At 45.1% G+C, this 72,089-nt stretch overlaps 1 protein-coding gene across 1 annotated transcript; it reads right to left on the minus strand.

Moving 5' to 3' along the window:
• Positions 1-2,732: 2,732 nt before the first annotated feature.
• creb5b (cAMP responsive element binding protein 5b) lies at positions 2,733-43,293 on the minus strand (the record flags this gene model as incomplete). The annotated part of the gene is made up of 10 exons (XM_079733499.1): positions 43,222-43,293; positions 42,502-42,595; positions 41,009-41,130; positions 38,944-39,080; positions 29,358-29,484; positions 27,756-27,860; positions 6,654-6,974; positions 4,085-4,312; positions 3,776-3,884; positions 2,733-2,875 (listed from the first exon to the last, which is right to left on the minus strand). The coding sequence occupies exons 1-10, from the start codon at positions 43,273-43,275 to the stop codon at positions 2,733-2,735; spliced, it is 1,440 nt and encodes a 479-aa protein (XP_079589625.1). The 5' UTR covers positions 43,276-43,293.
• Between the last annotated feature and the right edge of the window lie 28,796 nt (positions 43,294-72,089).

The raw sequence follows: 72,089 nt of genomic DNA on the forward strand, positions 1-72,089 counted from the left end.
TACAAGATAAAATAAGTGAATCACATTCTATACAATATGTATAGGGTTTAGATTTAAAAAATGATACATTTATATGACACTGTAGGAATTGTTCTTGCATGACACATTTAATAACATTCACGCTTACACTCTTCATAGTTAACTCTTCTTCTCCCCATATCTCCCTTTCATCATTTACACACAAACCGTGGTCCAAAGCCATCGATGCAACTACATCAAAAACGAATAGTCTGAATCTCAAAATGGTCTTCCTATGATTCCAGTTTTTAGGTATCTCAGAGTTCATTGCCACAATTTCCCATGCAAGAGGTTAGTTTGGAATGCTGTAAGGATCTAAGATAAACTTAAACACAAACTTAAGATAAGGCAAGCTTTTTTTTTTGTGTATAATAAGATTGCTACAAAAAAGCTATGTTACATTTTAAAGAATATATTTGAGTTCACGGGTTAATATACATACTTTACTACAGTCCAGTTCACATAAAAGCTTTCCTTTATACTGGACGACAGAGATGGTGGGGGGGGGGGGGGGGGGGGGGGGATCAGGCAAGCGGGTGGCCCGTCTTGACTGATGGATGCTGAGTTCAAAGTTGAAGGGCAGGCTGATCTAACTCTGAAGTGAAAGGCTCCGAATTAGGTAACACTGCCTCTAATTGATGTCCTTGTACATATCGTCCATGCCACACACATGTCATGGGTGTGTGAAATCCTGGCTGGGGCTGGGGGGAGGAGATCACATGCAAACTACTCAGACCGTATGGCTATTCTAACCTCTGGCTTGGCAGAAGACAAAGTGCATAGACAGCTCTCTGATCTCTGTGAAATCAGCAAGAGCATTTCTGCACCCCTAAGCTCCTGCTGGACAACACCTGCTGCCCGGCAGGCTGGTTCGCCATCTCATGGCCCAAAGGCAAGGGGATATTAGAACTACACTACTATAACCAACATGATGAGATGGGAGGACTATATAAAGAAAGAAGTCAATGTGAAATGGGTGTCTCTTCTTTTCTTTCCTAACTTTAATTCAAATGCAGTGAACTTCCCTGACAAGGTCAACAATTGCTACACATTGTTGATCACAAGACATTGTGAAAATAAATATCTAATGAATTTGAAAATATGTGACATAATATGAGACATAATTGAGGTAATCTTAAAAGAAAAAATATATTTTCTTGCCTTTAGCAAGCAAGCATTTCTAAAAAAGATTTTAGGCAACTTGTGACATTTTGGAAAGTATAGCTAGGAAGTGCACCTTTTCAAAGACAGTAAAACACGGACAGTTATGTAATGAACAACATAGCTCATCTAACACATCTAATCACCCTCACACTGTTTACAATCATTAATTTCGTCTTCCATCCCCACCAAAGCTTATTATGTAGACAAGAGAGTACAAGCACAAGCACACTGGAAGGTTACACACTGGAACTTTAAAATGCACTTTCTTTTTATCTGCAATTGTGAAGGGAAATGAATGTGATCTTTTAATGAGGGAAACAGGATTTGTCCATTAAACCTTCTCTTGGTCCTAAGGAGGGGGGGCGGGGGCTGTCCTAACTCCTGAGCTTCCAACTGGTATCAAAGTTATGTTCTAGCTGACTGTGTGGGTCCTCTCAGCCCTGATTGGATAGACCACGCTAGTCTTAAGGGGCACACACACATGCACACACTCGCACGCACACACCTACACACATAAGCACTCAAACACTCACTGATAATCATTATCATCACATACGATATCACATATCAATACTGGGACGTATTGCTCTGCTTTTGTGACCATATACTGTTTTTCAAACTATGCTGTGTTTTCCATAATACTCAACACCACCATGGGTTTAACAATATGGTCAAATATATAGATACTATATATATATATATATATATATATATATATATATATATATATATATATATATATATATATATATATATATATATATATATATGTTTCTAGAAAAGGGGATGATCGTAATACGGGCTTGCATATAACTAGTCTTAGAAACATATTATGGCAACAGTTTGAGTAAATTTTCTTTCTCCTAAAAAGGCAGGAGCATCACCTGTATGATCACACACTGAGCACGTTATCAGAGACGCGTCAAACACAGTCTATATACTGTTGCTACGGGCACACACACACACACACACACACACACATGTTCCGACCCATCTCCCCACCTCAGTAACTGTCTTATTGTTCACATCGGTTGTATAAAACAAAAAAAGTGAGAAAAAGAGCGAAGGGGGCAGGTGACCGAGAAATACTCTCCCAGGCTAACTTCCCTGATGTCATATAGTCCAATGACTACAACCTCACAGCTTGTACCAGAGTATGTGTACAACACACACACACACACACACACACACACACACACACACACACACACACACACACACACACACACACACAAAGGTCACATTAATGATGCATGGTTTTAACCGGGACAACCCCTTTACACTTGTACAAATACAATATGGAAAAGGACGGCCACACACAACAAATACATGGAAAAGACAAAGGAAAATAAAAAGGGATTAATTGAGGCGTTAAAACGGTTTGTTAATAGGGAGGGCTCTACAAAAATATATAGCTACTGTATAAACGAGTTCCTTTCAGGCTTGAGGAAGTGTTGCTGATGGAGGATGAGGCACTGTGCAACTGTACTGAGAGGCGGGCCTTGCAGATCTTGGTTGGGGGTAAAGGCTTCTGCTAGTCTCTCTGGCCTCTAGTGGATGGGGTGAATGTCTCTGCGGTGGTTAGCCTCTCCGTGTACACCGCTGCCCCCGACTGTCGTGGTGGAGGTGGTGATGGTGTTGTGCTGGATGACCTGCTGCTGGGCCGGGCTGCTGGCAGGACTGCTCTCCGGACCTGGGAACATGAACCATGAGATCAGGGGAGTGGGAGGGGGGCGGAGAGAGAGAGAGAGAGAGAGAGAGAGAGAGAGAGAGAGAGAGAGAGAGAGAGAGAGAGAGAGAGAGAGAGAGAGAGAGAGAGAGAGAGAGAGAGAGGGAGAGAGAGCGAGAGAGAGATGCATTTTTTGCTGTGTGCAGTGTGTGTGCCCAACTGCTTGTGTAGTGTATTGTTGTTATTGTCCCTGCATGTGCATTATATTCCATCTTTATGCAACATATTTCAAATAGATGAGTATCAAAACAATCCAAGACCATTGAGTTGCAATGCCATTGATGTGCCTGGCAATGGCATTGCTTTATAGCAGGACATTTGTTTGATTCATACCACCCCGTGCAAATTACGCACTGGACTTTCTTCTATAAATCCTCTGCCTGCGCTACATAAGAGACCTTTGATGGATCGCACAGAAAAATGGAAATGTGACTCATTCAACTCAATAAACATTTCTGAATCGGCCTGGACACATTGGAGGTGACATCGGTACACAGACTAGACCATCAATGAAGACCTGATGGTCATCTTTCTTACAGACCAACGCTCCAGGGAGGGTTGGGGCTCCACACCGCTGTGCGAGGCCCTGGATGTGTCCAGGGCACCCTCGATTGTTAGAAATTATTTCTTAGCTCTACGTAGACCTCTATGCATTGAGGGAGGGGAGTTGTACTTTGACTGTAAGAGTGTGTGTCTGTGTGTGTGTGAGTGTGTGTGTGTGTGTGTGTGTGGGTGTGTGTGTGTGTGCCAGAGAAAAAATGAAGGGGCAAGATTGAGATTAATAAAAAGAGAGAGAGAGATAAAGGGAGTGAGAGAGAGAGAGGAAGAAGGAGAGGGAGAGGAAGGGAGAAGCAAGCTCCTTACTGAGATAGCCTTGGGAGTCCTTCTGCAGGCTGGTGATGGGACAGTCTTTGTGGGTGAGGAGAAGCTGCTTGAGTTGTGTCACCTCACTCTTTAGCATGGTGACTTCATTCTACACATGCAAGGTGATCTCTGGTCAGAAATCACAGCATTGATCAACAGGCCCTGTGTGTACTTGACTCATAGTAAATCCCTTTAGGTTTCCTAAGTAAGAAAAAGCTAAACTGAAATATTCTTATTCTTTCAGAAAGTGTCTGTATTTGCCGTCATGTTAACGTTAATATCCTAGAGTGAGCATGTTGTTGTCTTTACCTGGAGCTGCATGTTGGTCTGCGTCAACTCCTCTGCCTTCTTCTCCAGAGATATCACCCACACTTTCCTCTTCTGCCGGCACCTGGTCGCCGCCGCCCGGTTCCGCTCCAGGAACTTCCGCCTGCGTTCGTCTGGGTCCTCGTCCACCGCCCGCCGGCGCCGCCCGCCGCTGGAGGCCGGGGACTGCATGGTCTGGGTGGGCTGCATCTGCTGTGCGGCAGGTGACATCTAGAGACAGAGAGAGGTTCCTGGGTGACCTTCACGCTGTCTAATAACCACTATGTATACATTAACTGGTCCTTCTGTTCCTCTATAATTGACAGGAAATCCATAAAGTCCTTTAACCTATTGTCAATGTTGAAGCAATTGGGTTTATGTATTTTTTAATTCATCATAATTCGTTTCGTCGAGAGAGAGAGAGAGAGAGAGAGAGAGAGAGAGAGAGAGAGAGAGAGAGAGAGCGAGCGAGAGAGAGAAGATACGGATATGAAGATACAATGTGGAAGATATACCTACAGCTCATATCTTGGCAGTAGTACTGTAGATTATTTTATCATAGACCTTAGCCCTGGGTCTTTCACAGTCAGCCCCTTAACACCACTATCAGACCACAGCAAAATCACAGTTTACCTACATAGACCAACACCTAACCAAGAAGCATTAAAACCAAACAAACTACACATTACGAACAAATTCTACAGGTGGAAGGAGAGCAGTGCCAAAACATATCAACACCATGAAGCAAAAACACATTCAGACACTTCTAGATAACTTCCTAGACAAAAACTTTCACTGCAGCAAAGAAGGGATCAACATGGCAGTAGAAAGCCTTAACAACATATTTGACATCTCAGCCTTAAAATCAAACCTACAGGTCTCAAACGGAAAAAACTAAGAACAAAAACAACATTAACGATAAGTGGTTCAACAACGAATGCAAAAATATGTAATGACCAGAAAGGTGCGAACACCTGACTTTGCCAAGTACATGTTCAGATCTGTTGGGGGGCTGGAGGCTTTAAATGCAGGCCTTTTATGACAGTGTTGCTGCAATGCTAAACAAGTACACTGACCACAAACCAATTTGTGTTTCCTAGTTCTTATACTACTCTTCGATTTTGACTTTGCATATGCCACGGCTTAGGCATCAGACAAGTTTCAGGCATAAGGGTTTGCTTGTATCTGAACCTCTTGTCCTTTTCAATGTCCGCAACATATTATATATACCTTTTTCCCTTTTTTTTATTATTATTTTTATTTTTTATTTTTTCCTTAAACAAAAAAACTAAACAATCACAAATCTCCATAATAGACCTCCACGCAGATCCATAATATTCAATAAATTCATTTAAATGCCCAGTTTCTAGAATACAGTCTCATAAAGATCCATGGTCCTTTATCCCAGCAGTCAATTTCATTGAGGACTGATGTTGCCCGATCCATTGACAGGAGATCCATAAAGTCCTTTAACCTATTGTCAATGTTGTGGCTGGTTGGATTTATGTATTTTCAAATTTATCATAATTCGTTTCACTGACAAAAAGGCTAAAACTATGATCCGTTGAGTAAGTGTTGACTCAATATTTTCTACTCTACTGCCTAAAAGGCAAATAAGTGTGAATGGTATTTTCACTTTCAGAATAGGACAAGTTATAGATCACATCTTTCCAAAAGCTATTTACTGAGGGGCATTGCCACATTAGATGTATCAATGTTCGTGCCTCTCCCCATCCATGCCAATACAAATGGGAGAGGGACTTGTCCATTTTCTTTAATCTGCTTGCTGTTGTATAAGCCCTGTGCAAAGATTTTATTTGAAGAATTTTATATCCTGCACAAGGTGCAGGCTGTTGTGTTTTTGGTAACAGTATCCCACTGTGCATTACTCAGGGGTATGCCCAAGTCCTGCTCCCATTTGTGTTGGATAGGGGATAGGCTCTCAAAGGATGCAGTGGACAACAACTCGTATAACCTTGACACTGTTGTCAAATATTTCCCTTTTGATTTTCCCTATTACTTAAAGCTCTGCCTGGAGCCTGTGTTGGTGCGGCCTTATAGTGGGGGCCTAGCGTGTGGAGCTCAGGGTGTGGTGGGGACATATTTTCCACAGGAGAATCCTTATATTGGAGACTTTACAGCCTACCTATGACCCATGGCCACAGACCTCAAAGGGAGAGCTGACCTTTCAGACACCCGCCAGGAAAGTGGTCGGCTGCACAGAGGTGGGCAAAGGGAGACAACATGGGCTTTACTGCTGCTTAATAGTCATAAGGAGGTTTAAATATTAGTGCTAGACTTTGTTAATGTCACAAACATATACTATATCAACAGTTTATATACACTATAAATATAAATACAGAAAATGTATTGACATGAACATTTTAAAAAATCAAACATTTTTGAACTTCTCAAAAGTCTTTGTACCCTCTCCTCGTCTCTCTGAGATGTGTAGAACGGACTACTACTCTGCATCAGAGACGACCTCCTGTCTGCCCACTAGTGTGAGTGACGTGAGGTATGGTGGTGAGCGCTGGTGGGACCCTACCAATCAAGAGGGGAGGAGCCTTACCTGTGAGGAGTGCATGGCACCATGCGGTGAGGTCTGGTGCGGGGGGCCAGGGTGGAGGTGGTGGTTGTGGGAGCTGTGATGGGGGTTGTGACCCTGGGGCTGGTGGTGTACGCCCTGCCCGTGGGCATGGCTGTGGTGGTGGTGGCCATGTTGTTGGTAGGCATGGGGAGGCGCCTGCATGTGCTGGTGGGGGTGCGAGTGCATGGGGTGGTGGACCCCTTGCTCCTGACGTGACGACATCATCTCCATCATGTGACCCATGGAGTTCATGTTTCCATTGGCGATGGCCCCCGGGTGGTGCGAAAGTGCAGCCTTCAGCCTCTGTGGAGACAATGGTCAAGAGTCAGATATAGAATTTTATGGATATATCCAGTTTTTATGGACAGGAGAAAAAGTTCCTTCCTATTGATCAGCCCTCCCATTGATCAGCCCTCCCATTAGCACCGGTGGCAGTACGCTAACAGGTGTGGACTGTAACGTGAGAAACAGTTCTGTGAATTCATATGTCCTGTCATCTATTTGTCTCCCTGTCACTAATGTCATCCTCTTCAATCCCTTCACTGCCTTTCATTGTTTGACAATCCTTCCCTCTACCTGTCTCGCTGTCCCTCCTTCATCTTTTTCATATGCCTCATAGCCTCTATCCCTCTCTTCAAGTGTGTGTGTGTGTGTGTGTGTGTGTGTGTGTGTGTGTGTGTGTGTGTGTGTGTGTGTGTTTGTCTTTCTGGAGCAGGCTAAAGGGTGTTAGAGACCACAGACAAGTTTTTTGTTGTTGCCCCAAATATAACAACTACAATAATCCAGGTGCCACAGGTAACAAAATATGTTTTAAGGCCACATTTGTTGAGGGGAAATAAAAATACATTTAAAAAAGCAGTATATGCTCTGCTCTTTTGCCTTCTGTCAGCTTTCAGGAACAGTGTGAGATGAGTCAATGATTACATGGCTTGCCATGTATAGTACAAGATATGACAAATTACTACTGAAATAGTAATAGATCATTTCAAGTAGATATTACTTACTATTAGCTAACGATAACTTCTAGTAAAATGATAAGCTTTTATAAAATTGGGTTTGATAAATAACTACTAAGTAGTAAAACCATATTTTCTTGATTCCAAGGACAAGTACAAGTACCCCCCACCAGATGCTGTCAGTCAACTGCTGTCAGAATATGTCTGGGACTTCATATCTTTAACAACGTTCCACTCTCTGTTCCCACAGGAAGCGGCAGCCAGTTGGTCTGGATAACACCGCCCCTCCATGACCAATTTCTAGTCTAGGGGTTCCCTCACTCGTGGGGTCTCTCTCCCAGTCCCCTTCTAGAAGAGAGATAATGTACAAAGAGTGTATTGTAACCGCCAAGAGAACCAGATTGAGGCCCCTTCTATTCCGCGAGTGCACACTAGAAAGTGTCTTTAATGATACAGAGCGAGCATTAAACCAACACACTCAAACCACCATCTTGCAAAGCCTGTTTTGACGTTGAGGTTTTTACCGCTCTTACCAAGAACTCACACAGTAGCACTCAATTCTAAAATGTGTGTGAGTTTTCATTTTCACCTCTACTTTTTCTTTGCAATCATTTCATGCAGCCTTACTGAAATGATTGGATGTCATCATGGATGCCCGTGCATTCAATGTGCCTAACTGGATTCTTCCACCAGGCTATGCAGGTCTACTGTTAAAGGTAGCAAATGAGTGGGGCAATGGCTTTGGAGGAATCGGCGGGTTGTGTTTAACGTTGAATACTTTCAGTCTCTAGCTTACTCTGGCTGATTTCTCCACCTTATCTCCCTAGCTTGAAAGACAATCATATTTGTAATATGCAGTTTTCTCTTGTGCTGTCAAATCCCAGCCGATTCAGTCTTAGCAACAGCCCTCTCAGGGTCATTCATACATGATGTACGAGGGAGGTTAAAGACAACAGGCTGTCTCAGGCCTGCAGCTGACTCCCAACCAAGACATACAATGGGCAGTAGGGAGCATTGAAAGGTATTAAGTAACATTACTGCATACAAATCTACACCAATTACCTCATATCTATCCCTGTACAACCAACACATTTAAAGCCAGCCCTGTGAGGTGAGAGCCCAGGTAGAAGGTGAAGAGGGAGCATAGAGTTATAAAGAATAGTCACCGTTGTCGACAAGGACATCGTCCATGTGTGTCTCAGGATGACATATGCCTAGTTTGACAGGCGCACACAAACACACTTCTTTAAGCCTAGAGCCTGTCACTCGACACCATGCAGTGATGCCTCCCTCCCGGCCCACTGATAAACCAACCTCCAATCAGACGCCATGCTGCTAAGCCAATCACTGACACTCCATCAAAGGCATGCAGTCACCTTAACGGTTCCATAAAGAACAGTGGAGGCCAGAGGAATGTCCCCCCACCCAGAGAGAGATTGGCAGTGAAAAAAACGACGAGAGAGAGAGAGAGAGAGAGAGAGAGAGAGAGAGAGAGAGAGAAGATATGGATATGAAGATACGATATGGCAGACAAACCTACAGCTCATATCTCGGCAGTAGTACTGCATGTACTGTTTATCACAGACCTTAGCCCTGGGTCTCTCAGAGCTTTCACAGTCAGCCCCTTAACACCACTATCAGACCACAGCAAAATCACAGCTTACCTTCACAGACCAACACCTAACCAAGAAGCATTAAAACCAAACAAACTACACACTATAAACGAATGCTACAGGTAGAAGGAGAGCAGTGTCGAAACATATCAGAACACCATAAAGCAAAAATACATTCAGACACTTCCTAACTTCCTAGACAAAAACTTTCACTACAGTAACGAAGGGATCAACATGGCAGTAGAAAGCCTAAACAACATATTTGACATCTTAGCCTTATTATCAAACCTAAAGGTCTCAAACATTCAAACTAAGAACAAAAAGAACATTAACGATAATTGGTTAGACGACGAATGCAAAAACACTAGAAAAACATTGAGAAACCTGTCAAATCAGAAACACAGGGACCCAGACAACAACAATGTCCGTCTCCATTATTATGAGACCTTAAAACAATACAGAAACACAATAAGGAGAAAAAAAGACCAACGTGTTAGGAACCTGATAAACTAAATTGAGGAATCCATAGACTCAAACGATTTCTGGGAAAGAATTAAGCATTCAAAATGCAGATATATGGGTAAATCACTTCTTCAATCTCTTTGGCCCCATCTTAAAGAACAAAGAACAAACACAAGATAAATTACAAACACTAGAATCAGTTAATAAAGATTACCAAAACCCACTAGAGTCTCGAATCACATTAAAAGAACTACAGGACAAAATAAGTTCCCTTAAACTAAAAAAGGCATGTGGTGTTGATGGTATTCTAAATGAAATTATTAAATATACAGATCTCAAATTCCAATTGGCAATTCTAAAACTGCTTAACACTGTTCTTAGCTCTGGGACCTTCCCCAATATTTCGAACCAAGTGGAAATATATTTGACCATTATAACTAGAGAGGGTTCTGTGTCAACAGCAACCTCTGTAAAATCCCATGTATGATTATAAATAGCTCCTTAACTTCTTGACTGACAATAATGCCATAAGCAAAAACCAAATTGGCTTGTTACCAAATGAACGTACAACAAAAACCAACACATCAGGCAAAATCAAATTATAAGAAAGAAAAGGACAACTATTTGGCACATTGGAAAGAGTCCACCAAAAACCAGAGTAATTTGGCTTTTTTTTTGTCCCTCAGCAGAGACTAAATCGTGGCAGAATACCTGACCACCATGACTGACCCAAAGCTGAAGAAATCCTTGACCAGATACAGACTCAGCGAGCACAGCCTGGCCACCGAGAAGGGATGCCACAGAAAGATCTGGCTCCCAAGAGAAGACAGACTGTACTCCCACTGCACACAGAACCAACTGGAAACAGAGCTGCACTTCCTGACTTCTTGCCAGTCATTGGAAGACATCAGGAACACACACTTCCCATGGATTACAAAGACATGCAAGGACTTTAAGGACACTCCAGATGCTAACAAACTGCCATACCTGTTGGGAGAAATACAACAATGTATGATTCCAGCAGCAAGATTCGTCCCCTGTTGTGATGAGAGAAGGACCTTGAACTCCCCATAAACAGACTCTATTGTGGAAAGAGTGGACTCACTCTTTCCACAATAATTGAACTATTGCACAAATCCTCCATATTGTAAATACTGTGTATTTAGAGTATATCATTAATTTATCTGTTTATACAAGACAATTTTTATAATATCGCACATTTTACTTTTTATATTACTTTTATAGTATAATATAGGTATATATATTTTGTATTTGCGTGTTATACTTATATTATACCATATACCTGACATTTTTAGTTTATTGTTCACCTGCTTTGGCAATGTAAATGTATATTTCTCATGCCAATAAAGCTTTTTTGAATTGTATTGAATTGAAGAGAGAGAGAAAGAGAGAGAGAGAGAGAGAGAGCGCGAGAGAGAGAGGGACAGGGGGTGGAGGGGGATGGGGCATGGGGTTAGGGGGGTTCAAGGTCGCAGTTGCCCCCCCCCCCGTCGTCCAGCTGGCTATCTGTTGATTAAGTGAATTAGCTCGAGAGGAGATGACTTGGGGTCCGAGGGAGAGAGGAAGGAGGAGTGGGAGGGTTGAGAGGGGATCTTCCAGGACCCCTCTACAGCATGGCAGCTAATGAACATAGAGGTGTAGGAATACAATCCACAAGCCCCTGGGAAGTCATCCAGCTAATGCTACATAATCCTGAAATGATAGACATTTTTCCAAATGTTAACCTTACTTTCAAAGATATTTAAATCTGATGCTACGCAAGCAAATGTGAAACATGTAGAACCAAACACAGATATATCCAACAATGGAAGTTTGTATTTGAGGCATAAACTATTTACACACCCATCACGTAAAACACAACTAAAAGAGGACAGCATGCAGAGCCATGTAGTGTTTATATTGTAGAATACTGTATCCTATAGAGTCCTGTAGAAGGTAAAGGAGGTCTTACCGTGATAGGGTCTGTATTCTCACCGCTCTGTCTCTGGATCTACCTGCATACACTTCCTCTGGGATATGACATGGCTCTGCTGCAGCCAGCAGATCCAACGACTTAAATCCCCCTCTTGGAGAACCACAGTGACGCAATGGAGGACGTTAGAAGGGCCGTGATGAACGCCCTCTGAGCCCAAACAACCCTCATCATGCCCTCTAATAGCCCTTTAACTCACGGTTGGATTTCCCTAGACTCTTCCTCAGCATGAACACTTAACCATCACCTGCATTATAGCCTAACGTGTACACACACACACACACACACATAGATCGATGGCAATATGAATGCCCTAGAAAATAGTTATTAACTCAGCGCAGGTGTTAGCCTGGGGTGGCACCAGGCTGGAGGGGAGGGGGGGCTGGAGAGAGAAAGGGACAGACAGCGAGAGAGAGAAGAACATGGTGAACCTGGACTGATATGCGCTCTTATTATAAGAAAGAATGTTTGTTAAACTCATCCAAATAAACATACCCTAGCCCTACTTTTGGGATATTTCGCTTCCTCTGCAAACACAAGAAAAGTGATGAAGACACCGATTGATTTGACATCTTTAGCACCCCGATCGATCCCTGGTCCAGCCTGTTTTACACAGATGGGATTTATTTCCTTGACCCCTGACCGACTCCCTACCTTTCATCCTTCCCCTCCTTGCTTCTCTATCTCCTTTCTCTAATAAATGTGGTTCCAGTGCGACCAGGTGATCTGCCATTAATGATATTTATTAATGTCCGCTCTCTCTCTCTCTCTCCGAGTCTGCTGCTGTGAGTGATGGTCCTGTGAGTGCTCTGGTGCATCCGGGAAACACACACACATACGCTGATGACTTCATCTCTATTAACCCTGGGAGGAGGCGCAGGGGGGACCAGGTACAAAAGGAGGTGTAAACACATCCTGGTGAGGAGGGGTAAATCACAGGGGTCAGGGGCAGCTCTTCAGGTCTCCTTTCAGAGTGGACTATCAGGGGACCTGTAGGACCCCCTCTCTGCTGTAGTACACCCCCCCTCTGCTATAGGTCCCCCTCTCTGCTGTAGTACTCCCTCTCTGCTGTAGTACCCCCCCTCTGCTGTAGGACCCCCTCTCTGCTGTAGGACCCCCTCTCTGCTGTAGGACCCCCTCTCTGCTGTAGTCAGTGGCGCCGGAATGATTTCAGTGGTGGGGGGGCCAATTGCGCGTGCATGTGTCGAACAGCGCGTGACACCTCATCATCCTAAAACCGGCCACACACCGGCGCTGGAGCCGTGTGCATTTAAAGCGCGTCAATTGCCGCCCCTAGCATCAGGAAGCGGCGCGCTGCAGCACCGTTTTGATATGTTTTGAAAGAAGCAGATCAACGAACTTAGTCGGTATAGGCTACCATAACGTTATACCAGTTGCTTTGTGACTACATACATGGCCCTGATGCCCATGATCCTTTGTTTGTGTTTACAATGATAGTCACATTAATTCATAGTTAATTTATGTACTGTTGGGCACTTTGTTTACGGTTTAGTCACTTTACACACTTTATTTACTATCATTGCTCATTCTTTTTGCATTGTGGAATTATTAATCTAGTGCATCAACAATCTCCATATGTATAGGACCTTGTATCAAGCAGGGGTGTACCAAACAGCTTTAAAAAAGCGCTTTTTCAGGGGCGACGGCTCTAGGGAATAGAACAGTGGCAATAATAATAAGCACACGTTTACATGGACACATCTGATCCAAATAGAAGTGGAAGAACCGCTCAATCGGAATAGTTATATTATCATAGAAAATAGATGATAATAGAAATTATCATATATACGCCTGAATCAGAATACAATTCTCTGATTGGAATACAATTATATGCGGAATAGAAGAGGTGGTGTAGTCCGCTATATTCGACATGTATACACTACAAATTTTTAACTTGGAGCAGCTGCAGTAGTTCGCAATTGGTCCACTCCGTAGGTACTTGTATGCACACCGAACTTGACCACTGTCAAGGAAAGTTGATTTTTTGCCTGATTCACGTCTTTCTTATCACTGCGCAAGTGGCCCGGTAACTTTTCAACCCCAGCGTGTCCAGTTGCTAAGCGACGTCAACGTCTTTGGTGGGCTATTTCTCTGCTGATCAACACTACGAATGGTCATTGTAAAAAGACACACCGTTTGAAGACTTGTTTCGTTTTGGCAAGGAGCCGTGTAATAAGCGGGATAATGTATACAACGTCACCGGTCATTATCAAAAATAATGCCCTTCAGGGCGAAGCAAGACACCTCCGCTTCGCGTCGGGATCCGGTTCGCCCTGTCGGGGCTTATTTTCCCGATAACGACCAGCGTTCTGTGCAACATTATTCCTTAAATATCATATAAGTCCAGACCAACATAACGGTTGTGCGCGAGAGACATACGAACGTACGCTTACCACTTTTGCAAATACCATATATACAGTACGTTTGGATTGCATGAAAGGAATAGATCTATTCCGATTAGAAATCTAATCGGATCAGAAATGTCCATGTCAACGCGGCTGCTTTTGAAGCACGTAAGCAAGCAGCAGCAGTGCCATTGTGCGAATTCCCTACTAGACCAAACAAGACTCGTAATGGTAAGTAAAAACAATACTTTATTAAAGCATAAAATTGTGATGTAGAACAAAATAAAAAGAAAACATAATTGCATGTGCTTGCATGATATTGAAGCCTACAGCGATCATTAGTTAATGTCATGGCCCGCCCCTGGTTTTCCCATTCACCTGCCTGCCACCCTGATCTCCCCTAATTAACCCAACCACCTTCACCTGTACTCCCCCTATAAAAGTCCTCTCCTTTCACTCAGTCCTTGCCAGATCGTCTCTTGTTTCATTCAGAGCTTTCCCGCAACTCCCGATTGACTTTGTCTACTCCACTCTGCCTGTTAACAAACCCTCGCCTGTCTGACCTCCTGCCTGCCGTCCAGTCATTGTCCCTCTGTCTGCTCCTCTGTCCCCGTCTCCTGATCCACCTGCCTGACTTCCGGCTATCAACCCTTTGCCTGCCTGACCCCCCGCCCGACGTCGAGTCCCTGTCGGTCTGTCTGCTCTCAGTCTGCCTGATCCTGTACCAGAAAAAATCCTTGAAACTGTCGTACAACTGTCGCCTGTCTGTGCACTTGGGTTCTGCCTAACCCCCCCGTTACAGCACAATCTGGCCAAGAATGGACCCAGCCCAGACGGACGACCGCATCTCCCGGGTGGAGAGCGCGCTGCAGCAAGCTCAGGGACAGCAAGACCTAGTACAAGTCCGCCAGGAATTGGCGAACGTCCAGGCCGGCGCCACCGCCCCACCTCCTGCTCCAGCGGCGACCGAAACTCCCGCCCCTCTACCCTGTGAGCCTAATGTGGGAGCCCCTGAACGTTACGAAGGCGTTACCACCTGCAATGCCTTCCTGTGCAATTGCTCAATGATCTTCTCCCTTCAGCCGCTCACCTTCGCCTCCGAAGAAGGAGGCGAAGGTGGCTTACACCATACACCACGCGTCTTTGGGGCACTGCTGAATGGCAGCGAGGGACCCCCTGCCTGCCGCTCCTTCTGCTCCTTTGCCGAAGAGCTTAGGAGAATCTTCGGAACCGGTCCTCTGGGAGCCTAGGCCGGACGAGAATTGTTGGCCCTGTCCCAGGGAAGCCTTTCTGTCTCGGACTACGCTATCAAGTTCCGCATCAGGACCCCCATGTGTGATTGGAACCCGGCCGCCCTCCGTGATGTCTTCCTACAAGGGCTGGCTGGGTACATCAAAGATGAGCTTGTATCCCACGACCTGCCATCTTCACTGGAAGCCCTGATCGAGCTCGCTACCCGCCTCAACCCCCGAATCCAGGCTCGCAGGAGGGAGAGACGTTCTGAGGTCCCGCCACGCAGCCCTGCTCGCCCTTGGTCCCCAGTAATCCCCGCCTCCCTTCCGCTGACCCCAACCGCAGGTGGGCCGCACCCATCTTTCCCAAAGGAGAAGGAGAGAAGACGGAGGCAGAATCTATGTTTCTACTGCGGCCAGCCAGGACACTTCGCTGATCGATGCCCGGTAAAAGCCGGAGCTCACCAGTAACCAGAGGCATACTGGTGAGCTCCGTCGCAGACTCTGCCTCTCCCACAAGACCCACTCTCTCCGGTGAGCTCCTGTTGACTTCCAGTTCCCATCCCATTACCGCCCTCATTGACTCAGGGGCCGACGAGAGCATCATGGATTGGTCCCTTGCCCTTCGGCTGGGACTCCACCCTGAGAAACTACCGTTGCCGATCTCTGCCAGAGCCCTGGATGGACACGTGTTGGGGAGGGTAACTTCCCGAACCAATCCTGTGCACATGCTCCTACCGGTGGGTCACAGGGAGACCATCCGGTTCATGCTTCTGCCAACCTGTCATCCTGGGTCACTCCTGGCTTCATAGGCAAAACCCCAATATTGACTGGTCTACCTGTCCCATCCGGGAGTGGGGAGTGACATGTCTGCATTCCTGCCTTAAGACGCAATCACCGTCGCCTTCCCCCCTCGCTCCTGCTCCAGCCTCAGACATCTCCAGGGTCCCTGCAGTCTACCATGACCTGAGGGACGTCTTCAATAAGGCTAAGGCTACCTCCCTGCTTCCTCACCGTCCCTATGATTGCACCATTGATCTCCTTCCGGGCACTTCCCCTCCCAAGGGACGTTTGTACTCCCTCTCCGCCCCCGAGCGACAAGCCATGGAGGAGTACATCCGGTCCTCCTTAGCAGCGGGGATCATCCGACCCTCTTCATCACCCACTGGGGCAGGTTTCTTCTTTGTGGGCAAGAAGGACAAGTCCTTATGGCCCTGCATCGATTACCGAGGTCTGAACGACATCACAGTAAAGACCAGTTACCCCCTTCCACTACTCTCCTCTGCCTTCGAGATGCTCCAGGGGGCAACGGTGTTCTCCAAGCTCGACCTTAGAAATGCTTACCATCTGGTTCGCATCCGAGACGGAGACGAGTGGAAGACGGCCTTCATCACCCCTACAGGTCATTACAAGTACCTGGTGATGTCCTTCGGTTTGATCAACGCCCCGGCAGTCTTCCAAGCACTCGTCAATGTCCTTCTGCGGGACATGTTAAATAAGTTTGTCTTTGTCTATCTGGACAACATCCTGATCTTCTCCCACAACCTAGATGAACACGTCACCCACGTCCGGTCGGTTCTCCGGCGCCTCCTGGACAACTCCCTGTACGTCAAGGCGGAGAAGTGCGAGTTCCATGCACCCTCTGTCTCCTTCCTGGGATACATCATAGCAAAGGACAACGGATGGATCCTGCCAAGGTCTCAGCTGTCACCTCCTGGGCCCCCCCGGAAACACGCAAGCAGCTGCAGCGTTTCTTGGGGTTTGCCAACTTCTACCGGCTCTTCATCAGAGGCTTCAGCTCCATCGCGTCCTCCCTCTCGGCCCTCACCTCACCCAAGGTCCCCTTCCGTTGGGCTAACGAGGCACAAAACTCCTTCGAGACCCTCAAGACCCGCTTCACCACCACCCCCAATCCTTCAGATCCCCGAACCCGACCGGCAGTTCATTGTGGCGGTGGACGCATCCGGTGTGGGAGTAAGGGCGGTCCTCTCCCAGCGTTCTTCCAACGACCAGAAAATACGCTCCTGCGCTTTTTTCTCTTGCCGTCTAACCCCCTCGGAGAGAAACTACGATATCGGCAACAGGGAGCTTCTGGTGGTGAAGCTGGCCTTGGAGGAGTGGAGGCACTGGCTAGAAGAAACCAATGTTCAGTTTTTGGTCTGGACCGATTACCGGAACCTATTTATATCCGGTCCGCCAAGAGGTTGAACTCCAGACAGGCCCTCTGGTCACTGTTCTTCAACCGGTTCAACTTCACCTTGTCCTATCGATCCGGTTCTCGTAACCTAAAACCTGATGCTCTCTCCCGACAGTTCCCCGAGTGTCCCGATGAGATGGTCAAGCCTTCCAACATCGTCCCAGCCTCCTGCCTCGTTGCTTCCATCACCTGGGAGATAGAGGAGAAGGTACGAACCGCCACTGTGGACCAGCCAGCTCCCAGTTCCTGTCCCCCTGACCGCCTGTTTGTCCCGTCACACCTCCGTTCTGACGTGCTCCAATGGGGCCATGCTTCCCTGCTCACCTGCCATCCCGGCTTCCAGCGGACCCTGGACTTCCTACGACGGCGCTTCTGGTGGCCGTCACTGGAAGAGGATATCCAGAATAAGACCTCTCGCCGCCCACCTGCTGGCTTCCTGCACCCCTTGCCCATCCCCCATCATCCCTGGTCGCATATCTCTCTGGACTTTGTGACTGGTTTGCCTGCATCCAAGGGCCACACCGTCGTCCTCACCCTCGTAGATCAATTTAGTAAGTTGGACCATTTCATCCCCCTTACTAAACTCCCCTCTGCCAGGGAGACTGCGAAACTACTCCTCCACCACGTCTTCCGCCTCCATGGGTTACCTACAGATGTTGTCTCTGACCGGGGGCCCCAATTCACCTCGGTCTTCTGGAGGGAATTCTGCAGCCTAGTCGGGGTTACCGCCAGTCTATCTTACGGCTTCCACCCCCAGTCCAATGGACAGACCGAGAGGGTCAATCAAGATCTGTAGACCACCCTCCAATGCCTTGTGAACCGCAATCCAGCTTCCTGGGCCGACCAACTGGTATGGGTAGAGTATGCGCATAACACCCTTACCTGCTCATCCACCGGCCTCTCTCCCTTTCAGTGCACCTACAGGTATCTGCCACCCCTATTCCCCGACCTGGAGAAGGAGTCCTTCTGCCTCTCGGCTCAAGCCCTGATCCATTGTTGTCGACGCACCTGGACCCGCACTGCTCTCTCCAAGTCTGCAGATTTCCACGATGCTGCCAACAAACACTGCACGCTGACCCCTGCCTACCAACTTGGCCAGAAGGTCTGGCTCTCCACCCGTGATCTGCCCCTTAAAGTGGAAAGTCGCAAGCTGGCCCCCAAGTTCATAGGACCATTTCCCATAACCCGCATCATAAACCCAGAGGCGGTATGCCTTCAGCTTCCTTGTTCCATGAGGATCCACCCAACTTTCCATGTCTCCAGAGTCAAACCCGTCCGGGAAAGTCCTCTGGCTCCTCCCGTTCCGCCCCCTCCTCCCCCTGAGCTCGTCGACGGAGGTCCGGTGTTTACTGTCCGGCGTCTCCTCCGCTCCCGCCGCTGTGGATGTGGCGTCCAGTATCTGGTGGACTGGGAGGGGTATGGTCCGGAGGAGCGCTCCTGGATCCTGGCTCGTTTTATCATGGACTTCCGTCTCATCTCTGACTTTCACCGGTCCCATCCTGACGAACCTGCCCCGCCCTTTCGTCCGCCCGCTACGGTTCCATCTGCAGGTGGTTCTTCTGACCTCCCGAGGAGATGGCACTCAGATGTCGCGTCCTCCTCGTCTACGGAGGACGCAATCTTTAATGCCTCGGAGGAATTCTAACCCTGCTCCGGGCCCCCTCCACCCTCCCTGTTCGATCTAGGACGTCTGGATCCGTCCCTTGCCGGGGGGGGTACTGTCATGGTCCGCCCATGGTTTTCCCATTCACCTGCCTGCCACCCTGATCTCCCCTCATCAACCCAACCACCTTCACCTGTGCTCCCCCTATAACAGTCCTCTCCTTACACTCAGTCCTTGCCAGATTGTCTCTTGTTTCATTCAGAGCTTTCCCGCAACTCCCGATTGACTTTGTCTACTCTACTCTGCCTGTTAACGAACCCTCGCCTGTCTGACCTCCTGCCTGCCGTCCAGTCCCTGTCGGTCTGTCTGCTCCTCTGTCCCCATCTCCTGATCCACCTGCCTGACTTCCTGTTATCAACCCTCCGCCTGCCTGACCTCCCGCCCGACGTCAAGTCCCTGTCGGTCTGTCTGCTCTCAGTCTGCCCAATCCTGTACCAGAATAAATCCTTGAAACTGTCCTACAACTGTTGCCTGTCTGTGCACTTGGGTTCTGCCTAATCCCCCCGTTACAGTTAACTTGTGTGGTGGTGCCTTATCATTTGTTTACCCATGGGCCATGGCAACGCGATTGCTACCTGCTGTACTACTCTCATTGGCTGAATCGTTGCGAATGTATTAGACTCAATCAATATAAGGTCGCGGGGAGATGAAGCCTAAGAAACGAAATAGTTCATCAATACAGGCAAAAAAATAAATAATTATTATTTATTTTTCCCACGACAAGTCGGTTGCCCATTGGCCCCGCGGCCTCATAGGTTCCGGCACCTATGGCTGTAGTACCCCCTCTCTGCTCTGGGACCCCCTCTCTCCTGTCGTAACCTCCCTCTGCTCTGGTACCCCCTCTCTGCTGTAGTACCCCCCCTCTGAAGTAGGACCCCCTCTCTGCTGTAGGACCCCCCCCTCTGCAGTGGGACCCGTCTCTCTGCTGTAGTACCCCCTCTCTGCTCTGGGACCCCCCTTTCTGCTGTAGGAACCCCTCTCTGCTGTAGTATCCCCCCTCTTTGCTCTGAGACCCCCTCTGTCCTGTAGTACCCCCTCTCTGCTGTAGTAACCCCTCTCTGCTCTGGGACCCCCTCTCTTCTGTAGGAACCCCTCTCTGCTGTGGGACCCCCTCTCTGCTGTACGACCCCCTCTCTCTGCTGTAGTACCCTCCCTCTCTGCTGTAGGACCCCCTCTCTGCTGGCACCCCTCAGAAGTTCTCACTGATCATTAAGACCACATTTATTTATTGATTTTGTATTTGACACAAGGAAAGGTTCTGTCTTGTTTCACCGGTTCACTACCAATGGCCTTTCACCGTGTTGAGTCTCAGTAGTATTAACTGTGTTTCTACTGTTATTTCAGTCTCAGTAGTATTAACTGTGTTTCTACTGTTATTTCAGTCTCAGTAGTGTATACTGCTATTTCAGTCTCAGTAGTATTTACTGTGTTTTTACTACTTTTCAGTCTCCATAATATTAACCTTAATTCTTCCCTGGCCTTGTCTTTCTAGTGTGTGTCGAGGAGGGGGGGTACCATCTGCAGTTGCTCTGTTGCTATGCCAAACACTGGCCAGAAGAATTGCCCCCCCCCCTCCACTTCCTTATCATCACCATTACCACCACCACTATCCACCAATGTCTGCCATACCCTCCCTCCCTCCCTCTCGCCCCTAAAACTCTATGCCCCCAACCCCATTAGTTTCAATTTTATTCGATTTCCCTTTAGCCATGAGAGGCAGTAACCTCCCCTCCCTGCTCTCCCGCCTCCCCTGTTTCTCGCCTGCCCCCCCCCCCCCCCCCCCCCCCCCCCCCCATACACTGCTGCTCGCCAAGAGCCCCGAACTGTTAAACTGATTTCCTCTGGGAGCAGCCTGGCAGGCAGACAGTCCGATGGGAGCGCTCAGCTCTGATGTCGCCCCTCCCCCCACCGTCTCCCTCTCCCCCTATCCCTATCCCTCTCCCTCTCCCTCTCCCTTTCCCTCTCCCTTTCCCTCTCCCTTTCCCTCTCCCTTTCCCTCTGCTCTCTCTCTCTCTCTCTCTCTCTCTCTCTCTCTCTCTCTCTCTCTCTCTCTCTCTCTCTCTCTCTTTCTCTCTCTCTCTCGCTTTCCCTCCCTCCCTCCCTCTCTGAGGTGGGTGGACCAGAGGCTCTCGGTGGCACCACCAGATGCAACAGACTCTGAGGGCCCCTCTAGAGAAGGACTCTCTTGTTAGTCTCCAGACCGCCAGGCGGGTACTGGTGCAGTGACACCACATTCACACCGCACACACACACACACACACACACACACACACACACACACACACACACACACACACACACACACACACACACAAGCATGCACTCACACACACACACACACACACACAAGCATGCACTCACACACTCTTGCAAGCAAATGCAAACACACACACACACACACATACACACATGCATGTGCAAGCAAACACACACACACATAAAAACACACACACATGCTCTCAAACACACACACACACACACACACACACACACACACACACACACACACACACACACACACACACACAGGCTTAAAAACATGTCCCATACGTCCCAGCTGCACTAGTATGGGGTCAGGTTAATGGATGAGCCGATGACTGCTCTGGAGATCCTGACTCTTTCCTCTCTCCTGCCCAAGGAGCAGCGACTAGCCACAATCAGCTACACACACACACACACACACACACACACACACACACACATACACGCACACACACACACACACACATACAGGGCCGCTTGCTCTGAGCAGGGAGAGCAAGAAAGTGAGAGCGAGAAAGAGATAGAGAGAGAGAGAGAGTGAGAGTGGGAGAGAGAGAGAGAGAGAGAGAGAGAGAATCGGAAAGGGAAAGAGAGAGAGTTAGGAAAACAGAAGAAAGAAAGAACGATACATGCTGGCTCTGGCATGAACAGAAAAAAAGGGAAAGAGCAAAATAAAGAGGGAGGGAGAGGGAGAGGAGGGGGGAGAGGGTGAGCGCAAGACTAAAATGATAAATACTAACATATGTACTATTAGCCTCACCCTTATACAAATGATGTGGCCTCTCTTATAGTCAGATGTGTGATTCACAATTGTTATTTCTTAGACTAGTTCTATCATGTGATATAACTAGAATTACAATTTCTCTCAAATGTACATTCTAATGAAGTACAATTAAGATCAAGTAACGGAGGGCCATGAAGCGTGCATTGTGTTGCCAAAATCCCTCCTATCCCTCAGAACAAGGAAGCAAGCATTGTGCACACGCTCCCGGAATCAGGCACAGTGTGTACTTTACAATTGTGAATAAATTGTGTTAAAGAATAGTGTGTATACAATACACAAGTGTCCCATCCCATTCACACAGGTCTGATAAATAGCATATTTGATCTGTGTTGGGTTTTATAGTTGTATGAGATGCCCCTTACTCAAATAAAAACAGAGCACTCTGTTTCTGTCTGACCAGAGGCCTCATCCAGACACCCTGTATGTGATGTTTCCTATAGTACAATGTGTTCTCAATGCAGCGATGCCCAATCTCTCAGTCGGTGTGCAGGTGGTACATGTGTTATTGGAGGCCGTCTACCCAACCCATACCCTGGCCCGGTTGGGAGTGGGGTCCTTTCCACAGCCTCTGAACCATAACCAAACAGCACACACACCCCAAGACCCGTTGCTAGCATGACACACAGCCCCCCCAAAGGCAGACATGTACAAGGCAACGCCCCCAGGCTTGCTGCCGCTAGGTCAATCCCACACTTAACAAGTGGACGGACATACACACCTGTAGACACACACACACACACACACACACACATGCACACGCACATCCACATGCAGCATGGGCAAACACAAAGACAGTGTGTTTGCTCAGGTTTTCAAGCAGGATAACGCCTAAAGGCAAGTGTGCACATGGTTGAAAAGCTAGTTTAGCTTTTACCATTAACATATATAAATTACCACAAGTTTGATTCTAATATCATAATCTCCCTCTTTCTCTCCCTCTCTCTCTCTCTGTCTGGAAAGGGACAAACACTGATACAGCAAAGCAGCGATGCTGATAGGACACCTTCTGAGCCAGGCATTGCTCACCTCTGAAACTGTATAATATCATGACGCCAGAAACACTCCCCATGACTATTATCTGAAGAGATATCTGGCCAGCTAAGACACTGACACCCAGTCCTGCTCCTCTGCTGCCCAGAGAAGAAAAGTGGTATCTCACCATCCCTCCTTTGTTGGGCAGAAGAGATGCATGGCGGTGTCCTAGTGGACTCAGCCGAGGTGTTCATCACACATTTCATCACAACACTCCAGTTGTCATACATTGATTTTACTGGAAACCATGTCCAGCAGTGTTTGCAAATACCCCTATTGGTTTGTTTAATCCAGACTAGAGCCAGATGTGTGGGCTTTACCTAAGAGGACACTACAGCGAGTGACAACAGAAACATGCTCAAACACACACATATACACTTATACGCACACGCACACACACACAAACACACACAGCATCCTTATACCAAACACACCAAAGTGAGCCCAGCCAGAGGCTGCAGATTCAGCTGCTCTTAGCTCACCGTCCTTCTCCGATGACATCATCCCCCGACAATGCCACTATTCATACAGATGTGGCCTATAAAACCTGGGACTGCACTGCTTTTGTCTGCTGCCTTGCTCCACAACCAGAGGCTTGACCAGAGGTGGTTCTCTTACTAAAAGGAGAAGAGAAGGAATTGATCACTTCATTGGGTTACTGTTAACGCTAATGGTTTAATTGCTTACAAATTATTTAATCTGGAGCTAAAGGCTCATTCTCTAATGTGAGATGACACCTCTCTGCTCACTTTGTTTTCTCTCCTTGGCGTTCAGCAGTCAGATTCTGTTTGTACCCTTATTCTGATCTTGACCACCAACTCATGACCATTCTTCAACAGAACCGACCGGGCCACAGTGGAACAACAAACAGAAATGTCAGAAGAAACGTTGTCTGCAACAATTTAGGTTTGGGTTCTCCTGTGTATTATGAAATGTTTGGTTAAGAAGGGCTCTACGTTTTCCCCCACTGGAGTAAAAACGGAGTACATTTAGAGCCAAGGATGAAATCAACCTGGGGTCCAGTGCCAGAGAGCTGCAGTGTACACACAGGGTTGTTTATCTCTGCACCTCGGCTGATGCTTAGTGACAAAGATATTGTCCTTGGTAACAACATCAACAAAAGATAATTGGGGAGGTAATACATAACATATTTTTATACACCAAGATGATGATCTTTTAAATCCGTCCCTCACACTCTCTCTCTCTCTCTCTCTCTCTCTCTCTCTCTCTCTTTCTTCCTCCCTTTCATGGTGTTTCGCTCTTTTTCTTTCACACTGTCTGCAGGTAATGGTTGATCAAGAGAAGAGAAAGCCACTGCAGCATGCTACCTTGCAACAGGAATATGTAGCCCAGATTGACTTGTGTGTTGTACTTGTGACACAGAGGCATGCAATGGTAAGGCTTGTGTGTGTGTGTGTGTGTGTGTGTGTGTTTGTGCGTGTTTGTGATTGTGTGTGTGTGTGTATGTGTGTGTGTGTTCTTGTGTGTGTTTGTTTGTGTGTGTCTTTGTATGTGTGAATGTGTTTGTTTATTTTGTACATGCATCTGTGTGTGTGTGTGTGTGTGTGTGTTTATGTTTGTAGGTGCATGTGTGTGTGTGGCTGTGTATGTTTGCATGTGTGTGCATGTGTGTGTTTATGTTTGTAAGTGCATGTGTGTGTGTGTGTGTTTTTGTTTGTGGGTGCATGTGTGTGTGTGTGTGTGTGTGTGTGTGTGTGTGTGTGTCTGTGTTTGTGTGCATGTGTGTGCATGTGTGTGTTTATGTTTGTAGGTGCATGTGTGTGTGCGTGTGTGTGTGTGTGTGTGTGTGTGTGTGTTTGTGTGTGTGTGTGCCTTTGAGCGATACCTCTCAGAGCTGATGCTCAGCTGGTGTCCTCCTGTGGAACTTGGCACAACTCTCCTCAAAGTTCTCTCCATGCTGCGAGGGTCAACCCTCCATCCCTACACTCAAATCCCCGACATCCCTCACAAACACAGCATCACCAATCCAGCCTCAACCGCTCCTCGGACTGCACACTTATGCCGAGATTACACATTGAACAGCAAGCTATGACTCCATCCAGAGTTCTTTACAGAAGAATTTATTCAGCGGCACTTGAAGAGAGATGCACATTAGAGGGAAAAACTGATTGGTAAGGGGACAGAGAGATACAGTTGCCAAGCCATAGAGAGAGAGAGAGAGAGAGAGAGCTCTGTCAAGATGCTCTGATACAGATACCCCTGGGCTTGGAACAGTCTTTCAGCTCATTAACTATTTACACCAGATACAGGTCTCTCTGCCACTACGGCCCACCGCAAAATCAATTTGCCATCATTAGGCCAGCCCCAGGCACCCTCCCCCTCCCTCTGGAAGGGCAGCCATGAAACCAGGGGCCTGCTGCTGGTCCACACACTGACCCGCTATCAGGAACACACTGTCTCTCTTTCTCTCACACACACGCAAACACACACACACGCACACACACACACACACACACACACACACACACACACACACACACACACACACACACACACACACACACACACACACACACACACACACACACACACACACACTTGTCTCCCCCTTTGAGTCTGTTTCACTTTGTAGTTATAGTAAAACCTGGATGACCTATTTACGTTCTTTATGACCCCAATAGCAGTCCACCTCCATGTCCCTCTCCTCTCCTCTGGTAACGTTTACCTAGACCAGAGCAACCAGCTCTGGGACGACAGGGTTTTGAGTTACAAGGCTGAGATTTCCCATTGGCTGAGAATCAACATGTGGGGGTAATGTGATTAGAGCCCCATCACAGGGGACACATGGAGCTGATCACATCCAAGTCATCAGATAGCGAGGGGCCTATTTATCGACCCGGGGCCGGGATATTACCGACATTAGAGATCCCGATTTATGTGGCGCTTTTTTGGACACTCAAAGACGCTTTACAGTGAAGGGGGGACCTCACTAACCACCACCAATGTGTAGCATCCACTTGGGTGATGCATGGCAGTCAATCGGCGCCACAACGCTCACCAGCTTGAGGTGGAGTGTGAGGGAATTAATGATTCAGCCAATTATACAGATCACCAGCAGATGACACAATTAGTCGCTCACTTTCTCTTCACTATCTCCGAATTCCATCAGTGCATTTTGGAGGATCATGAGGCAGAGTGTCCCCTAGCAGTGAACTCCAGTTTGGTGGCAACGCGTGTTGGGGCAAACTGTCAACCAACCAGAGAGTCGTTGGGTTAGCCAGGTTTTGTCCATTAAGTGAGTGCATATGTTTATCAGAGTCCCAAACAGAGCCTTTATAATTAAATTACCCAGCCCCAATATGTGTCTGGAAGAAAGCCAGCAGGGAGATAAGCCTAATACACTAATATTGTGTTACCGCAGTGCGTTGCCATAGGAACAGCTGAGGAGATTCAAAAGACTACAAAGACAATCAATCTTGAACGAGCAAAGGGAAAGAGGGAGAATTAACTGCCCTGAGAATGCTCCCGCTCTCCACTATCAGAGCCATAACTCTTCTAATGACCTCTGCTATCTCGTCTCTCTCTCTCTCTCTCTCTCTCTCTCTCCTCTCTCTCTCTCTCTCTCTCTCTCTCTCTCGCTCTCTCTCTCTCTCTCTCTCTCTCACACTCTCTCTCTCTCCAACATCTTAATCTCGAGTGACCGCAGCCACTGACAATAATAATTGGAAATACAGAGAGTGGCCAACATATCAGGAGTCGGAGCAAATATTATGCTCCGACTCCTGCTGATATCCAAGAACAACGATATTCATCATACACCATTATTTTCAGTTTTGCGTTGTACAAAACAATGGAAGATGTTTAACACTTAGTTGATATTGTTCTTTATTCTCCAAACTCCAACTCTCTAAAGCCTGTCTTGTGTCGCCCTTTCATCCTTCTCCCATTCCCACTTCTTTAAATACTTTGTGAACGATGAGGTCATTTTTATGTTTGTAATTTTTTGGTCGGCCTTAAACTAAGGCTAACAAGTTGCAGGACCTACAGAACATATTCTGTACATTAAGATATACATCAGGCAGGCAGTGCGCACCAGGGCTGCAACCACATAAAGGCTCTTTTATTCCTGCCAGCTGAGCCAGCCAACACTGTGCTGCTGGCTCAGGCGTAGCTTTGATTCCAGACCAAATTATGAAATCCACACAGACCTTAGACCACAGCTTTGCTGGCATTGGCGAGTGGAAAATAGGGTTGCAACACTTTAAGCAAGTGTGTGTGATTGTGTGTGTGTGTGTGTGTGTGTGTGTGTGTGTGTGTGTGTGTGTGTGTGTGTGTGTGTGTGTGTGTGTGTGTGTGTGTGTGTGTGTGTGTGCAGCATATGTGTGCGTGTTTCTGCACGTATGAGAGAAGGAAAGGGAGAGCAAGCAAGGCTATGTGTTTGCAAGTGTGTGTTTCCTTGTCTGCACAATATTCATGAGTGTTTGAGGCATTATGATATGTACACATATCTGTACCAGACATTAGTGCTGCAAAGAAACAGCGAAAGCCAGAAGAGCAGCTCACCAGTTTGGCCTCTGAGTGCATGGAAGCAACCGGAGTGGAGGAGCAGGAGCTGGTGTGGGACGGGCCCAGCATCCCCATCAGACCCATGGACATCTGTCTCTCCATCTGAACACCAAAAGCACACCACCGTACCCTAAACGTAAGGGCTCACAACACGCAGGGAAGGAGGGCCAACCTGAAAGCCCTTGACAGTGATCTATATCAGTAATCCATGCTCAATGGAACCAACAAAATGTGTGTGTTAAGTTCCCCCCCCCCCCCCCCCCCCCCTCCCGCTTGCCTCTGCATACAAAGTTTGTGGGTAACAAGATGAGAGCGCATGAGTGCCTGATTTCACACGACTGACTGGCCCAGTGGGGCTCAGTGTTATGATAACCCAAGCAGAGGCGAAACAGGAAGCGCACATAGAGGGACTTCACACAGGAAGCCTGCTCAAAATGGTGGTGGTGTGTTAAAGTCAGCACAGCCAGGGTAACTTGGACCCACACATCAATACCTCCTTCATTGCCGTTTGATGTGTAGACTGAGATAAAATCTACCGAGGTGTCATGCTTTATAACACTGCATCTCGCCTGAGGTAGTTCAGGGAAGATTTCAAGCAGTATGGTGTTAGCAGATGTGTTAGCACCCAGCCTTGCTTGTATGTGGTCGCACTTCCTGCAAGGCCCTGGTCTGTATGGGTCATGTGTCATAGTATGAGTCAATCAGTGAGATAAGCACACTGGGGGTGGGGGGGTTGAGTTTCCCTTTTAGAGGTGACCGTTACACTGGTTTTTATATGACAGGTATTGTGTGTGTGTGTGTGTGTGTGTGTGTGTGTGTGTGTGTGTGTGTGTGTGTGTGTGTGTGTGTGTGTGTGTGTGTGTGTGTGTGTGTGTGTGTGTGTGTGTGGGCAATATGAAGTTGTCCATGGGGATCAATTCTGCTGCCCCCCCTCCCCAACCCTAACCTGCCCCCAGTAGGACCCTGTTGATAGAGACCAGGGCCACAGTCTGACAGACAGACATTTTTTGCACAGTGTGTTTTGTGAAAAAATATGACGCATATCTCGACCCTTCACTGAAACAGTCGTTCTTCATCGTGATCCCTGAGCTTTTAATTGAATTATCATGGGATTTTTTGTCGTTGAACTTATAACATAAACATGGGCGGTCTTGTGTTATAATGAGAAAATATGTTGTACCATTAGAATCTTGATTTGTGGAGTTTTCATTCCTGCCTATAGCTCCTCTTAATCTGTTTCGCTTCTTTAAAACAACAGATACAATTTGAACCCCACAGTCCAAAAGCCTTAACTGAAGGGCATGGCTTCATACTATGTGGTAATGGTTCAAAGAAGCATATTCATGAATGCTGTCTGAAGCCTGTAGTAAAGATGGCAGTGCTTTGATCTTAGTGACTACTACTAAAGCCTTTAATCCTTAAATAGATTAAATAATGGCCTAGGTAATAGTTTACAAACATTTGATGTCGCCCAGACTCGTGTGTAATTCATCACTTACATTATAGCGGTGGCAGTGTGTATTTGTGTGTGAGAGAGAGTGTGTTTGTGGGCGAAGACACTTGTGAGTGAATGAACTCTGTTCTTCTTTGTTTACTCACAGGCATGAGCACGGCGGAGGAGCCGGGCATGCTGGGGTCTGGCAGGCTGCCAGGCATGGAGGCTGGCAGCGGCTGCCTCTGCCTGTTCCGTAGGTGCAGTAGCGAGGAGAGAGAGCCCGGGACGGTGCTGGAGAGACACACACACACATGGATAAAAACACATACAGAAAGACACACATACAGAAAGAGACAGCAACACATGCACCCGCACATAAGGAAACACATGCAAACACACGAGCACACTCACACATACATACACACACACTCACACACATACACAAAAATTCACACAAACAACCATGCATGCTTGCATGCATACACATGCACATACAAACACACACACACACACAAACACACACACATACTCACACACACACCACACACACACACACACACACACACACACACACACACACACACACACACACACACACACGCACTATATACAGTGAAAGAACTCTAGGCTTTGCTTAATGTTTCTGTTTCATTTCTCAACCTCAAATCCATCTTTTCCCCTCAAGTCTCTTTTGTGGGAGAATGAAGAATGAGTCGTAACGTGTGCTTCAAAAAGCCCATGTTGATGCAGTGGTTAGAAAAAAACAGAATACATGTACCAATGTCACACTGTGTTGCAAAGCACTGTTAGGAAAATCTCACTAACCACTGAATTGTGTGCTGACCGACAGGGCAGGCCACATCAATTAATCACACGCACATATGAGGCCCGAGGTATACTCATCTATAGAAAGCAATCCACTTCCACAACATACCGCTGCCATTCTCCCAAACAGACCGCTCAATTGACTAGGGCTGAGATCACTTACACAACTGCCTCTCAATCCCTGTCTGGGAGAAGGATTCCTTTGGATCAGCGGACCGGTTATAGCCAGATCCCATGCAGGAGAGCTCAATACAGTTTAGGCCAGGCTAGTGTCCGCTATAAGATTACGTATATGAATCATTCTTCAATATCGTTTTGCAGAAACTTTGCCGGTCAGCAGAGGGAACTCCATTGGTTGAACATATCAGGGTGACATTAATCAATGCCAATTGACCTGAAGTGTTCCAGTTAAATATGTTAAATGGGTCAATGTAATCAATGGAGCCCATCGGCGTGTGGATTTAAGGAACATGGTGGACTGACAGCCAGATGAGGGTGTTATAGAGCAAACGGTTCACCGCCACCTGAACAAATACCTGTATTTTCCCAGAGCTAAATGTGCTGCATTTATAGGCCAGACATTCACATTGCTGCACACATACGCAAACACAGGGCCATTACCTTCCTGTCTTTATGGCATTCAGTCTAATGTTCTAATTCATCACAATCACGCTCATTCAACATCACATGTGATGTCTCAGCAACACTCTGAATGCAAACATTTCCACCCGGGGGAGAGTCACAAACATACAATGAATGCTGGTTGTGTATTAAGTCAGCAAAGGTCTTGCTGACTTGAATTGACATAGTGCCCTCCAACTCCCTCTATGTTCCCACTGAGAGAGAAGTTTGCTCGAGAGAGGTGGGGTTTCACACTAATAATAAGAATTCCAAACAATGTTGTATTGGGAAACCAATTAAATAGTTTGAAATCCATCTATAGTCTAGCTTATAAAGACATGGAAAATATTTAGTCACAGACTTAGCTTTTGAACCACAGTGCCAGTCCGAGTCGCTGCCTCCCCCCCCCCCCCCCCCCCCCCAGGATAAACCAAACACACCCAAACACAAGAGTCTGAGAGGAAACACCCACCGTTGCTGACAGCGCGTCTGCCAGGGTTACGTCTGGCGCTGGCTTCACTGGGCTGATTAGAAATGTAGATACATATAGATAGAAATAGAATATATATATATATATATATATATATATGTGTGTGAGGATGTCTATTTGTTGATCTTGTGTTCATTTGGTTTATGATTTTAACAGCCAATTTCATCTTATTTAATGGAATAGTTTTATAGATTTAATAGAATATTAAATCTATAAAATACTTTGTAAATATACTTTTTACAAACCTGAAACAATGTTTCAGGTTCCCATTAACCTGAGCCATTAAATTCATGAAAAGTGGATTAATCATTTTACAAGGTCCTGCAAATAAAGAAATAAACTTCAGTTGCTTCTTCTTAGTCGATGTGAATGCTTGTGTTTACGTCTGACCGACTACAGTGTCTGGACTATATTTGAACACATTTCTGCATAATTTAATTTAATAATTTCATTTCTGTGCCTGTGTATACATGACTGAGAGAGATTATGTATAATCTTAATGCTTGCATACGTTTGTGTTTGTGTGTGTGTGTGTGTGTGTGTGTGTGTGTGTGTATGTGTGTGTGTGAGTGAGTGTGTGTGTGTGTATGTGTGTGAGTGTGAGTGTGGTTGGTGTCTGTGTTTGTGTGGGGGTTGGTGTGTGTTTGTGCATGTGTGGTTGTGTGTGTGGATAATGACAGGCTGTGGCTCTAGTGCGGGGTTGATAAGGGCCTGTGCTCAGGGCCCCAGGGGAGAGCAGGTAGACGCGCTGCAGTCCTGACCTGCACTCTCACATTACTGCCCCCCCAACCAGGCTCCCCAGCAATTCCCCTGATGTGTCCTCCACCTCCGTCTACTCTCCTCTCCTCTACCCCCCATGACATCACTGCAAGCCTACCTTGGCCACTAGCTATTCCTTTGTATGTCTGTGTGATGTTTTTTTTTGTGTGACTCCAACACTAAGAGGCTGGCTGCCGTCCAAGACAGGCGGGAAAGAGAGAGAGTGTGAGAGAAAGTGGAGAGGGAGAGAGAGTGAAGAGAGAGAGGTGGAGAGACAGGAGAGAGATGGAGAGAGGGGGAGAGAGACAGAGAGACAGAGAGAGACAGAGAGAGAGGGGGGAGGGAGGGCGAGAGAGCAGTCGGTCCACTAACTCATATCCTTCCCTTTTGACTCCACTCCAGCAGTGATGTAATGCTCTTGGCTTGTATACCTCCCCCACCCACTGCCTGCCCCTTTAAACCCCTCCCTCCTCTGCACTCTATTTCCCTGTCTTCCCCTTAACCTGCCTCTCTCTCTCTCTCTCTCTCTCTCTCTCTCTCTCTCTCTCTCTCTCTCTCTGTCTCTCTCTCTCTGTCTCTCTCTCTCTCTCTCTCTCTCTCTCTCCCCCCTCGCTGGGTGAAGTCACTGAGCGCTTGGTAGACACAGCAGCGAGAAAACTTTCGAATGTATCCAAAACAGCCCAGGGCCGGGATCCAGACACTCAGGAGACGGTGGTGTGGTTACCACAGCAACAGGGGTAAACAAAGAGAGAAACAAGGGCCTCAAACAGCTTGCAGCTGCCTGGCTCTCTAAGTAAACTGTGCAGGACCAGCCCCTGAATGACTGCCTTTAATCACTGTTGGGAGTAGAGTGCCATGGGGTTTGGACTGAGGAAATAATACCAATCTGATCAAATAAATCAGGGCTAATGGGTCAAGACACTGACTGACTTTTATTAGGGGGTGAGTGGAGAGCTGGTAATAGGGGATGGGGGCGGGGGGGGGGGGGGGGGGGGGCGGACAGTGGGGCCATGATGAGCATACACAATGTTTGGTCTGTGGAACAAGGGACTATACTCATCCCTCTCTCCATATGACACATCATAATACAGATAGTGTTATCTTAAAATCTCTATACACTCTATATATTATATTACTCTATAATAAAAGTACCTAGTTACCAGGGAAAGTAACTATTTGCGTTACTGTAAAAAAAAAGAATATGAACTCTGATAAATGCTATATGTCAAAGAATTTGGATTTTTCTCAGCAGTTTTCACTTGGCCTTAATGTGTTAAATGGTTGAACTGCCAATTCAAGGCCCTGATATGCTTCCAACTGAGGCCCCGTCCAAACTATCCCGGGTAAATCTACAAACGCATAAATATTTATCCGTTTAGCCCTACCGTCCACGCCAAAACGGAGAATTTCAACACTGAAAATGATGCTTTTCAAAAACGAGACCGAGACGCTCATCAAAAAAATGGCAGGTTAAATGCAAATGATGATCTCTCTGTACAATGTACTAATTTATCTCCAGAAACAACTCGACATAATGGCTCAAACATATTCGTTGCTCCAACGCCAGAGGCGAGCGCTATACTTGATGTTCTTCAGTGATGGTAAAAAACCCGAAAGACGACAGTTCAAACCGTACTTGGAGCGGCGTTTCTGGACAAGACCGGGTCGAAAATTATTAACCAGCTGATTAACTGTAAATATCAGCTGATCGCGCGCCTGTAATCTAAACAGAGAGGCGTGGCGGAGTTACGTAACCATGACAACAACTGTTTATCAAAATAATTTCAGTGTGGAACGTGTTTTCAGTGTGGATGCAAAACATTCCGAAAACGATATGAAAACGATAGTGTGGACGGAGATCATTTTCATTGCGGATGTGCGTTTTTACATTTACCCGGGTTAAAACAACATTTCAATTTGCCTGGTTGCAAAGGCTGTGGAACATCTGCCGAATACTACAGAAAATGCCAACTTTTCATCGGATTACTCCGGCCTCGCCATTTCTGCTGCTTCATCGAATCTGTTTGGTGTGCGCGTTTGCGTGTGTGTGGTGCGCGTGTCCTGGCTTGTGTGTAAAAACACTGGTTGGGGGTATTTGGAGCGGGGGGGGGGGGAGGGGGGGGGGGGGGGTTCGGATTACGCAGTTTATTCAATCAATTCATAGTAACTCACTGCATTTATCGTACAGTAACGGTAACGGCGTTGTAACGACGGAAATAGTAAGTAGTTAGATTACCCCGTTACTGAAAAAATAACTGCGTTACCTAACCCCGTTCTTTTAAACGGCGTTATTACAAACTGTGCCTATAAGTGAAGTCTTATTACAAACGTTTCTAGGGATTCCTTTACTCTACCCTGTTCCCCTCAGTTTACATTCCCCCTCCCCCACCCCAGCATGCTGGCTCTCAGCATGCTGGAGGTTTTCTGCCCTCCAGGATTTCCTCGTCCACACTTGTACATATACCCCCTTCGTCTTATCTGGTGCAACAGCTCTGTTTGCTTTTCAACCTTTTCCTCCCAACACCCTGTTCTCTTTCTCCATCCACCTGGTGGCTGCAGGTCTCCCACTTCTTCCATCCCCCCTCCCTCCCCTCCTCCTTTCCTATTTCAACAACTGATCCTTTACCTCCCCGAACACACACACACACACACACACCTCTGATCCCCTTCTTCCTCTCCTTTATCTACGGCTGATTCACCCCCCCCAAGCTCTCTGGAACTGAGAGCCTGTCCTTGTGTGTTTGTGTGTTTGTGTGTGTGTGTGTGTGTGTGTGTGTGTGTGTGCGTGCGTGTGTGTGTGTGTGTGTGTGTGTGTGTGTGTGTGTGTGTGTGTGTGTGTGTGTGTGTTTGTGTGTGAGTGTGAGTCTGCTGGGGCAGGAGCCTGCTTGTGTGGTGGCCCCTGGGGCGGGGATGACCCAGGCCTGCTGGAATGAGGGAAAAGAGTCTGGGCGTTCCTATGCACTGTTAAACCCGCTGCAGTACACAATGAGCTCATCTTAATTCAGCTCAGATGGTCATCCTGCTCTCTTGCTGTCTGTCTCTCTTTCTCTCTCTAATTAATAACACTGTGTCCCTTAAAAAACCCTGATCCCCCCCCCCCCCCTTCAGCCCGGTCATCCCCCCCCCTTAAACCCAGTCTCCCCCACCTCCATCCACCCCCCCCTTCAGCCCAGTCCACCCACCTCCACCCCGCCCCTTCAGCCCAGTCCCCCCACCTCCATCCCCCACCTTCAGCCCAGTCCCCCCCACCTACACCCCTCCCCAGAAATTCAGTCAATGGCCGTTCAATCAATAATAGTGACAAATCATGCATTCGAAAGCAATGGCATATTTGAAAGAAATGTTGAGGTAAAGAAATCATACGATGATAAGAAATTGTAATGTATGATAGTCATGAACTATAGGAATTATTTGAGCACTTTATAATCTGATTTTTTTTGCACCACTACAATTAACAGAAGCACATTGAAAAGTATTGCAAAGTAAGTGTTTTTTTCAATATCGTTATCGTATTATCCTACTGAGAAAAGTTTTTCAAACCACAGCATTTTTCACACTGTGCTCAGTTTGTGGTTTACTGAAGAACACAGGTTATATTAATGTCAACCTCCCTCCATAACACAAAGCAGGAACCACAAGATGCAAATGGAAATGCAAGGTGTGAAAAAAACTCCTAAATATGTTTCCACAATGATATCACCTGCAAGGTGTGAAGTATGCATTTTAATGAAGAATGGTACCGTTTATTGAAATAATGTGAAACATAGTAAGTCCATGTGTGCGAATGTGAATCCTGGTAGAAAGAGGACATGTGTTAATAATGCATCACAACGTAATGAAACCTTTCCTTTCCATTGCCTGTCCAATCAGACATTACGGAGTCCAACTGTGTTCAGGTTTGGTCATGTTGTTTAATTGAAATGACTGAATTCCTCAGCTAAACCTGAATGAATGGATCTAATTTGTATGCCTTTCTACCCCAACCAATGTACTAACATTTCCCCCCCCCCCCCCCCTCTCTCTAGTCATTCTTTGCATTCTGTGTACCTCTCATGGGTGACTGGGTATGTCTAACACATTATATTCTAACACAACTTAGAGCCAGATTTTTAGATGTGCAAGGCAGATCATTCAGATAATTTTTCTGTACAATAGAGATGGCACCAACATTGAGATTGGCTGTATTTTGCTTACATTTTAATAGTGGCTTCTGAAAGGCCCATGGTTAGTAGGTATGTTTGTGTGTAGGTAAGGGTGTGTGTGTGTGTGTGTGTGTGTGTGTGTGTGTGTGCATTTATTTCGGTAAGCATGCATACATGCATGTGTGTGTATGTGTCAGTGAGTGTGTGTATGTGTGTGTGTGTGAGTGTATGTATGTGTGTGTCATTGAACGTGTGTGTTTGTGTGTTTGTGTGTGTGTGTGTGTGTGTGTGCGTGTGTGTGTTTGTGTGTGTGTGTGTGTGTGTGTGTGTGTGTGTTTGTGTGTGTGTGTGTGTGTGTGTGTGTGTGTGTGTGTGTGTGTGAGAGGTGTCCTCAGGTTTCACAGCTGCAAGCTCAACACAATCCTAAAGTAAAAGTGATTGAGGAAAGCCAATCTTAATTTATTCCAAGTCTCGAAGCTCTTTAGTAAACATTAAGGCCAAAATTAATTGTTATTCAAATTTCCTAATTCAGTGGATCCCCTTTGCCAGAATAGAGGTGATTCAGGAATGTTGATGGCAACTGAGTGCTTCTTATTGTTTTGTGATATGTGTATTTTGGAATCGATGGCTTGTTGACATTAAATATTTTGTGATGTTGTTGTGAAAATAAAATGCACAGCTACTACGTATTAGCTGCAGCGTCCAGAATGTTCACGTCACTCGTGCTGCACATGGCCCATTTGCACACAGTTAGCTTTGTGTCACATGAACTTAGATAGATGTGGACATGTTAGATGTAGTTAGATGCAACTTTCAATAATAATGGTCTTTGTGCAGCTCAAGTAACTGTCAGAGAACTGAGCCGATCAGAGCAGAGATTCCTCTCTGAGCTTGCATTGATCACCATAAACCCTTTTGGTGGGTTCATAGTGTGAAATAAGTTATGCTTTGTTGTAATAATGGCATGCAACAAGGTCAAAGAGTAAGTATAAAGCGACCCCATATGTGCTCTAATTTGGAGCACATATGGTGTAATTTAATTTTGGGTGGTGGTGGTGGGGGCCCATGAAGTGGCTTGGTGGGTAGAGGTAGAGGGACGCAGCGGCTAAGAGCGTCCTGTGGAGGCAGCGGCCCACAGAGGAGGGGTCGTCTCAGCCCTGGCTTTCCTGCTGTTGCCAGCGCTTCCAAATCAAGTGAGACTCACCTCGCCCAGGAGAGGTGAGTTCCTCTGCAGTGTGATGAGATTCCACCTTCATCGCTGTAAACATATAGAGTCTAGCCACCCCCAAGCATACGGTAGGTCATTCTATGTATTGAATATGCTTCTCTATGCTGTACATTACAACTGTGAAAAGATTGGATGGTATTTCTCTTCACATTCACGATTACATGATTTATACAAATATAAGTTCATAACTTTAAAATGCAGACAGAAGAGTTTTTGTTGTTTTAAAATGATCTAAAATGGCTGTACTTTCAAGAGCAGTAACCCGACCTCCTCTCAGATGGGTCTTATCTTATATTATCCCAAATTGAGAGTGGGGGAAATAAATGACGCAGCTGCTTCTGTGTCAATGAGTAAAGAGTCCTCAATGACCGTACCGTAGACCAGCGACCCTTACACCTCTGTCTTTCATGACAGTTTGAGTCGGCGAGAGTAGATCAGGCCATGTCCCTCTGGTTGGCGGTGATTACTGGTCTAAAAGCATGAAATTCCACCCTTTCATAGGACAAAGAGTCTGTCAGGGTGTCAGTCAGGCTTAGTGATCGGCCTCCCATCCAATATTCACTAGTTCCTCAAGCTGTAAATCTAAACACGGTCACTGAGTGAACACTGAGCTGCCCTGAACCCGGGTGCTCACCACAAAATAATAATTGAATAAAACCGATTACAGACAACGCTTTAAGGCAGCAGTTGAATGGTACAATGTCGTATGTATGTGTAGTGGCATATGTGGTGTGGTTTTGTGAACCTGTGTGTGGTTTTATCAGGATAACAATGGCATATCATTGACAAAATATATATTTTTTTTTTGTTTTTGAACCCTTTAAAACAGCTATTGCCCATTTGTCTTTCTAGTAAAATGTTACATTCTGAATAAAGCACAACAAGTTAGGTGAAAGGTTGTCAGTATTATGAGAAAAATCCACACCAACTCCATGAAAACCACATATACTGGGCCTTAGTGTACATGGCCAGTCTGGCTGGTCTTACATGTTTTAATACCGAGAGAGAGCTGGCAGCAGAAAAAAGGCGTACTTCAGACTGTGATCCCTATTACCAGTGAATATAAGTATTTTAAAACATTAAATGTTAAACCAACCTAAACCCAGCAAGGGCTGAAGCGTGGGCGATGACCTCATCCCCATCTCGTGAGACAATATTAATGTGCACTTTCGAGGGACTGATCGAACAGCATCACACCCAGTGCCAGCTTCCCATGCTTCGCCAGATGTAACAGAACACTAGGATTACCTCAGAGACTACCACACAGCGATGGCAATCTGCTTAGAGACAATAGCACAGGGCCATCGCTGGGGGCATCCTTTCAGCTTTCAATACATTTGGACCATCCTTAACTCCATCCATAAGATCATCAAGATACCGTACACACCCACCCACCCACCCACGCACGCGTGCACACACACACACACACACACACACACACACACACACACACACACACACACACACACACACACTTCTTAGGGACTGTTTCTAGGCAACAATCACTAAGTCAAAGACATAGATTCCATTTGATCTATCATTAGATTGCCAAGGAAGATCATGTAGGGTAATAATGTGTGCGAGAAAAGCACAAAAAAGTGCATGTTTACAGCGGTATCTTAACACCCAAAGCAAGTTAGGTGTTAGTGTAGCAGTTGTTGAACAACTCTTCTTGTGCCTCTTACCCGATGTGTCTGTTGGTTGATGGAGCCTGTGTGATTACAGAGCTGGACTGGGGAGAGGGGAGAGCCTGCTGGATCACCACGCTGCTGTCATGGCTGCCCATCCTCGAGTGGGACTGCTGGTGCTGCATGGAGATGTTCTGTGACCAGAGAAAAACATTTGATAAAGAGAAAGAGACACAGACAGAGAGTGAGATTAGGGGCTTTAAGAGAGTACAGAACAGGTTATTGTTAAACGTCCCTTAAGCTTTATAACTGCCTAGCCGTCAGCAGCAAATCACCGGCAACAAGAGGGTGGTGGCAAGGGCGTAGGAACCAGGGGGGACGGAGGGGACGTGTCCCCTCCAATATTGGAGACAGGCGCATTTATCCCACCTAAAAATTATACTGGGGGGAGAAAAATGTTTTATTTTATTTTGAAAGAGCAACACAGCGTCTTGTCACCGCTTCTTATTCTAAAAAACTGGATGATTGAGTGTGCAATTAAAGAATTGATTTGATATTTATCAGTTCATTACTGCCATTCAAAATGTGTTTTCCTTTACATTTACAAATGTATCTTTTTAGTAGAATAAAATATATTTGTGAATTCTTTCAGTGTAGTTAATTTATGACATATTTTTGTTAAAACCATTAACGGATCTGTCAGGTTTCCGATATGTGTCCCCCCCAATGTTAAACTCATTCCTACGGCCCTGGGTGGTGGTGATGAGAAAGTATGTAAGCTGTCATCAGACTAGAGTCCTTAGTGGAGCTGGTGAGGAGCTCTACTGAGAGCCACGTTGCCATCTTGTTATTAACCCAGCAGAAAATGTTTGTTTGTTTCCCCTTCAGCACAGGTTATGACCGATACATTTCAAAATAGCATACTAAGTGAAAATAACACACATTCCACCAACTGCACCCTGTTTTGGGTTCACAGGCTGAACCTGTTAAGGTGTACTTGGAACTTCACGTCAAACCAAAGCCTGAATAAAATATACATCCACATGAACAAAAGTTATACTTTATAGAGAAACCTGGAATAACAAGAGTCTGGGGGCTTTAAAATCAAAAGCTTCAGATATGAAAAAGAGCCCTGGGAATAATTTTATTATATTTTTCATAAATGGAAATATTGGATTTCAATATTATAAAAAAACCTTTGCACTGCTGGAGAGTTCAATGGCTCAGACATGGTGTACCGGCGCACAGACAGGCTCCAGAAGGCCAGTGTAGGCATGACCATGTTTCTCCCAGACGTTAGATAAGCATTAACTGTCTGGAGGTGATCTGACTTGTCACCTGTCTTCCAGGTACGTGGCCCCCAGGGTGGATACATACATAATGCACAAATGATCACCACTGTTCCAGACAGACATGAGCTAGCCCTAGCTCAACACTAGGCTGCGCATGCATGTGACGTCCTAGCGCTCCCGCAAAGTGCTGACTCTCAATTTGTGCGGAGAACGGGAAAAAATATGTCTCCCGCCCTTGGAGGTGAGCCGCGTGGAGCTGTTTGAAGTACAGGTGGAGAACTGGATCTCTCCTTTGCACTTAATGAGAGTGAGAGGTCTCTGTCTGAGGTCTCTGTCCGTCAACAGGGAATGAGGTGTTGGACCACAGTGTTTGGATGTACTACTTCATATCTGTAGTATGTTACATTATTTGTATGTGTTTGAAAATAGTTACTAGTAAGTATACTGTTACATATACAGTAAGTATACTGTTACATATACTATAACAGTATTTTAGGTCCTTAAAAATATATCTATTGAGAGATTTTGGCACTGATGAAAAATGGATTGCAGTAATATAACGATTTTATTTAATTTTTTGCCAGAACAGCCACTGAAACTCTATCCGATTGCAATGCATTACAAACAAGTCAAAGAGTCAGCCCTGTAAGACGACTATCAGCTCATTAGGAACAGATAGGGGCTTGGTGCCTTGCTCAAGGGCACCTGAACACTTTTTAGTGAGGGGAAGCACTGGGAATCACACCATCATCAACCCCTTTGCTACCTACTGCGCTACTGAGAGATAACCGAAAATGAAAAAGCCTGAGGACGACTCCTCTGCTGTCTACCTGTTTGTGGTCCTCCTCTTCCTGGGCCTTGCGGAACTCCTGCTCGATGGAGCAGTCAAGCTCGCTGAACAAGCCCACCTCCTCGCAGTTCTTCAGGAAGCGTGTCGGAGTCGGTGTCTGGTCTGAGATTTGGTGAATGTAGATGAGTCAACTTTCAAAAATTACATTCCTCATTGTAACAATATGCATTCAATGACCTATGTATTATTAGTAGATGAAATGAAAACTGTAATTCACAGGAAATAAAGCATTGCACTCATAATGTTTTAAATAGTGTCAGATCCCAGCTATGTGTGTCAACCGAGCCCAGGCCAACTGCGTGAGAGCCCCATCGGTTTGTCTCCTGCAAAGCTAACGATATTCAACTTGACTTTGGGGAGGCATCCGATTTCAGACAGTTCAGGTGATTTTTGGATCAAGCTTCTTTAGAGGACTCAAAGCATAAACTGATGAGCTACTCCGGCTAGACTGGGGATTGACTTCAACATTCAACAGCTACTAGAGTACTCAAAACACAGTTTTGCTCAAAATTCTCAAAAATAAGTTGATGCCTATCTTGAATTCCATCTCATTCAATCATTTTCTAAATTGGGGTGATATACCATATCAGTGGTGGACTCACAATACTGAAATAGCCCTTGAAAATCAATGACTTAACCACAGACAATGTTATGCATTATTACATTTCGGGCTCTCCACGGCTGGACAGTTCTGAGCTGTAACTCAGACAGGATAAGGACACTCAGCCTAGAAAACATGATCCTCTTGTCCACTGGTTGTAAATAATGAAACAGGACAGACACAATCTCAGCCGCATAGTTGGAAACACTGTGGTCTTTCAGCAGAACCACAGCTTGGCCTTCACAGGTAGAGACCCAGGTTGTTATGTACTCCCTTGCTCTGTACATTAATACACCACCTCAACTATTCTTCATCTTCCCCACTTTAAATAGTTGTAAACTATTGTCTTATGCATAACCCATCACCATCTCGACTGTCAGAGGTGGACTGACGACAGTGAGGGGGACAAAGGGGTGTCCAGTGGAGTATGTGACAGTATTCATCCTTGGCTATACATTCATCATAACACGCTTTCACTTCTGCTGTTCCTTCTGAGTTGAAGAGAAAAGCTGGTGGTTGCCCTTTAACCTCTGCAGAAAAGGAGAAAACTATGGAATATGGATATAGAATATCCTAATATGGATTAGGATATTCTGCTGTTCAATCATCTTATATGTCACCATAGGCGACTGGGACAGACGTGTTCGTACATTGTTCTCAATCTAAATGTATGTCTGGTTGTGCGTGAGTCGGTAGCAGCTAACAGACCTGATTATAAAACAAGAAATTCACCTCCCCTATGGGGATGGTGCGCTTTGTGAGTGTGTGGAGCTGGCTGTAATTGACCTGATTGAGCGCTGTGTGAGTGTTTGGAGCTGGCTGTAGTTCACCTGATGGAGCGCTGTGTGAGTTTTGAGGCGGCTGTGGTTCACCTGATAACAGGCTGTCATTCTTTATGGAGGGGAACTTCAACGTCATCTCATGCTTGTGTCGGTGAATCATCAGGTGGTCCTCGGTGGGAAATCGCTGTTATGATTCAGAATGTGAAGAAACACATTTAAGCTCTCACTCTGATTACAGTACACTAGCCATATATGCCTTTAATATTTATTTCTAAACCAAAATCATTACTAACACGTTTTTTAAAAATGTCCTCAGGTGTTTATCTTGGTCATGTTCATGATATCAGTATAATCTTGGTCATGTTCATGATATCAGTATAAAATCGTTCTTCTTTTTTTAAACCTGCAGCAGAAAGATACTTTATAGTTAGTGTTTCCTTCAGTTGCTCTGTCTCTGTCTGCTGTGTGAGAGAGTATCCAGCTCCTCAGGCCTCCTGGTCATATTACAGTACACACACACACACACACACACACACACACACACACACACACACACACACACACACACACACACACACACACACACACGCACACACACAGGCTCGTACAGACACACGCACACAGACTTACTCACTCACTCACTCACTCACTCACTCACTCACTCACTCACTCACTCACACACACACACACACACACACACACACACACACACACACACACACACACACACACACATACACACGCACACACACAGGCTTGTACAGACACACATACTCACACACAGTGTGGTCCTGTCTGGTCTGGACTCACCTGAGAACATCCAGGAGTGCTGCACACAAAAGGCCTTTCCTGCTCTGAGTTCATCACTCCAGCCGAGTCCTCATAAAACTACAAACAAACCAAGCAGGAAAACAAGGAGGGGGGCATTGAATAACCATAGTTTACCCAGCAGCACACACACACTAGATAAATGCATTTGCCCTTGCCGTGTCATTCTAGATGGAGTGCTGTCATTACACCTGAAAAAATCCCAGTGGTTGTTTTAGGTCATATGCCCGCTGCATTCCTCCCTGCATAATCTACAGCCATGACAATCAAGGTTTAAGTTTCAGGGGATGTCATTAACAGGGATGTTAATGACGTGTGTCATTAAAAGTATCATCATTTTCAACTTGGTACATTGAGCTTAGTTGGATCTTGTTGTTAATGTGCTGCCAATTTAAAATGTACTTAAATTTGCTAAGTAGTGTAACATAAACAGAGAACCACCACCATCATGTCTGGATGATTGTGACAAAGGATGTGTAAATTAATTCACGTTGATTCAATAATAGCCATGCACAGTGTGACAGGAAGCCACAGAGCATGAGAAAGTAAAGTGTAAGGGATTGATCAATTGGGACTGTCAGGGAGACAGTTTCTACTTTTGCTCCAAGTTACCAACATTGGGCAGTGCACGCAATGCACCTTCCAATTGTGCCAAGGGTGTGTTTAATAAAGTATTCCTGTTGCCCATTGCCTCATATTAACTGTGCAATGAATCCTGAAGATGAAGAAAAACGTTTAACACTAATCGATGACTCTGTAGTAACTTGTTAAATCATTTTGTAAAGCTTGTTTTAACATTAATTTACACAAACAATGATTACTGGTTTCAGCTTTCATTATATTTTGACCCTGCTATGAAAGAGAATCACATGGGCTAACAGGTCTTTGAGTTGAACAAAAATACCATGCATCCTATTGTCAAAGGGTCAAATCAAATTATCTATTTTGTTGATATTTATTTTAAATGTATTCAATGTGTATTTTAGCCTGCCTATAACATTTCACATTTTGTTTTATGCTGTGTTTGGATTTGACAAACACAGCAGTTGCCTGTGGCTTCATTGCTAGATCTGTTTCCAGAGATATGTCACTATCCACTGCTAACTAACCTCCTCAAATATGTCTCCATTAAAGTCATGCCAGATGCAAACGTGGCTATCAATTGCAAATAATTATCATACATTACAGGTGAGACTTTGTCCATTTGAACCTTGCTATTCTTTCCAAGTAAAACTCAGCAAGACGAGAACAGGAATGTATTATTTTCAAGCTGATCGCAAAAAGCTTTTGAGGAAGAAATTATTGTGGACATTCTTGTATCCTCTGTGCTGTGCTTAAACAATACGACAATTATAAAATCTAACAAAATCAGCAAGACAACGGCTCTTCCTCCATGGTCAACGGTGGAACTAAAGTTGCACCAGACAGTCCTGACAAATTTATTTATAACACCCATTAAGTCTAAAAGTGCTCTACAAGTCCCCATTAATACGGTAACAATTTGCCCCAGCGCTAACAAGAAAATCCTCCACACCTCCATAAGGTAAAGAAATAAAGGGTAAGAAAAGGGATAAAAGTGTTTGACCATTGAGTACTGCGGTTAACATACAGCCGTCTTATGGTAAAAACCTGCATAAATCCCCCGAAAACAAACGTTTCCGTATACACTATGATGTACGCATGTGTTTGTACACTAAAACAGACTATTTCTTTAAGCCCATTCAAAACACTTCAGTATTTTGTTATGGTCAGCAGTGGTGTTTTCCTAACAAGCCATACTTCACTACAGAGCCCGGAGAAAGGCTCTGGACACTCTCTCTCTCAAAGTGAAAGGCTGCTGCTCTCTTTCTTTCACCAGCTCAGCGCTGCTCTTTTCTTCTAGCCTATATGTGCTATCACCTGGCTTGTTTTGACATAAAAAACTCCAAAATCAAACCTTTAATGTCTACCAATTAAAACACAGCTTTCTAGTTTGCATTTTGAAAAAGTAAATTATCTTGTTACACACAATACTATAATTTTCATCTTAACGTTGCTTTTTGTCTCTCTACATTATAACTCTCGGGTGACTGTTAATCGCGTTAAACTCCACTTTTTTTTATTAAAGTGACTGGTTTACATCATGTTTAAAGTTATGTTCACGTTTGTTTGATATATCCCTTTCATGGTAAATGTAAGTATCCATTTCTAAGTTATTTGATCTAGTTTATAGTTACACTATCAAACCCTTCCAACAATTGAATAACAAACATTTTTTTAGGAAGTAATATTCGGACATATGGCATACATGATATCTGAAGAGATAGAATAGGGAATGGGTGAAAAAAAATCTTACCACATTCCTGTTTAAAAATAAATAAATATATATATTTAGCAGGAAATCCAAACCATTTGGCAATAATGAACATGGATTCTGTCTTTACCTCTGTTAATTATCCAATAGCGTTCACACTTTAAATGATCAATGCTCAACATTCTTTCCTTGAAATGGGCCCTTGGATACAATTTGTAGGCCCATAGATGTTTTAGTTTAGCAGAAGAACATTTGGTTACACTTTACATTCACTAAAGCCCGAAGGCGGAGAAGAATTAGGGGCCAGAGTTCGACTTTAGGTGGACCTGGGGAGGAACTCTCCAGGTACAGGTCACAAATTAGAATTTAAACAATATGCTCAGGAAAGAGAAAGGGGTGGGGTTGGAGTGCACAGGCATACAGGCTTATAGGAGCAGGCACAAACAGCACCGCTCCGCTCCAGTCTCCTGCTCCCTGGCCTTTGAAAAGGTTCAGGTGGGACGGAGCCCCTCAGGCATAGAACGGGGCTCTCTTAAACAAGGCATATTGTGAACTTCGAAAATGACAAAAAGGTGATTATTAGGTAACCTAAAGCAAGAGTTTTGGAATAATATTGAATTGCTAATTCAGACCCTATCAAGTTTTGCGACCCGTTGGTTTCTCTGTCTCTATTTCTTTCTCTTTATTCTAAATGTACTGTATAGACTACATTTTCAAAGGTATTACTTAGAAAAAATATTTGCAAACGACATGGAAACAAGTAGGCTAATCAATGTTATGTTATGATTTTAATTTATTCATAAAAATGAAATCAGGCGAAGTATTGTTGGAGATCTGGTTAGTATTATTAAGGAAATTTATCATAAGTCCTTCTAAAATGTTAATTCTAACTATTTAGTTCATCAAATAAATATAAAAATACTTAGAATCAGAACAGCAGACATTAATATGAGTTGCAGCTGAACCTGCCTGGCTGGAGAGCTGCTATCGAGCGACACGCGTGAAACGAGTTGTTATTGATCAACAAGCCCAGGGTCCGTGAACACAACAAGGGGTTTAACCCTTACAACCCCATTCGACTTATCTTTAGTTTTGTCTTGACAGAAACCTCTGATAGAACAAACAATATGTCTGCGATCAATCAAATAGCCTACCCATTGTCCAGCCTGCAGAATTAGGCTACGCGATATCGGTTATATATATATCCATCAACAGACAAATTAACGTGAACAACTTATCACTATTAAATGTCGAGTCTCAGTCTCCTGTATTTTGGATAAAGCACCACTTCATCTATGAGATGATCCATGAGGCGGACTCTTGCAGTAGGTAGGATGAACGCCGGCTGTCTATCCCGGGACGGGACAGCCGTGAATGGGACAACGTGCAGACGGAGCTCACCTCGCGCATTCTGAGACCACTGTGGCGCTACAATGTTTCTGGGTTTAAGGTAAAATGAAGCAACTGACATTGTTATGTAATTTTTCTATTCGATTGAGCGCTTTTGACATGATGCATGATAGACTTGCCTTCAATGAGGTAATAGCCTCCCTCATTGAAGGCAGTTGACAGTCCGGAGCAGCACTTGACTCGCAGCGTAACTCCTCACAGTCAACAGATCGGTCAGATATCAGGTTCAACATGAGATGCTACCCTCACACTAGAGAGGATTGTCTTAGAACGTCGTATGCAAGGCAGAAAAACGGGTCATTATGCCTTTACTTTCGTGCAACACCAGAACAAATATGATTATAATCATAAATCATTTAACAACTATAACAAAATATCAAGGTTGCTGGATGCACCCTGTTCTTGATATTCATAGAATATTTGTAACTTACCAAACAATTGTAGAAAAGGTGAAGCAGCCGCTCAGATGAAACCACGCTGGACTGAGAAAAGATTACAATACGATCTATTTAGAGAGCATCACGTCACCCTAGGGTGACGTCACGTGGGATTCCTGAACTTCTAAATCATTGCAGTCCGCTTGGAGGCGGTGCAGCACGAGGCTCGCGGGCACGAGGCTCACAGGCTGTGAAGGGAGTGGGTGTGGCGCACAGAATGGCGCTCGAGCTCCACTATTGACTAATTAGCTCTGCAAAGCACCACTTACAATTAACTTTGCAACAGTTTATGAGCGACATTCCTTAGCTAATTTGATAAGCAGAAATTTTGATCAGTTAAGTAGATGAAGTGTCTAACTAACTAATTGGAAATGATAGGCCTACACATGAGATAGGAACATAAATAATCAATGTAGGCTAGATTTGTATGTTATTACGGCTTATATACTGAAAAACTTAATTGATTTGATAGGCCCACTCTTTCTCCCCCTACTTTATTTGCATATTTCTGTTTTAAACCATTTGTGAAATACGTTGTGAATATACGATTATTGGCTACATAGATCTGTATACAATTGTCAGGTTAGGAGGAGCATACAATATTAGAGCATCAGATTTATACGAAATGCATTCTGTGTTGTTTAAACTAGGTTTTACACACATGTTGGTGAAATATGAATGTAACTAGAAAGCTAACACAATGATGAGGCTTATGCCGTTTGACTCCTTTGAGTCTCAGCTTTGTGTAGATAGCATGACGTTAAAAATATCGTTTGCAAGCATTGTTGTTAGCATCTAGCTTCTTCCCGAAGTACATCGGATATGTAGGAAGCACCAGAGCCCGTCTACGGGAGCCTTGGCACTCTATTGAGCCCCTTTGCGTCGAACTTGGTTGCATTTCCATTAGAATTACACTGGGGGTGATCGCGGGCGAGCGCAGATTGAATGGGGGTCTATGGAGCTAGACGGCTAAATGTATCTCTTTCACCTGCTTGTCGTTGAAACATCGCGGATTTTATTGTAGATTCCGCAAGTTCAATATAGATTATAGTTCAAATGTCGAATGAATGAGTATTAATGTTCTTTCTATTTCTAAAAGGTAGCATTTCTGCTTATGAATGCTGATTGGTCAGTGATGGACTGATTACGACCAGAGACCCCGCCTGATGGCATCTGAAGGTAAAGTAGAATCAGAAACATTATCTTAAGAAGACTTTCTGTCTAAGTTAAATTTTGTGTACTGTATTTTTTTATTTAAGTACATGGGAATAAATGGAATTTGAGTGTTTCTTTCATTTTTATGTTCAATTTTCAATGTGTGGCATGGTATTACAACCTTAAATAATACAGTCAATGTCCCGCTCAATAACATTATTCCATCATATCATAATTTAGAAATAAAGATAGCAAATGCGTCGTAGGTGTGCGGTGATACACTGAATACACTGGTGACCCGGAGCTTGCCGTAAAGCAAGACATCTGGCAGTATGAAAATATGTGACGTCATCACATTTTTTTAACTGATTTTTTAGAACAGACAAGTGAACTTAAAAAATGCAATATTCAGCTGAGTGTATTTTACCCCCCTTTTGAATAAAACTTTCAAAATACTTGACAAAAACTGATGGATTCTTAAGGCGCGTTCACTCTCCTGGTGATAATGAGACGGTGTGGGTACCAGATTGACTCGGCTGCCAGATCGACTCGGGGTCCTAGATGCACAATAATGACGCACTCCCTGTAAACGCTGTCTTTTAAATGTGCATGCGCGTTTCATACATTCCCATGTTATTTCCAAGTATTAACGATCTCCTTTTGTTTTCTAATCTATGAATAATAATCTAATGTACAAAGATTGATCAGATAATATTTGTGGCTTTAGATTGATGGATAACGTGAGCTAATAAACGTTAGAAGAGGGGGGGGGCTTTCATCAATATAGGATTAGTTTTGTAGGTGATAATTACTTTAACATTTGTGAAAACAAAAATACATGTGTAACCGAGCCTTTTATTGTTGCCTATACTTGGGTAATATATAAAAGAAGAATCGTTAACTCCATTCACTGAACGGGGCAATCCACTTTATTTCCAGCGCTCCCAACACAGAGTCAAAACAGCGACCCACACGCAGACACTTCCGTTCTACTCCTTCAGAATAAGATTCCCTAACAGGAACTGGGTTACATATGCATTCATCAATGCTTTTAGACGTGTTTCCAATGGCTTTGTTTGTGCGAAAGAACGGGCTGCGTTCAATGAAATCAAAACCAAAACGGATTGAGCCTTCTTTTTATGTCCATGATTGAGCCCCGTTTATAAACAACCCTTCAGGGTTTTGTCCGTTGGCTTGTGTCGATACTTCAAGTGTTGATACATCATCTGTAAGCGCAGGACCCCGAGTCGATCTGGCAGCCGAGTCCATCTGGTACCCACAACGGCTCGCCAGTGAGGATGCTCACGCTTACGTGTGTTCCCGACAGCAGTAGAATCATAATAGCGTCATGAGGTGTCGTTCACGCGAACTTTCCGACGTTGCGAAAATGTTTTCCCCATAATATCCAGCGATGTGAACGCACCATTAGGGTTAAACCCATGGACGTATTAAAGAAAGGACAGCGTAATAATAAACGGCGGCCATTCATTCCTATGAAAACTGCTCAATGGCGCAGGGCAACATCAAAGACAGATTTGCTTCCGCATCATGGGCGCCTAGCCACGCCCTAGTGCAGTGGTATTCACTATTTTTTTCAGGAGAGCCGCACTGACAGGACGACGTCAACAGGAGAGCCATTTTTACCGCAAAGTATCAAAAGCTATAAATCCAGTCATAAATAAGTATGCCTGCTTAATAATATGTCCTCCCTGAAGCAGTGTTTCCCACAGAATTTTGTGAAACTGTGGAGGGAACCCGGTCCTTAGCGGGGTCCGGGGTCATGCTCCCCCGGAAGAAAATTTGGTACCTTTTAACCTGGAATGCATCAATCTGGTGCACTTTGAGAGGAAAATGAAGACTTGTGTGACTGTGTGCTATTTTCTGGAATAATGTGGAGACACTGGGTCACATAACATGGAAGCTATTGAAGAATAAGTTAAGAAGAATAAGTCCATCCAAAGAGCACATTCTCTCTTGTTATGCAGGAAAACCGCCAATCTGGCAACCCCGCTGTCAGCGTAGAGCCGAGCAAGTTTAAAAATATTTTCTAGACAAGGCTATATTTCCACCTTTTAATGCCGCTGTTAATTTATTTTTTAAATAATTGTTTGTATTGTTTTTTTAAATATCTGTATTCACTGCATGATCATATCACTGTATATTTTTACCGCCATGCGAGCCGCAAATAGAGGCTTGGCGAGCCGCATGTGGCTTGCGAGCCGCGCAATGAGTAATGCTGCCCTAGTGCATGATGTGCCGGACCCAGAAATGCTCTCGTTCCCTATCATTGTTAGCATTATAGCATCATAAGCGAGAGATCTGAGCGAGCACAGTCGCATTGTTGACCGGCCATTATTTATATTATTATTTAAAATGTGTTTGTCCCTTTTTATCCTAATTAAGAAAAACACCTTGTATATTAATACAATTTTTGTCATAATTCATAATTACCACTCAAGACTAATGGTGTGTTCCTGAATCCTTGGACGCCAGCCTTCCGAGTTGCACTTTTGACGTAATTTCTGGTTTTCTTCTGGTAATTTCTGGTAATTTCTAATTTCTTCGGAGCATTTATAGCGTTCCTGTTTGTCTTTGTGATTGTGTCATGAAATTGACTAGTCGTTGTTTATTGTTACCTACACTACATCCTCTTTAGCAAACTAGCCCGAAAACAAGCAACACAACTTTACATTGTATTGCACAAGACCATGCAATGCATGAATTGGTGACCGGAATAAAGTAGCAATGTAATGTGTAAGTGTGTAAGAGCAAAAATCGACATTAAAATGACCAACATGGTACAAATACAAAGAAAATACATCTCTTCACGTCCGAGGATTCAGGAACACACCATAACACGAGAAGAAGTTAACGAAGCCGTGCACTGAGCCCTCGGATGCCAGGCCAAAACAACATTTGTTTTACTACGACTCCTTTCAGCTGCCCACCCTCCTTCTCCTGCAAACAACGGCTAATAAAACGCTTGAGGTGGCATTTTGAAAAGAGAAAACTTATATTTTATTAGTACATCGTATAAAGATAATTATGAGCCTTTGAATGATATTCAGAATTTTTTTTGCGGAGACACATTCCACTTGTATTGGAGTGAACGGGGATATCTACTTCTGGGACTCCATAAATCGAGGGACCCGTCCACAGCCCGCTACAACAGCTGCAATACCAGGCTTGACCGCTGAGCACTGATGGATTGTGGAAGCATGCAAGTGGGGAGCAGGAATGTGTCTCCGCAAAAGATGTCTGAATATCAATCAAAGGCTCATAACTATCTTAATACCATGTACTAAAAATATTTAAGTTTTCTCTTTTCAAAAAGCCACCTCAAGCGTTCTATTAGCCGTTTTATGTTATTATCTTTTGTTGGCGAAGGAGGGGTGGGCAGCTGAAAGGAGTCGTAGTGAAACAAATGTTATTTCGGCCTGGCATCCGAGAGCGCCTAGTGCACGGCTCCGTTAACTTCGGATGTTTTTCCTTTCACTTAACATGAATGACGTTGATGGTTTTTAGGCATCGTGGTGGCTTTTTATTATTTTATTATTTAAGGGATTTTTAGACTGGTATAGCTGCTGCTCAATAACTCTCACTTTCCTCTGCTTGCGGCCATTGCGATTTATTGATCCATTCATTCAAATGATCCAAAGACAAAGAACGGGTGCATTACGGTATCATTTTTATAATATTGGTAATAGTCTAATAAAAATTTCAGTCGCGTTGGTATTTAATTTTTCATTTGCTTGTTTAGCTATTTATGACAGTTAACAATGTTGGTGTTGTAGTGCCAGAGGAAAAGGAGGATGTAGGCAACATAATAATAACTGTTTTAATCCAAAACAACAGCAGAACAATCACTCTCAGTGCATGGCTCGTGCAACGGCCTAAACCCTCCCTCGACCCCCCTGTCTCATAGCCAGTTCCCTCCCACTCACAGTAAGAGGGGAACACAAACCATAATGTAGTCACTACACCAGCCCCCCCAGTGTTCACCTCAATATTCAAAATCCCTGCGGCGAGGAGGGCGAATGGCCCAGCCCCTACGACTGTAGGCAAAGTCAGGAGGTGCGGGAGGAGGCGTGACATCGTCCATCACATCCTCTTGTTGGGCGGGGCGGTGGGCAGCGATGACCGGAGGGCCGCAAGCTGCTTGTAAGGGTTGGAGGGGGGGACGGCCACGGCGTGGCAGGGGGGGTCGGACGGACGGGTGGGCGGCCCCTGCGCAGCGGCAGAGCCAAGTCTAGGGGCAGTTCAAGGTCCAAGTGAGCCAGTTTGAGGCAATCAACATGCATACACTCAGGCTTACCCCCATGTCAACCATGAAGTTCTTGGCTCCTGCCTCGATGACATGGAAGGGTCCGTCATAGGGAGGCCGTAGCGGAGCCCGGTGGCCGTCGTGGCGGACGAAAACGTAACCCGCTGACTGCAGCTCCGGGGGCACCCGCGAAGCAGGGACGCCATGCCGCGTGGTCGGGACCGGGGCGAAGGCCCTGGCACCATCCAGCAGGTAGGCGCGCTGAGCGGAGGCGGACCAGGGCTCCGTCGACTTGGGGATGAAGGGGTCCCACCAGGTCCACGTTGACGTGGTCGAACCTCCGCTCGGGCACCGAGAACTGTTGAAGGGGGGCCTTGACAAGGCGATGCACCTTGGCGCGTTGACAGGCAGTGCAAGTGTCGACCCAGGCCCTCACATCCCTCTTCAGCCCGTGCCAGATGAACTTCTCTGAGACCAGCCGTGAGGACGGTTTCCTACCTGGGTGAGATAAGCCGTGTACCGCCTCGAAGACGGGGCGTCTCCAGTTGGCGGGGACTACCGGCCTTGGCTGACCCGTGGAAACGTCGCACAGGAGCTTGGCCCCTGTATCACTGAAGAGCACCTCCTCCAGGCGCAGCCCCATGTTCGACGACATTAGAGCTTGTACAGAGGGGTCGGTGACCTGATCCACAGCCATGCGGGAGTAGTCCAAGTTCAGCTGGACTGCACCGACCACTGCCCTGGAGAGACAATCTGCGACCACGTTGGACTTCCCAGCCATGTGCTGGATGTCTCTGGTGAACTCAGAGATGTAGGAGAGTTGGCGCTGCTGGCAGTCGGACCACGGCTCCGCTGTCTTGGACATGGCGTGTGTGAGCGGCATGTGGTCCACGTAGGTCTTAAACTCACAGCGTTCCAGTAAAAAACGGAAGTGTCTGACAGCGAGCCACAGCTCGAGGAGCTCTCTGTTGAAGGTGCTGTACTCTCTGGGAGACAGCTGGCGGCTGAAGAATGCGAGTGGCTGCCAGGCATCCCCAACCCACTGCGCGTACACCACCCCCACGGCAAAGTCTGATGCGTCCGTGGTGAGAGCCGTGGGCGCAGAGGGTTAGGGGTGGCCAACATGGCCACGCGGGCCAGGGCCGCCTTGGTGTCCTGGAAGGCCTTGACACGTTTCGCCATCCAGTCGACCGGTTGCTTCGGAGCCTTGCCCTTCTGGGCCTCGTACAGCGGTTGCAGGATGTGAGCTATGTGATGGAGAAAGCGATAGTAGAAAGTCACCATCCCGATGAACCCCTTGAGCTCACTGACTGTGCAGGGGCGTGGGAAGGCTGCAACAGCTTCCACCAGGGGAGGGGGATCAAACCCTCCGTGGAGACCTGATGCCCGAGAAAGTCAAGGGTGTCCCGTCCGAACTCACACTTTGCCGGATTGACAATCACCCCATGTTGGCTGAGCCGTGTGAAGAGGGTCCGGAGGTGGGACAGGTGCTCCTCTTCCGTGGTGCTCGCAAGGAGGATGTCATCCAAGTAGACGAAGAGGAAGGGCAGGTCCTGGAGCACCGAGTGCATGAGGCGTTGGAAGGTCTGCGCCGCGTTTCTCAGGCCGAAGGGCATTCGCAGAAACTCGAAGAGACCGAAGGGGGTGACGACGGCTGTCTTAGGGACGTCCTCTGGATGCACCGGCACCTGATGGTACCCCCATACCAGGTCCACCTTGGAGAAGAAGCGTTTGCCCGCCAGGTGCGCTGAAAAATCCTGGATATGCGGGACCGGGTAGCAGTCAGGCTTGGACGCATCGTTGAGGCGGCGGTAGTCCCCACATGGGCGCCACCCACTGTCTGGTTAAGGGACGATGTGCAGTGGAGACGCCCAGGGGCTGTTCAAGCATCGAACGATGCCCACCTGCTCCATGTGCGCGAACTCCGCCCTGGCGACGGACAGCTTCTCTGGGTTGAGGCGCCTGGCCCCGGCATGGAGGGGAGGCCCATTGGTCTCGATGTGGTGCTCCACTCCGTGCTTCACCGTGGGCGCGGAGAAGGTGGGCTTAGTAAGGTCATGGAACCCGGCGAGCAGCCGAAGATACTGGTCGCTTTCGGCGAGCTTGTTGGACAACCCGCTGTAGACCGCCTCCTCCTGCGAAGGAAGCGAAAGTCTGAGTTCACCAGGCGCCTGTTCCCCACGTCCACCAACAGGTTATGGCCGCACAGAAAATCTGCGCCAAAGTGGGGAAGTGTGACAGCTGCGACGACAAAATCCCAGGTGAAGCGTTGTCCTCCGAAGCACACGTCCACCGCCCTAGTGCCATAGGAACGGATAGGCGTGCCGTCCGCACCCACCAACTGCGGACCGTGCTCTCCCTTCGCCACCGCCGATCTCTCTGATGGAATGATGCTCCACCGAGCACCTGTGTCACAAAGGAATCTGCGACCGGAGACGGTGTCTTGTACGAAGAGCAGCCTGTTGGTGACACCAGCGCTCAGGGCTACTACTGAGTGCCGGCCCTGCCGTTTCCCGTCGGTCCAAAGGAGCAGGGCGAGTGGCACCATTTGGCCTTGGCGCCAAAAGTGGCATGGTAGAAACAATGGCCTGCAGTGTTACCCTGCTGGCCAGAGGGTCTGGCGTCGCCCTTCGCTCTCTTGCGACGGTCCAGTCAGACTTGCTCCAGCCGCGGGAGGAAGCAGGTCAGGGGACCGTTGAGGCATGGCCAAGATGAACCGGTCCGCCTCCCTGGCCAGGGCGCAGGGTCCCACGATGGTGGTGTTAGCCAGCGCCATCCTGACCTGAGCTGACAGTGTGCGCATGAACAGCTCCATGAAGAGGATCATGGGGTCCTCTGTACCGAGCAGGTTTAGCATCCTCTCCATACGTGCAGAGGGCCTCTCGTCTCCCAAATCCGACATGTCAAATAAGCGGCGCACCCTCTCCGCGGTGGACAGCTCAAATGTCTCCAGGAGCAGGGCCTTGAGGCGCTCATATTTGTTTGTCGTCGGGGGGGGGGGCGGACAGAAACCCCACCACACGCGCTGCGGTGGAGCTGCCCAACATAGCCACAGCATGGTTGTACCGGTCGTCGTCGTCGGTAACGTTGTTTTTGCTGAAATGTGCCTCTACTATAGCGAACCATGCAGCAGGCGCTGAGTCCCAGAACTCATTCAGCAGCTTGAACCAGTCTAAAAATCCCTTTATCACTAAAACACTTTTAGTGAAAAAAAGTCACCACGGTGCTTAAAAACCATCAACGTCATTCATGTTAAGTAAAAGGAAAAACTTCAGACACGAGAAGTTAACGGAGCCGTGCACTAGGCCCTCTCGAATGCCAGGCCGAAACTATTGGTTTCACTACGACTCCTTTCATCCTTTTCGCCACCTAGAGAGTTTGTTATGTACGATCATTCAAAAACCCATGTAATTTCCAATAGACATTTGTCCGATGGAACCAGGAGCCTCGGAGGCGGGACTTATTCTTCAGAGGTCTATTCTGCGCTCACCCATGAGCGCCCTCGCATGTACAGAGATGTGTTACGGCAACCAGTTCAGAAACAGGAAGGTTCCAGCGAGTGCAGGCATTTAACAATTATTCACCAAAGGCGAAGGGAATATTCACGGAGCCTGAGGTGAATAATTGAATAATGTAAACACTCGAAAAAATAAACCAGATAACACTTTTTGCTGGGATTTATTTGTTTTTATTAGCGGTTTATTTGTTTTATTAGCATTACGAGACCACCGCCATGCTCGCTCCCCAATATCCCGAGTTTGAGATCTCAATCATGGGATAATGCCCAATATCCCGAGATAGCGAACCAATTAAATTGCACCATTTAAGGAGGTTCACATGTAGCATATACTAATCTCTTATATTAGACATTCTCTGGAAGCACCTAGCCTCTAGCCATATAAACGGGGGTCCCGACACACCATCATCCGATAAATAACAATCATATTTCCAATTGATTAATCATTTAAGCGCCAATGCAAGAAATACCGTAAATATAATTATTATAAATTATATTTCAAATATAATTAGAATAAATTTTGACATTGATATTCTCCGCAATGTCTGAAATGGTTAGCTTTTGTGATAGCCATAAGCGTGGCTATCCCGTGATCCGCTCTATCCTAAGCTAGAGCGTGTGACGTCATCATGCTCTAGCCTCAACGGAATTGTCAATAAATATATTTTTTAAATTATAATACCTTTTAAGTTTTAAGATATTTTAGAAATGTGAAAGGAAGCACGTGATTCCAAGCTAATCTGGACGTTTTAAAATTGGAATGGAGTCTCTAGGTGAAAAATTGTGGAAGGTGTAGGGTCCCAATGTTTGTAGAGAATAATAAAGATAGAATGAAAGAAGAAAGCCTGAGAATAACAATAGTTGAGCGCTAAATGCAGCACTCACCTAATTAAAGTGATTAAAGGCTGTAGGCATAGGACAGAAGTAGACACTGTATCCAGGAAAGAACGCTTATAGCAATGATGCAATTATTCAGGATCGTAGCTCGACGCCTTAATTTTCCACCCTTTGTCTACAAACAGCTTTTAGTGCGAAATGCAGTGTACAGCATTTTAAATGAGCTGAACATGAAGGTATTTACCGTCCACAGAAATAAGTCTGGCCCCATCCAAAACGTCATGTCGACATTGTGCTACTTTGCAGTTCCCATAAACGACTTCCCGCCATTCACCTGTAATGTCACAACCCAATCCTCCACGTCCACTCGTGTTTGGAACTGGAAGGTGACAGGGATGAACCGCGGGTCGTAAAGCCACTCTAGACGGAGAGAGAACTAGCCTCTTTACCTTCTGGGAGTGGGCATCTGTGACCTGTTGGTGCCGGCTGGCTGTGATTTCTCAGACCAAAGACAACGGTAGTGAAGCTACATCCCCTCCAGGGATTAATGACTCCTTGTGAGGTACAGAGATGTTTACCGCTGACTCTGCAGCACTCCTCCAGAAGCAATAAGGGTCTGTCACTGAAACAATAATGCAGACTGAAAAGTATCCATAACTCAGAGCTTTTCCTGCTAACAAGAGCTTTAATCAACGTTTATGACATCCCTTTGTCTCTTTATTGCCGATATATTTCTCAACCGAGACACGACTATTAGAGGTGTAAAGAGTCGATACATTGTGGGGCAATGACCCCCACTAAAGCGGAGTTGATCTATATTATACTAAAGCTTTTACTCTACCATCTAGCCCTTTTTCTGAGCAAAGTCACATTGAAAAATGGGGAGCTGTTACGTAATTCCACTACTGGTCGAGTAGTTATAAAATGAGCCAGAGGCCAAAACATGTATTTCACAAGCCCCTTAAGGATTGTTTTAGCTATTGTGTATGTATGTGTCCTATACCTCCTGGACATGTCAGAGAGCCCTAGGTACATGGCCACACTCTGTTGTTAGGTTGAGCAAAGTGAATGACATTCGACCAATCCAAAGGCTGTGAAATATTACAATACTTGCAACTGTATACGAATTCACAAAAAATATACACAATAAATCATTAATAAATTATTTTTCATTTATTTGAGTCATGTTTTACATTTTACGCACACTCAGATGACAAGTATCTTATTTCTCATATGCTTATTTGAATCAGTCCAATGGTCTTGGTCTTTACATTAAGAATAAAGAAATAAAAATAATAATTTACATGTTACATTGCTTGGTAATCAGTAAAAACAGATTTTAGCAGTTTAGACACTGTCCAGATTGAGATTGTTAAACAACCTATTCCGTAATCGCTGGCACAGAGTATCACACTTTATACTACTATTACCTCATCTTATTTTACTGGCCATTAATGAATGAATGAATGGAGAGTAATGAGCAGCTTTCATTCATTAATAAATGAAAGTAACTCAAGTAAAAAATGAATTAAAAAAAATACAATTCAACCAGTTAACTAGCCTATTGTAATTGGGTGTGTTGCAATGCTTTTACCATATTATCCCACACTGCTCTCCAGCATCCTTGGAAAAATGGGTTTGCCATTACTGGTGTGCCTGGGAAGGGCTGGGCCCAGCAAAGACCATTACAGCACCACCAGGCCTAGACCCAATACCTCTCTGCTGCCAAATACACGTGAAGAGAGAGAGAGAGTAACTGCATACAGGCAACGTTTGATGGATTGGTGGAAAAATCTAAAGGTTATAGGAATAGGCAATGACATCTTTGGGAACACATTTCCCGTTTCGTCATCTGCCTGTGTCCGATGGGTTAACCTTTATATTTGGAACAATGGAGGTAGAATATTTTTATCATCATCATCCTTCTCATCGTTCACACCATCATCATCATCATCATCATCATCATCATCATCATCATCATCACACAAACAAATGATTAACAGCTTTATATGTGTTTTTCTTCCACAACTGATTTGAACACTCAAAGTAGCCTATCACATCCCTGAAAGTTGATTGAGTTGAATAATGTCTTGACATGAATCAACCCCTGGTCTACTTGCGTTGCTTTACGGATGCATGATACTCATGCTAATCTTTGTATTAAGTTTGTGGATATCCCACTGTTCCAATGTAATTTACTGATGTGTTGAAAAACACTGCCACTATGTGGCGACATCGTGTACAACAACACGATGTGGGTCGATATAAATGGATGTCTTCTTTATATTTCTCAGCATCAGCGGCGCTCATTTTTCACTGCACTAGGTATAATAGGGGTTGACACTTCCGTAAGTCGTGAGCTTTAATAGGCCAATGGCAATTCACATATTGACAATGTGCATGGTGTCAATAACACACACACACACACACACACACACACACACACACACACACACACACACACACACACACACACACACACACACACACACACACACACACACACACACACACAGAGACACCGCCCCCAAAGGCGAGAAAGTTACTGCGAGCACCACCTCTGGGCTGGGAGGCTGGGTTTTGAACAGGTGTTTGAACAGCTGTTTACCTATGCCATATTGGGTGCTGCCCGAGCTGAACATTGAACTGGTCTTTCTACAGGAAAAAGTTAAGAAGCTGGTAACTCCAAAATAGCAGAACATCTAAATTGAATTAGAGACAATACTTTGATTCTTTTTACAGATGGATCTAGAGATCCAGTTAGTGGGAGAGCTGGGCTTGGGATGTATGTGGAGCAGCTGACGATTGGCCGGCACATCTCAAATGAGAGCTCTGTTTTCACATGAGTTACAGTTTTTTCAATTGCTTGAACACATTTTGCAAAACTTGGCTCATTGTGTCAAAACTCAACACACAAGCAAATGAGACACATGACTGAGAAGTATACTATTCACGTCTATGTCAACTTGAAACTCTTCTATCGAAACCTAACAATCCTTTGTCAAAATGTCACTTTGATGACAAAATGATACACACTTGTATCATATGAAAACACTTTCAGATCAGCAGCAACACACTAGTCTACTTAACAGTTTTTTTCAATTGTTTGAACACATTTTGCAAAATTTGGCTCATTGTGTCAAAACTCAATACACAAGCAAATAAGACACAACACTGGGAAATAAACAATTCACATCTATGTCAAATTGAAACTCGGCTATCGAAACCTAACAATTCTTTGTAAAAATGGCACTCTGATGACAAAATGATACACACTTGCATCATATGAATACACTTTCAGATCAGCACCAACAAACTGGTCTACTTTATATAAAACACTGCAGTCTTTCATGTTCACTGTTTTTATTCAGTTCCACAGAGGGCACGTTTTCACCACAACCAAAAGATCAAATACTAAATACTGTACATTGCAGTACTGTACATTACAGTGCAGTTAATACAATTTGAGTAAAAATTAAACAAAAATAAACCCTTCCTGTACTGTAAACACAGAAAAACATGGCAATTGTGCATGGGTGGGCTTATGGATCCTGCCGTCTGTTGGGGTCTGGCCATAGGATCTCATCAACATCACAAGCAATGTTTTCTCCCGCTAAGCATCGGGGGAAATATTGCCTTGTGTGCCGAATCCATTCATGGATTGACCCTAAGTCGATGTCTCCGCAGGCCTGTTCCATTGCCTGCAGAAGAGGCATGCGAGCATGTGGTTGGCGGTTATATACGCGCCATCTCCAAGCTGAAAAAAAATCTTCTATGGGGTTTAGAAATGGTGTGTAAGGGGGCAAGTATAGGACTTCAAATTGATGATGGTTGGTGAACCAGTTGCGGACCAGAGCAGCCCGATGGAAACTAACATTAACCAAGACAACAACAAACCTGGGCTGCTCTGGTCTGTCCTGTACAGCTGCATCGTGAAGTGCATCCAGAAATGTTATTACATGTTCGGTATTGAAGGGACCTAGTTTTGTTTGATGGTGCAGTAGCCCTTGAAGGCTTATGGCAGCACACAATGAGATATTTCCCCCGCGCTGCCCCGGGACTTGCACAATTGACCAATTAATTATGTTACGACACTGTCGTCTTGTTTTGCTGAGGTTGAATCCAGCCTCATCAATGTAAATAAATTCATGAGGCAGTGCAGCTCCATCCATCTCCAAGATGCTCTGTAACAAAACAAAATACATGTAATACATATTTTGGATGGCATTACTCAAAACACTCAACTACAGTACTACACATACAGAAACCCCACCCCATCAAACAGGTACCTGGTACTTCTCTGAATGTATCTATGTGGTACTGATACAATGGCACATATTCAGCTGTAACTGGATGACACCAATACTGTATTGTAAATGTAAAGGACTGTAACACTTACCTGTACACATTCACGTCAAAGTCCTTTGACCCTGACACTGTTCCTCTCAAATGGGACCCTGTACAATTGCTTCATGGTAATTTGGTGCTTTACCAAGATGCGTCTGATAGTGGAAATGCTTACTCGCTCTATGTTATTGAATACTTCTCTATCTGTAAGTATTTTTTGCTGTAGCTGGTTGAGAAGGATTGCATTGTTTGCTCTGACCAGGTCCACAATGGCAAGTTCCTGCTGTTGGGTGAACAGGCGTTGGCGTCCGCCCCCAGAAGGTCTTCTAGTCATTCTATAGAAAAAAGCAACCACAAAATGTTACTGTATTGGTTTGCTTCTTTTTTACAGTACTGTATATACTGTACTTTACTGTATATACCATAGAAAGTACTGAAACATCTCAATGCAGGTAATCACAGTATGTCACAAAACTACCACTTTTGTTCAAAAAGTAGCATTAGCCACCCTGCAATACAGTACATGTGATATGGTACAGTACTACAAATACTCTAGATACAGTCTGAGTAGAGTAGAAAGTAGAGAGTTGAAGACATACCTGTTTTCCAGTCGGAATGTCCTTATTATGGATGAAACTGTGAAACGGCATAGATTAGGGTGGACTCTCTGCCCAGCTTCCCTCATAGTCAGACCATGGTTTATGACATGGTCCACCAAAGTTGCTCTTATGTCATCGGAAATAATGTTCCGTGCACGGCCTCTTCCACCACGTCCTCCTCTATGTCTCTGTCCTCTTCCTCCTCTACCTCTGCCTCTTGCTCTTCCTGCATCCATGCTTGCAAAGTTCTCAAAATGGCTTAACTGAGGCCTTTTTTTCTGTAGCTGGCTGATTGGTGTTCAGTTTTGGAAGAAAGTGTTTTCAGGTGTGTATGTAAGTATTTTCAATTAACCAATGTGTTTAGGATTTTGAATAGACGTGTTTTCCCAATGGTACAATGAGATGTCATTTTTGAATTAAGTGTCTTATGTATGAAATAGTGTGTAGTGTGCAGGATCAAGTGTGTTGCAGAAAGGATCAAGTGTGTTGCAAAATTGCAACTCCAGTGCAAAGCAGCGCATTTGTTTAAGGAATGGTTACATGTGTTTATGGTATAGAAACAAAAACTTCAAGTTGTGTTACTTTGGTCTAAGCATGTGTAAACTGTAAATTCATGAGGCTGTGCAGCTCCATCCATCTCCAAGATGCTCTGTAACAAAACAAAATACATGTAATACATATTTTGGATGGCATTACTCAAAACACTCAGCTACAGTACTATACATACAGAACCCCCACCCCATCAAACAGGTACCTGGTACTTCTCTGAATGTATCTATGTAGTACTGATACAATGGCACATATTCAGCTGTACCTGGATGACACCAATACTGTATTGTAAATGTAAAGGACTGTAACACTTACCTGTACATATTCACGTTGAAGTCCTTTGACCCTGACACTGTTCCTCTCAAATGGGACCCTGTACAATTGCTTCATGGTAATTTGGTGCTTTACGAAGATGTGTCTGATAGTGAAAATGATTACGCACTCTATGTTATTGAATACTTCTCTATCTGCAAGTATTTGTTGCTGTAGCTGGTTGAGACGGATTGCATTGTTTGCTCTGACCAGGCCCACAATGGCAAGTTCCTGCTGTTGGGTGGACAGGCGTTGGTGTCCGCCCCCAGAAGGTCTTCTAGTCATTCTATAGAAAAAAACAACCACAAAATGTATTGGTTTGCTTCTTTTTTACAGAACTGTATATACTGAACTTTACTGTATATACCATAGAAAGTACTGAAACATCTCAATGTACGTAATCACAGTATGTCACTGTAACGGGTTGGATGAATGAGAGCAGGCGGGGTTGTCGTTCTCTCCGCAGGAGATCGGTTTATTTTGCGATATAAACGGAACAGAAATCTCAAAAGGTAACAAAAAGGTCCATTTAGCCGTCTCTCGGTGAATCTGGCTCAGCGTCACGCTCGCTCCGGACCTCCCTGGTCCGTTCGCTCCCGGGTCTCCTACTATAACAGAAAACAGGCACATAAGTACAGCCTCCCTGATTGACCTGAGTGCAGACACCTGCTCGTCACCAGGTTCAATCCCCCCCCCCGGCCAATCCCGTGCGTTCCCAACCTGTCCATACTCCCCCTGCAGGCCAGACGTCGCACGTCCCCCCACAGTCACAAAACTTAAATATACTTAAAGAATACTGTAAACAAAGAAAAACGCGGCAATTGTGCGTGGGTGGTGCTTATGGATCCTCACCTTTTGTGCCGAATCCATCCATGGATTGACCTTACCTCAATGTCTCCGCAGACGTGTTCCATTGCCTGCAGAAGAGGCATGCTGGCATGTGGTTGGTGGTCATATACACGCCACCTTCTATAGGTTTTAGAAATGGCGATTATATGACTTCAAATTCTTTATGGTTGGTGTACCAGTTCCGGACCAAAACAGCCCGAAGGAAACCCATCCCAGACAACAACAAACCTGGGCTGCACTGATCTGTCCTGTTCAGCTGCATCATGAAGTGCACCTAGAAATGTGATGATATGTTGGGTATTGTAGGAACCTATTTTAGCATGAAGGTGCAGTTACCCTTGAAGGCTTATGGCAGCACACAATGATATATTTCCCCCACTTTGCCCCGGGACGTGCACAATTGCCCTTTGGCCTTTTTGTAGCTGGCTGGTAGGAGTTCAGTTTTGTAAGTAAGTGTTTTCAGGTGTTTATTTAAGTATTTTCAATTGACCAATGTGTTTTGTATTTGAATAGATGTGTTTTCCCAATGGTACACTGAGATTTCCTTTTTGAACTAAGTGTCCTATGTATGAAATAGTGCGTAGTGTGCAGGAGCAAGTGTATTGCAGAAAAGAGCAAGTGTGTTGCACAATTGCAACTAAAGTGCAAAGCAGCGCTTTTGTTTAAGGTATGGTTACATGTGTTTAAGGTATAGAAACAAAAACTTCAAGTTGTGTTACTTTGGTCTAAGCATGTGTCTATAGTGTTCAAGCAATTGAAAAAAACTGTAATGGCATTCCTATGGGCTTTAAGGTGGATTGAGGAAACCAGACCTAAAGAGGTTATCACCTGTTCTGACCCTGCAGCTGCTCTGGAAGCCTTAAGAGGGGGGAAATCTAAGGCTCGACCTGATATTATAACTGACAATCTAACTGTGTTTTTTAGCATTGGGTTTAGATCTAACATAACCTTTTACTGGGTTCCGGGACACGCTGGGGTTGGGGGGAATGAGCAGGTGGATCAGATTGCAAAACAGAGTCATAGCAGAGTTTGAGGTAGATGTTCATATATCCTGGGGGAGAGTGGAGCTGAGAGAAATAATTAAAGAACGCTTAATGATGGAATGGCAGAGAGGGTGGGAAAAAGAAAGCAGGGGTAGGCACTATTTCTCTCTACAATCTCATGTTAAAAAGGATATACCTGCACTTTTCAGTGCCGTAGGGATTCAGTTAAACTGTGTAGATTAACTCTGGGTCACTGTGGGCTAAATCACTTTTTATTTATTGTAGGAAAACATATGTCTAGTTTATGTGAATGTGGGAGTTCTGAGACAGTGAAACATGTTTTTCTGGAGTGTAGAAAATATAGGTCAAAAAGACATGCATTATTTGGCAGAGTGTTGGGACTTGGAGTTCAGGCTTTTTCTGTTTTTTCCTTGTTTGGACACTGTAAAAACCATAAACTGATCTCCAGGGCAGTTTTGCAGTTCCTGCACAGTACAGGACTGTATGTAGAAATCGAGTTCATCATTGGACCTGTGGAGGGCAGTAATATGCTGGACAGCGTCCAAACTGCCGGAAACTGACAAGAAGAAGAAGAAGAAGAGCACTGCCTCTCGTTCCAGCATCTGGCTGCTCTATTTCTGCTTACCGTTGTCTGTCTGTCTGTCTGTCTGTCTATCTGTCTGGCTGCTCCCTTTCTGCTCACCGCAGCTGTCAACACTGTAATGTGGCAGAGTACAGGACCGCCATCGCCGCCTCCTTCTTTTCCAACATCTGTCGGTTCGGAGGCTGCAGGCTGAGCTGCGACTCTCTGGCCGAGCTGATCGGGCACATCGAAGAGAACCACATCGGTAAGAGATTCAACAGTATGCCTGCATACTGTTGAATGCCTGCATACTGTTGCTAGGTTGAAAGTTCTGTTGCCAGATGGCCAGTCCTTTTGCTAGGTGGACAGTCCTGGTTCTAGGTGGACAGTCCTGTTGCTAGGTGTGGTGCTTGTCCATGTACATTGAGGAATAGTCAATTCAGTACGATACACTTCTCAGTTCACGACGAATAAATGAAACGGTTACATGATGCCATTCAAGCGGCTGCCAGTCCAACATTCTGCCAGTCCGACATGCCGCCCTTCCGACATGCAGCCATTCCTACATGCAGCCATTTCAACATGCCCCCATTCGACACCTTTTAGTACCGCCATTCCGACAGTCTATCAGTTTTGGGGGCTCTAGAGTCAATAATGGCGACGCTACTGAAATTGTTGCACTGAAAAGAATTTGGAGTAACATTTACTTAAAAAAAGCTAGGCAAGTTTTTCCACACAGAAAGTGCTTGTAATCTTTACTCAGGCTATTTCTAAATAATATTTACTTACTAGACGCTATTATTTTTGATGTAGAAGTAAATTGCACTGGCAATTATGGATTGCAACTTTCACTCAGATTACCATTGCATCTAATTACAAAACCCAAGAAAACGTTGCTGATGTTTCTTTGTGTTTGTTTCTCATCTTTTCTTTGTTATATTCTATGTAATTATTAAGAAATATTTATTATGAATGCATTAGTTAATATTAATCGAATTGAGTAAATATTTTTACTATTCTATTAAATAATTCATTATATACAGTGGGGCAAAAAAGTATTTAGTCAGACACCAATTGTGCAAGTTCTCCCACTTAAAAAGATGAGAGAGGCCTGTAATTTTCATCATAGGTATACCTCAGCTATCAGAGACAAAATGAAAAAAAAAAAATCTAGAAAATCACATTGTCTGATTTTTAAAGAATTTATTTGCAAATTATGGTGGAAAATAAGTATTTGGTCAATAACAAAAGGTCATCTCAATACTTTGTTACATGCCCTTTGTTGGCAATGACAAAGGTCAAACGTTTTCTGTAAGTCTTTACATGGTTTTCACACACTGCTGCTGGTATTTTGGCCCATTCCTCCATGCAGATCTCCTCTAGAGCAGTGATGTTTTTGGGCCTTCGCTGGGCAACACAGACTTTCAACTCCCTCCAAAGATTTTCTATGGGGTTGAGATCTGGAGACTGGCTAGGCCACTCCAGGACCTTGAAATGCTTCTTATGAAGCCACTCCTTCGTTGCCCGGGCGGTGTGTTTGGGGTCATTGTCATGCTGAAAGACCCAGCCACGTTTCATCTTCAGTGCCCTTGCTGATGGAAGGAGGTTTTCACTCAGAATCTCACGATACATGGCCCCATTCATTCTTTCCGTCACATGGATCAGACGTCCTGGTCCCTTGGCAGAAAAACAGGCCCAAAGCATCATGTTTCCACCCCCATGCTTCACTGTAGGTATGGTGTTCTTTGGATGCAACTCAGCATTCTTTCTCCTCCAAACACGACGAGTTGAGTTTTTACCAAAAAGTTATATTTTGGTTTCATCTGACCATATGACATTCTCCCAATCCTGTTCTGGATCATCCAAATGCTCTCTAGCAAACTTCAAACGGGCCCGGACATGCACTGGCTTTAGCAGGGGGACACGTCTGGCACTGCAGGATTTGAGTCCCTGGCGGCGTAGTGTGTTAGTGATGGTAGCCTTTGTTACTTTGGTCCCAGCTCTCTGGAGGTCATTCACTAGGTCCCCCCGTGTGGTTCTGGGATTTTTGTTCACCGTTCTTGTGATCATTTTGACCCCACAGGGTGAGATCTTGCGTGGAGCCCCAGATCGAGGGAGATTATCAGTGGTCTTGTATGTATTCCATTTCCTAATAATTGCTCCCACAGTTGATTTCTTCACAACAAGCTGCTTACCTATTGCAGATTCAGACTTCCCAGCCTGGTGCAGGTCTACAATTGTGTTTCTGGTGTCCTTTGACAGCTCTTTGGTCTTGGCCATAGTGGAGTTTGGAGTGTGACTGTTTGAGGTTGTGGACAGGTGTCTTTCATACTGATAAGGAGTTCAAACAGGTGCCATTAAAACAGGTAACGAGTGGAGGACAGAGGAGCCTCTTAAAGAAGAAGTTACAGGTCTGTGACAGCCAGAAATCTTGCTGGTTTGTAGGTGACCAAAAACTTATTTTCCATCATAATTTGCAAATAAATTCTTAAAAATTACTAAACGCGGCAATTGTGCGTGGGTGGTGCTTATGGATCCTCACCTTTTGTGCCGAATCCATCCATGGACCATCCACCTTACCTCAATGTCTCCGCAGACCTGTTCCATTGCCTGCAGAAGAGGCATGCTGGCATGTGGTTGGTGGTCATATACACGCCACTTTCTATAGGTTTATGACTAAATACTTTTTTGCCGCACTGTATATATATATATATATACATACACACACACACACACACATATACATACGGTGGCGCTGAGCAGTCACCAAATAAAAAATAGTTTCACACCTTATCTAGCCGTTAGCACACCAGGATCTCGTAATTATGAAAAAAGATCTTGTATTTACGACATCAGGATCTCGTAATTACGAGAAAAGATCTCGTAATTATGAGAAAATACCTCGTAATAACGACATCATGATTACCCCTCTCATTCATCAATAACGTGGCTGGCAGGCTACAGGACGGAAACGATGACGCTATCGTATTTTATTTATTTCTCGAATTGAGGCATTGGGAAATATTGATGTTCCTTAAAACTGAGGAGGGCATTTCTATGAGTATGTAAACATTGCGCTGACATCTGAAGTCATTGGGACTGTTCAGGAGAAAAGCCCAGTCAGATGTGCTACAAGTGGCTCTCTTCCTGCAGGAGCAGTTGAACCAGTACGGGATGCTTCACGGATACAAATTGATGCATCTGAAATAGCGGGTAAAAGTCAGCCGCGGGTTCGATATTTGCTGGATATTTGGTTTTCATTTCCCCCGCAATTGGCTTAATCAACACAATTGCACTTCATTACGGGTGTAGTATGTTGAGGACAGTATAGGACACCGTATCAACAAAAATCACAGCGACATGTTGCTCCTATCGATATCTGTGCGAGAAAAGCTCTTAAATCGACGTCCTGGCTGCTATCTGTTTTAGGGACCGTCTACAAATTACACCCCACAGACTGGTGGCATAGACGTTACCATGCAGTGGCGCAAAAAGTGGAAATGCACTATATGCGGCGCATAGGGGCGCCGCACTAGAGGGGGCGCCAAAGCGATGGAGGTAAAATTATTTTGAGTCTGCATTTTCTGTATTTAACAGCGTTTGTGTAAATGATATGATGATCAATAACAGAGGCACGTCACTGATTAGGCTCCCCCCCCCCCGCGCTCCTTCGCCTCCCTCCCCCCTCCTCCTCCTCCCCACATGGCGCTCCAGTGCACTCCACGTCGAGCATGCGCTGGAGTGTTTTCATTTGAATCTTATTGTCTTCTGATGACCGGTACCTCAATATGGAGAGGCAGAGAAGAAAGCTCTCGGGGTCACAAAATAGAAAAAGAAAGATTGGGAAGGAGGAAGAGTGCGCAGGGATGAAAGAAAGCTTTTCAAAGTGGTTGAAAGACAGTAGGTAATTTATGTCAGTGTATCAAGAGGAGGCTTGTAAATATTCAGGTTAGGTAAATCTACTACTAGTAAAACAACAGGTTACTGTTGTCTTGCAACTGTGTACTGATCAGAATTGAGCCTACAATATAACAGATCATGACAAGAAAAATAAAAACTGAGTAATAAAGTTGATACAAAAATATTATTTTCCCGTGATTGAAAGTATGATGATTCGAATGTGGCGGCCATTAGCCTACATAGGTAAGGGATAATGTATAGAACGTGGGGAAATAAAGCCCCGACAGGGCGAACAGGACACCACCGGAAGTTGTGAGGGGAAGGTTGGTCTAATATTAGGTGGAAGTGTAGGAACAGCCACTTGATACCAAGTGATTAATTTCTAAATATTATTTATATTAAAAAATTGCATTAGCAAGATCTGTTATTTATTCAAAGCTATTAAATAATGCTTGTTTGACATTATGACTTAGTAGAGAAGAACACAGGCAAGGGGTGAGGGAGACAGACATGAGGGCGGTGATGGCATCTGCTACAGAGGAGAGCAGTGATGACACCAGGTAGGAATAATTAAACTAGTGAGGCCACAAAAACCTAAATGCCCATTGTTTAATTTCTGCTGACCAACCTATTCACTGTGTCCTTTTGGGAAAATTAGTGCAGGCAGACATGGCGAGTCAATCACCACTGAGGAGTATATTGAACAGAGAGGTGAAGATGAGGGAGAGGAACGGAGAGGTGAAGATGAGGGAGAGGAACAGAGAGGTCCAGATGATGAAGAGGAACAGGAACAGAGAGGTGCAAAGGAGAGGGCTGGGGCAAGGAGTAACTCAGAAGATCCATCTAAATGGCCTTCACCACACGAAATGGGGGACTCATTGAGGCAGTACATGGTTGAGAATGGCCCACAGAAATGTCCTGATGGGCCATATCCAAGATCAGATAAAAGTAAAAGGTGTTTTGCCAAAGCATACTGTTTTCGTGTACTGTCAAATGGAGAGAAAGTGGAGCGGGATTGGTTACTGTACTCCAAAAGTTCTAACAGTCTATTGTTGTGCATGTAATCTTTTTGATAAAGCTAAAATTGCTGACACGCACCTTGTGGTGGGGTATAATAACTGGCAGTGTCTTTCCAAAACACTGAAGCACCATGAAACAACTGGTTATCACATAAATGCTTATCTGATGTGGAAAGAATTGGCATCCCGCTTACGCCTAGGTAAAACTATTGATAGTGAATTGCAGAGAGCCATGGCCACTGAAAAGGCACACTGGAGAAGTGTGTTGACTCGAGTGATCAACTGCATACTCTTCCATAGAAAGAAACCTGCCACTGAGGGGGAAAAATGCACAGTTAGGAAATCCTAGAAATGGAAGTTTCTGGGTATCCTTGAGCTCATAACACGGTATGATGTTACACTGGCAGAGCATCTTAGAAAGGCTGCCTCTAAAGAAAATCGGAAATCTGTCCTGGTGCACTCAAAATGAATTTTTAGATTCAATATCAGTGTGTTTTAGCTCAAATTTGTGCCCAGATCAAAGCCGCCAAGTACTTTGCAGTGGAATTGGACTGCACACCCGATATTTCAAAGCAAGAGCAGGCCTCAGTTATCATACGGTATGTTCATACAGATGAGAAGAAGAAGGTCTACATTACTGAATCTTTCGTGGGGTTCACTGCTGTGAAGTACACAACTGGGATAGGCCTCACAGATACACTGACAGGGGTGCTGGATAGTCTGGGGTTGGAATTGGCTAATTGTAGGGGGCAAAGTTAAGAAATTAATATTATATCATATCATATATATTATATCATATCATTAATATTATATCATATCATATATCATTAATATTTATCATATATAGTTATGAAATTAATAGTTTAAATTATTCACCAAAAATCAATAATACATTTTCTCATTCTGATTGCTGTAATACTTGCCAATGGTGGGCTTTTACCTACTACGGGTCATTATTTGTTGACATTTTGCATTATAGCAAATGAGGATGCAATTAATAGTTTGAAATAGTCACCAAATACAATGATTCAAAACAATTAGTCATGGGAATTTCAATAGAAAGATTAAAATACATCTGTCTTTGGAACGGATCATGATAGAGACATGCCGTTTTTTGCATTTGAAACCTCTGAAGAAAACTAGGGATAGGTTCAATCATAACTTTTGAAACCTACACCACAAACCTGCATCTTGGAGCCCTATCAAGACTTCACCTTGAACAGCAACTCCAATTTGAGGGGAAAAAAGGTCATAGCTAAGGTAAGAACTTATATTGGATACTATCATATCAGTGCCTTTGTTAATCTTTCAATGTGACTATTGTATCTGTGTCTAATATTGGAACTCACTTGAGTCGAAGCTTGGTCAGGGATTACACAGAGATTCATAAGTTGAATTTTATACCTTTTTAGGGAAGCTTATTGCATTCACGAGTGAAAAAAATATTAATTTTATCTCATAATTGCAACACGCATATCTGAATGTCTGGCAGAAGCCCATCACCTGAGGCTTAACCTCAACAAGACTGAGCTCCTCCTAATACCAGGGAAAGATTGCCCACACATGGACTTACTGGTCTCTGTTGAGAACATCACTGTATCTCCTTCTCCAACTGCCAAAAACCTTGGTGTAGTGTTGGACAATCAGTTATACTGCACCGCAAACATCACTGCGGTGGCCCGATCCTGCAGATTTGCACTTTACAACATCTGCAGGATCCGGCCCTTCCTCACAAGGGAAGCAGCTCAGCTTCTAGTCCAATCACTGGTCATCTCCCGCCTCGACTACTGCAACTC

The sequence above is a fragment of the Pollachius pollachius genome (assembly GCF_949987615.1).
Source record: "Pollachius pollachius genome assembly, chromosome: 1".
Lineage (NCBI taxonomy): Eukaryota > Metazoa > Chordata > Actinopteri > Gadiformes > Gadidae > Pollachius > Pollachius pollachius.